Genomic DNA, 64,954 nt, shown 5'->3' on the forward strand with positions numbered 1-64,954 from the left:
ACCTTCCTGCTCAAGCAGCCCTTTGAGCGTGATCTACCATATAGTATGGTCTATACTTTGAGGATGCCAGGTTTGAAGGGTTTACGTACCAAATTCTGGTTTGTACCTTTACATACAGAAGGTAAGTCTGGAGGTTCTAATAATAGTCCAGGGAGTAGCTGTAGCAAGTCATTGCAGTCAGTGGTCTGAATGGCAAGTGGCATGCACCAGAGAAGCAGTCATCTTAAAGCCTGGACCATGGCACAGGGATTTAGCTAGAGACATATAGAATCCAAATTGCCTTTTTCAAAAAAGATCAGCTTAATAAACTGGTCATGTGTTCTTCCCAGGAATTTTCTTATATAGCCCAGACACAAGGAGCAGGTACTGGCGAATGACTACAAGGAGCAGGTCATTCGGCAATTCCCTATTGCAGATCTACACAGAAGAAGTGACATGGATGATGTAGTTGTGAATTGAGCCTGTGGATCACAGCATAGAGATGGCAAGACTGCAACCCAGGGTTCACACATTATTACCAGCAGCACTAACTCCAATTGGATGTTGGTGATGTCAGGGGGAATGAGAAATCCTGCATCTGCGGCAGTGGAGCCGCTGTACCATGCAAGAAAAGAGGCATCATTTACAATGGTGACCCCCGTGTGATTATTGAGGGCATATGAGCAGGGGCTTAGAGAGGAGGGGGCCAGTGTGCATTCTCCATCCGGGCCCCCTCCTCTCTCCCCGGTGGCCGGCAGCAGACAGACAGCTGACCGCAGCAGCAGACTCTGGGCACTAGTCTGTGCCCAGAGTCTACTGTGCATGTGCAGATCACCGTAAAAATAACCATGGCTGCCCATGTGCACCGCATACCCTGCACCCATTATAGATATGCCCCTGCATAGTAGAACTCAGGGTTTGTGTCAGCATAGGACCTGACCGAGAGGAAGCAATAAAGGGACAAATATATAAAAGTGTAAGAGATGTTTGCCCTCTTCATGGACTGGCCACACTCACTCTAAAATCAAGCATTTGGAAATCCCCATCTAGAAATCCTGCTTTTGCCACTGAAACCTCTTGCACCTCTCGCTGCCTCTCTATCCCACATTCGCTTTGCACGCAGCCCTATGGGGCTTACAAGCCCTTTTGAGTGAGTTCAGGCTGCCGTAAAGTGAGGCTATGCCGCGCTAACTTACACCCAGGGCGGGCCGGTGCTACCACTAGGCAGCTTGAGGCAGCTGCCTAGAGTGCCGGCCACCAGGCGGCGTCTCAGAGTCCCCTCAGTGACAAAAAAAAAGTTTCTTACAGTATATATTAATGTTCACAGTGGCCGCGGGTCTTCAGCCACACATGCAACTACGCCCTACCCCACTGCCGGGCTTTAACAGTGCTGACGATCGCTGTGAAAACAGCGCGGGCGCCTCTCCTTTTAACTGCACTGGTCACTTACTGCCAGTGCGAGGTCCCCGGGTCCCCGCCAGGATGCTGCTTCCCCGCACCCAGCCTGCCAGCGTGCGGTGACATGCGCTGTATAGAAGGTATTGGCCAGGCTCTATCCTTTGTCCAGATTAACACCACTGCCCTACAGTATTTCCTCTACTTCCTTTGGAGAGGAGGGCAAGGAACAGGCTGCCAGGTAGGTATCAAAATCTCACCCTGTGTATATGTATGTGTAGTTTATGTATATATATATATATATATATATATATATATATATATATATATATATATATATATATATACAGATGTTAACCGAAATTCTCCAGTGTGAATTCTCTTATATTCTACAATAATGGTGTTATAGGTATAATCCTTTCCGCATCTGTTGCACATGTAAGGCTTATATATATATATATATATATATATATATATAGGTTAATGTGGGGGGGAGGGGGCAGTGTGATGAAGATTTGCCTAGGGTACCGAGATTCCTTGCACCGACCCTGCTTACACCAGCAATGTATTCGCGGGTAATGGAGTTGCTCCCCCCCCCTAGTCTGAAACATTATCTCCTAGACAGATACGCCTCTTAGTGCTGCTCTTTTATTTTTTAGAATTTTAAATAAGTTACAATAATTCCTCATCAATACTTGTTGTGTATCTTCACAGCTCCCATCACACAATCTCTGGCTATTCGGGGTTGTGCCACTACAAGTTTCTGCTCCCTTGGCACCCAGTCAATTAAAACTGTTGACCTGGACTTTAAAGTGTCTTATTCATGTACCAGTGGAAGTTCCGGTCTGCGCAGCAGCCAGTTACTTTCTATTGTTATTGCTATCGCAGCCGCTATAATTGTGTATTTTTGAATTAAAGAAGTGAATTTATTGCACAGATATTTTCACATTTTTTTAAAATAAAAAGTTTATCTGATTTTGGTTTCAAACATGTTGTTTTTAGTTTTTCTAATGTGAATAACGTTGATATTTACTGAATGAATGAAAATAATACAATAAAAAAAAAAATCTAGAACTGATTTAAAGGACCAAATGTAAAAGGATGAGAATTTAGAAAATATTAGAATTTAGCTGGAAACTCTCACACTTTTTAAACTCGGCCAATGTAATAGAGTCCGAGAACAGGCAAACTCACATATTTTTCAGAATTAAAAAACTTTCACAATTTAAACTCTCATCCAGATGTTTTCCCATTTTGAAGATACAACTCGACCAATGTGATAGGTTACTGCTAAGCTCTCACACTTTCTAAACTCTCACCCTATCACATTTGGCCCATAGTCTAGTTATCCAGATGAGACTGTTAATCTTGGAATTGACAACCGTGCAGGACTAACTTTACAGGTGCATAGACACACAACGATTTTGTTACCAACGATTTTCTGAACGATTTTCTGTCAGATTATTTGTCAGATTTTTTAAAGTGTAATGAATGATTTTTTTGAACTACAAATGAGTTTTGCATATTCCCTTAATGAAAATCGTTCAGTTGGTCAGTCTGACTGAACTACAAACTACGTGAACGGGCATGAACGATAATTGTTCATCATTTTAACTCAGAAAGTGAACGATTTTTTCAACGATTGAACGATAAACGATATCGTGAACGATAATCATTCAAAAAATCGTTGTGTGTGTATGCACCTTTAGTATTACATAACATTATAGTGTAAAATCAATGGGCTGCTCGTGTTATTGCTGGCAGATGCACAAACACCTGCATTAGCCCTACAGATTCTACCTTTATTATCATAAGGTAATAAATCAGGCTTTTACAGCTGCCTAAAAATGCAGCCCCTTTTTTGTGCGACTCAGAATCAGCGCCGAGTACAACCTGTTTGTTAATGAGGTTCTGCCGAATTTTTGCAATCTCACTTTTCACCTTAAATACATTGCAGTTAGTAGGCAGCAGGACCGCCATTAGGGGGGGACTGCTGGCCTAATGTCCCGGGCCCGGGCACAAAGGGGGCCTGGATGGCAGGCTGGCAGCAGAGTGGATAAGCGCCGGCGACATATTTGATTGGCTGCTGGCCGCGAGCCAATTGGAGCTCGCGTACCGGCAGTCAATCAAGAGCGTCCACAGCGGCGGCTCCTGATTCGCTCCCTATCCTCCGATTAACTTGCGGCCAGCACCAAGTTAAAAATGGTGCTGTTACCCGGGCCCCTCTCTCTGGCCGGGTGAGTGTAAACGTCAGCGGCATGCCTGGAGCAGGAGCCACAGTCCAGCAACCTTCAGCAAGAAAGGAGAGGCTGGGCAGAGAACAGCCGGGGGAGAGTGAGGAGCCAGGTTGTCGGGGGGAGAAGCATGATGCAGCATGATAGTGAAGAGCTCAGATGGGCAGGAGAGGCTGCGGGGGATCCCACTTCCAATGTGAGACAAGGTACAGAGATTCCTACCATTCTACCCTCACCTTGCTCTCCTACCCACAGCCTGCTCTGCCACCCTCAGCCTGCTCTGCCACCATCACCTTACTCTCCTACCCTCAGCCTGCTCTGCCACCATCACCTTACTCTCCTACTCTCAGCCTGCTCTGCCACCCTCACCTTACTCTCCTACCCTCAGCCTGTTCTGCCACCCTCAGCCTGCTCTGCCACCCTCAGCCTGCTCTGCCACCATCACCTTACTCTCCTACCCTCAGCCTGCTCTGCCACCATCACCTTACTCTCCTACCCTCAGCCTGCTCTGCCACCCTCACCTTACTCTCCTACCCTCAGCCTGCTCTGCCACCCTCACCTTACTCTCCTACCCTTAGCCTGCTCTACCACCCTCAGCCTGCTCTGCCACCCTCAGCCTGCTCTGCCACCATCACCTTACTCTCCTACCCACAGCCTGCTCTACCACCCTCAGCCTGCTCTGCCACCCTCAGCCTGCTCTGCCACAATCACCTTACTCTCCTACCCTTAGCCTGCTCTACCACCCTCAGCCTGCTCTGCCACCCTCAGCCTGCTCTGCCACCATCACCTTACTCTCCTACCCTCAGCCTGCTCTGCCACCCTCACCTTACTCTCCTACCCTCAACCTGCTCTGCCACCCTCACCTTACTCTCCTACCTTCAGCCTGCTCTGCCACCCTCACCTTACTCTCCTACCCTCAACCTGCTCTGCCAACCTCACCTTACTCTCTTACCCTCAACCTGCTCTGCCACCCTCAACTTACTCTCTTACCCTCAGCCTGCTCTGCCACCCTCAACTTACTCTCTTACAATCAGCCTGCTCTGCCACCCTCACCTTACTCTCCTACCCTCAGCCTGCTCTGCCAACCTCACCTTACTCTATTACCCTCAACCTGCTCTGCCACCCTCAACTTACTCTCTTACCCTCAGCCTGCTCTGCCACCATCACCTTACTCTCTTACCCTCAGCCTGCTCTGCCACCCTCACCTTACTCTCCTACCCTCAGCCTGCTCTGCCACCCTCACCTTGCTCTCCTACCCACAGCCTGCTCTACCACCCTCAGCCTGCTCTGCCACCCTCAGCCTGCTCTGCCACCATCACCTTACTCTCCTACCCTTAGCCTGCTCTCCCACCCTCAGCCTGCTCTGCCAACCTCAGCCTGCTCTGCAACCATCACCTTACTCTCCTACCCTCAGCCTGCTCTGCCACCCTCACCTTACTCTCCTACCCTTAGCCTGCTCTCCCACCCTCAGCCTGCTCTGCCACCCTCAGCCTGCTCTGCCACCATCACCTTACTCTCCTACCCTCAGCCTGCTCTGCCACCATCACCTTACTCTCCTACCCTCAGCCTGCTCTGCCACCCTCAGTCTGCTCTGCCACCCTCAGCCTGCTCTGCCACAATCACCTTACTCTCCTACCCTTAGCCTGCTCTGCCACCATCACCTTACTCTCCTACCCTCAGCCTGCTCTGCCACCCTCACCTTACTCTCCTACCCTCAGCCTGCTCTGCCACCCTCACCTTACTCTCCTACCCTCAACCTGCTCTGCCACCCTCACCTTACTCTCCTACCTTCAGCCTGCTCTGCCACCCTCACCTTACTCTCCTACCCTCAACCTGCTCTGCCAACCTCACCTTACTCTCTTACCCTCAACCTGCTCTGCCACCCTCAACTTACTCTCTTACCCTCAGCCTGCTCTGCCACCCTCAACTTACTCTCTTACAATCAGACTGCTCTGCCACCCTCACCTTACTCTCCTACCCTCAGCCTGCTCTGCCAACCTCACCTTACTCTCTTACCCTCAACCTGCTCTGCCACCCTCAACTTACTCTCTTACCCTCAGCCTGCTCTGCCACCATCACCTTACTCTCTTACCCTCAGCCTGCTCTGCCACCCTCACCTTACTCTCCTACCCTCAGCCTGCTCTGCCACCCTCACCTTGCTCTCCTACCCACAGCCTGCTCTACCACCCTCAGCCTGCTCTGCCACCCTCAGCCTGCTCTGCCACCATCACCTTACTCTCCTACCCTTAGCCTGCTCTACCACCCTCAGCCTGCTCTGCAACCATCACCTTACTCTCCTACCCTCAGCCTGCTCTGCCACCCTCACCTTACTCTCCTACCCTCAGCCTGCTCTGCCACCCTCACCTTACTCTCCTACCCTTAGCTTGCTCTACCACCCTCAGCCTGCTCTGCCACCCTCAGCCTGCTCTGCCACCATCACCTTACTCTCCTACCCTCAGCCTGCTCTGCCACCATCACCTTACTCTCCTACCCTCAGCCTGCTCTGCCACCCTCACCTTACTCTCCTACCCTCAGCCTGCTCTGCCACCCTCACCTTACTCTCCTACCCTCAACCTGCTCTTCCACCCTCACCTTACTCTCCTACCCTCAGCCTGCTCTGCCAACCTCACCTTACTCTCTTACCCTCAACCTGCACTGCCACCCTCACCTTACTCTCCTACCCTCAGCCTGCTCTGCCACCATCACCTTACACTCTTACCCTCAGCCTGCTCTGCCACCATCACCTTACTCTCCTACCCTCAGCCTGCTCTGCCACCCTCACCTTACTCTCCTACCCTCAGCCTGCTCTGCCACCCTCACCTTACTCTCCTACCCTCAGCCTGCTCTGCCACCCTCACCTTACTCTCCTACCCTCAGCCTGCTCTGCCACCCTCACCTTACTCTCCTACCCTCAGCCTGCTCTGCCACCCTCACCTTACTCTCCTACCCTCAGCCTGCTCTGCCTCCCTGACCTTAATCTCCTAACCTCAGCCTGCTCTGCCACCCTCACCTTGCTCTCCTACCCTCATATTGCCCTGCCACCCTCACCTTGCTCTCCTACCCACAGCATGCTCTACCACCCTCAGCCTGCTCTGCCACCATCACCTTACTCTCCTACCCACAGCCTGCTCTACCACCCTCAGCCTGCTCTGCCACCCTCAGCCTGCTCTGCCACAATCACCTTACTCTCCTACCCTTAGCCTGCTCTACCACCCTCAGCCTGCTCTGCCACCCTCAGCCTGCTCTGCCACCATCACCTTACTCTCCTACCCTCAGCCTGCTCTGCCACCCTCACCTTACTCTCCTACCCTCAGCCTGCTCTGCCACCCTCACCTTACTCTCCTACCCTCAGCCTGCTCTGCCACCCTCACCTTACTCTCCTACCTTCAGCCTGCTCTGCCACCCTCACCTTACTCTCCTACCCTCAACCTGCTCTGCCAACCTCACCTTACTCTCTTACCCTCAACCTGCTCTGCCACCCTCAACTTACTCTCTTACCCTCAGCCTGCTCTGCCACCCTCAACTTACTCTCTTACAATCAGCCTGCTCTGCCACCCTCACCTTACTCTCCTACCCTCAGCCTGCTCTGCCAACCTCACCTTACTCTCCTACCCTCAACCTGCTCTTCCACCCTCACCTTACTCTCCTACCCTCAGCCAGCTCTGCCAACCTCACCTTACTCTCTTACCCTCAACCTGCTCTGCCAACCTCACCTTACTCTCTTACCCTCAGCCTGCTCTGCAACCATCACCTTACTCTCTTACCCTCAGCCTGCTCTGCCACCCTCACCTTACTCTCCTACCCTCAGCCTGCTCTGCCACCCTCACCTTACTCTCCTACCCTCAGCCTGCTCTGCCACCCTCACCTTACTCTCCTACCCTCAGCCTTCTCTGCCACCCTCACCTTACTCTCCTACCCTCAGCCTGCTCTGCCACCCTCACCTTACTCTCCTACCCTCAGCCTGCTCTGCCACCCTCACCTTACTCTCCTACCCTCAGCCTGCTCTGCCTCCCTGACCTTACTCTCCTACCCTCAGCCTGCTCTGCCACCCTCACCTTGCTCTCCTACCCTCATATTGCTCTGCCACCCTCACCTTGCTTTCCTACCCACAGCCTGCTCTACCACCCTCAGCCTGCTCTGCCACCATCACCTTATTCTCCTACCCACAGCCTGCTCTACCACCCTCAGCCTGCTCTGCCACCCTCAGCCTGCTCTGCAACAATCACCTTACTCTCCTACCCTTAGCCTGCTCTACCACCCTCAGCCTGCTCTGCCACCCTCAGCCTGCTCTGCCACCATCACCTTACTCTCCTACCCTCAGCCTGCTCTGCCACCCTCACCTTACTCTCCTACCCTCAACCTGCTCTGCCACCCTCACCTCACTCTCCTACCCTCAGCCTGCTCTGCCACCATCAGCCTGCTCTGCCACCCTCACCTCACTCTCCTACCCTCAGCCTGCTCTGCCACCCTCACCTCACTCTCCTACCCTCAGCCTGCTCTGCCACCCTCACCTCACTCTCCTACCCTCAGCCTGCTCTGCCACCCTCACCTCACTCTCCTACCCTCAGCCTGCTCTGCCACCCTCACCTCACTCTCCTACCCTCAGGCTGCTCTGCCACCCTCAGCCTGCTCTGCCACCCTCACCTTACTCTCCTACCCTCAGCCTGCTCTGCCACCCTGATCCTGTTCTCCCACACCCTCACTTTTATATTACATATTGACATGTTAGCACCCACCACAGCCCAAACTTTGATAATTTTTTGAAAACTGGTTTATGCACGAATTAATGCCCCACCTCTGCTGTAGCTCCACCCACATTATCAACAGCAATTCCCACTTCTGAAAAACTGCTCCCCCCCCACCCAAGAGGAGGGGCCCTGCCTATTTTGTGAGTCCCGGGCCCTGCAACCTTTGATGGCAGCCCTGGTAGGTTGCACCTGTTATACTCTATATAATGAAAACAGCCAATCAGTGCAGACTACTTCTTGTTCTACTTAGACTGTACATAGGGAGCTGGATATTTGCAATTTCCCTGTCTCTGAAATACTGCACACATATTCATATCAGTTGATGGGTGAAATATTTTGGTGATTACAAAAATACTATGTAACCCATTCATTTTGTATGTTAAAAGCCCCATATATCTGCTGCCCATTTCACAGATTCCCTGATATGGGATGTAGTCAGGAAGCCCGCGGTTGAAATGCCGACCACCGGCTTCCCGACTGTGAAATCCCGGGATGGGACTAATGATAGGCGTCGAAATCCCGACACCTATCACTATCCACCCACCGAAATCCCGCCGCCCGGCATACCGAACGAAGGTAAGCCGGGCGGCGGGAGCAGACAGCTGCGCGGGGGGGGGGGGAGAGGGTTGGTATAGGGACTCCCAGGTGGACTTAGGGCTAGGCACCCCCCTGTGAGGGTTAGGGTTAGACTAGGGGAAGGAGGAGTTAGGGTTAGGCACCCCGGGGAGGAGGTTAGGGTTATGCACTAGGGGGGAGGTTAGGGTTAGGCACCCCTAAGGGAGGGTTAGGGTTTGGGGGGGAGAGGGTTAGGGATAATTAAAATACTTACCCTGTCGGGATCTTCAGTCTTCTGCCTTCCGGCGTCTATATTACATCCGCCGGGCTTATGTCCAGCGGCATGTCATACCGATTCCCCTGATCCAACTCGAACCATCAATCCGCCGGTCGGAAATGCCGATTGGCGGCCATTGATGATCACCAGTACATGAGGGAATCTGTGAAATGCTTCATGTTAAAAATCTCCGATTTGCTGATCTCGATCATAGTTGGGTCGGGATTGGCAAATCAGGGAAATCAAGTTTGGATTTCACCGATGCTCCAACCCCGACGTCGGGTGAATTGGTCCAATATATAGTTGATGTATGGGGCCTTTAGTGTGGTTTGTGCTTTAATAAGGAGCTGGACTTTTGTTAATATGTAACTGGTGCTCTTTTTATGAATGTCACAAGTAATCTGAGCTGGGAGCAAAGCAAATAAAAACAAGTACTGTTTGTATCTGGTACAAATCATGCTGCACTGCAAAGGATGCAAATAATTTTTTTGCATGCTTGCAGGGTAAATACTGGCTGCTTTTGCATGTAGCCTGCAATTGCTGGACAGCTTTTTTATTACTGGGCAATTTAGATTTTAATTTGGACCTGCCCAGTGGCATCACTGGGGTCTGTGGCACACAGTGTGGCAAGCATACCCCCTGTGTATGCAACCGAAAATGGGGCATGACCTCACTGGGGAGGCAGGGGCGCCGAGACAGGGGGGAGCGGGTACAAATTAGCCGGGCCCGGGCTTCCTGAGGGGCCCGGCGGAGGCCCGGGTCCGACGCCACCCTACCTCCCTCATAGCAGCCCAGCACACAGCGTGTGCGGAGCTGCAGTGGGAGACTGCTCATGGCCTATGCCTGTGGAGGAGAGCGATCACACTGATCGCACCCCCCTGGATTTGCGCCGGGCTGAGGGGGCTCAGAGCGCCCCCCTCTCCACCGCACAGCGCCGCTTCATGATGTTGAAAATCTTTTTTTTTTTCGAAGGGGGTGTGGACACGCCTCCCACAATTAGGCCATGCCCCCTGTTACTCGGGCCTGCCGCTGCTCTTGGCGGGCCTGCTGGGAGGAGGTGTGGCCTCACCACACATCCCAGTTTCATCACTCTGTGGGCGTGCCCAGCACTCCCAGAGAAGCCAGGCTGTTCCCAAAGACTTTCCCTGCACTAATTGGTTGCTACTTTTTACTCCACTCTTTCAGACAAAGATAAAACAAAGTGCCTAAATTTGATAACTGCTTATTGACTCTCATAGGATAAGAAAATAATCCTTTTGACCCCAACAATGACAATCAACAACATTCTACGCCTAAATCACCCCCATCGTGTTCTCTGCTAATTATAGTTACAGGCAGTATTTCTAGAAAGAAAGGTATCAGATACATTTTTAAATTATATTGGCTATAGCCACTTCATGCGTTCATATATATTATTTTAAAGCTTTGTCCTGTAATTTTCCATCATGGTTAACTATTAATAAATGTGTAACATAGAAGGGACAGTGGGTCGCCCTGCCTTGATACTCATTTTAAACAAGAACACTCAGTGTTGCTGGTCATAAGAAACTCGTTCGTTCGAAAACACTATCTACACTGGTGATCCACCGCCACTTAGGTTTCTGGTAAAGCTACTTACAGTTATCTATTATCAGTTATTTATATAGCTCACACATATTCCGCAGCACTTTATGGAGAATTATCATTCACATCAGACCTTGCCCCATAGAATCTTACAATCCATATTCCCTATAACATATACACGAGGGATAATTTTTGTCAAGAACCAATTAACCAATCAGCATATTTTTGGAATGTAGAAGGAAACCGGAGTACCCAGAGGAAACCTAAGTAAGCATGGGGAGAATATACAAACTCCACACAGTTATGGCTGTGAAGGGAATTAAACCCAAGACCTCGTGCTGTGAGACCGTAATGCTAACCATAACACTAACCATGCTTCCCCAATGTTTGGTCTGTCTTGTAATATAGATATGATGAAATATAAATTTTATTGTAAAGGAGTTTAACAATGGTACATTGGTGATTTGAGGTTAAAATGAGTTTTTCAAACATAAATATGTGCTGCCATCATGTGGTCACTTGGGAGATGGCAGCCTGCGAGAGTTTACACAAAGAGAACAGTCATTTAGAATGTGGTTTAATATACTTGGCCAATTGGAATAGGTTAGATTTGCCAAAGTGGTGATTATTTATTATTAGCGATTTGAAGTTTTCGTTTTGTAAAAAGGCAAAACCAGGTTGGATTTGACTTTTGATAAAATCACCGCTTTAAGGGGCTGATTCACAGATGGATGCTATTTACACAGCCGGTATGTCTTTTTTCTCAGCTGCTGTGCAGATTTATGCAAAAGCCACAGGGGCCATCTTATGGATCCAGAGGCACATTACAAACTATGCTGTATGGAAGGGAGAGGCACATTACAGACTATGCTATATGGAAGGGGGAGGCACATTACAGACTATGCTATATGGAGGGGGAGGCACATTACAGACTATGCTATATGGAGGGGGAGGCACATTGCAGACTGTGCTGTATGGAAGGGGGAGGCACATTACAGACTATGCTGTATGTAAGGGGGAGCCACATTACAGACTATGCTGTATGGAAGGGGGAGCCACATTACAAACTATGCTGTATGGAGGGGGAGGCACATTACAGACTATGCTGTATGGAAGGGGGGGCACATTACAGACTATGCAGTATGGAATGGGGAGGCACATTACAGACTATACTGTATGGAAGGGAGAGGCACATTACAGACTATGCTGTATGGAAGGGAGAGGCATATTACAGACTATACTGTATGGAAGGGAGAGGCACATTACAGACTATGCTGTATGGAAGGGGGAGCCACATTTCAAACTATGCTGTATGGAAGGGAAAGGCACATTAGAGCCTATTCTTTATGGAAGGGAAAGGAACGTTACAGATTATGCTGTATGGAAGGGGGAGGCACATTACAGACTATGCTCTATGGAAGGGAGAGGCAAATTACAGACTATTCTGTATGGAAGGGGGAGGCACATTACAGACTATGCTGTATGGTAGGGGGAAGCACATTACAGACTATGCTCTATGGAAGGGAGAGGCACATTACAGACTATGCTGTATGGAAGGGGGGCACATTACAGACTATGCTGTATGGAAGGGGGAGGCACATTACAGACTATGCTCTATGGAAGGGAGAGGCACATTACAGACTATGCTGTATGGAAGGGGGGCACATTACAGACTATGCTGTATGGAAGGGGGAGGCACATTACAGACTATGCTGTATGGAAGGGAGAGGCACATTACAGACAATGCTGTATGGAAGGGAGAGGCACATTACAGACTATGCTGTATGGAAGGGGGAGGCACAATACAGACTATGCTATATGGAAGGGGGAGGCACATTACAGAGTATGCTTTATGAAAGGGAGAGGGGCACATTACAGACTACGCTGTATGGAAGGGGGAGGCACATTACAGAGTAGGCTGTATGGAAGGGAGAGGCACATTACAGACTATGCTATATGGAAGGGGGAGGCACATTACAGAGTATGCTGTATGAAAGCGGGAGGGGCACATTACAGACTATGCTGTATGGAAGGGAGAGGCACATTACAGACTATGCTGTATGGAAGGGAGAGGCACAATACAGACTATGCTGTATGGAAGGGGGAGGCACATTACCGAGTATGCTGTATGAAAGGGAGAGGGGCACATTACAGACTACGCTGTATGGAAGGGGGAGGCACATTACAGAGTATGCTGTATGGAAGGGAGAGGCACATTACAGACTATGCTATATGGAAGGGGGAGGCACATTACAGAGTATGCTGTATGAAAGGGGGAGGGGCACATTACAGACTATGCTGTATGGAAGGGAGAGGTACATTACAGACTATGCTGTATGGAAGGCAGAGGCACATTACAGACTATGCTGTATGGAAGGGAGAGGCACATTACAGACTATGCTGTATGGAAGGGAGAGCACATTACAGATTATGCTGTATGGAAGGGGGATGCACATTACAGACTATGCTATATGGAAGGGGGGGCACATTACAGACTATGCTGTATGGAAAGGGGGGCATATTACAGACTATGCTGTATGGAAGGGAGAGGCACATTACAGACTATGCTGTATGGAAGGGAGAGGCACATTACAGACTATGCTGTATGGAAGGGAGAGGCACATTACAGACTATGCTGTATGGAAGGGAGAGACACATTACAGACTATGCTGTATGGAAGGGGGGCACATTACAGACTATGCTGTGGAGAGGGGGGTCACATTACAGACTATGCTGTATGGAAGGGAGAAGCACATTACAGACTATGCTGTATGGAAGGAGGGGCACATTACAGACTATGCTGTGGGGAGGGGGAGTCACATTACAGACTATGCTGTGTTGAGGGGGAGACACATTACACACTGTAATAATGAGGAGGAGGAGGAGGGCAGAGTGCATACTACAGACTATTCTGATGGGGAAGAGATGGAGGCATATTAACGGTGAGACTGATGGTAAAGGGGGAGCACATTACAGGCTTGACTGTGCTAACATGTCTAGTTATAACTGTAACACTATTTGAACACAACTGAGCTTTAGTGCTATTCTGAAAGGGATAAACAAACAAACTATAATAACGCAATATTTATCAAGTTCCAAAAAGCAAATTTACCAAGTTCAAAAAAGCGTAGCTTTTCCTATCTTGACCCCAATAGCTGTTGTCATCATTAGATGGCCTTAGCCCATAATAGCCTATGGACTATTCAGAGCCAATACTTGCACATGTATAGCCCAATAATAAATGCAGTAAAATACATTTGAATGGTCATCAGTCTTTATGTGGTAACTGTGTGATCTCCAACTAGTGGATGCAAGGAACCGGTTAGTGGATTGACCTATATGTGGTCTGAAGAAGGGATGGGTAGGTAAAGGAGGAAATGGTGTGAAGTGAAGATTAGGAATGTACCCATGGAGCTAATTAATCAAACTGATGTGATGATTTACAGGTGGTGTAGTAGAGAAACCGTTAATTTCTTTAAGATGTAATCACCTCCTCCAGTTGTATTTGCTATGCCGAGTCTCTGATAATGTCAGGTCCTTGGTGTTACAATGGTGGTTTTCCTTGAAGTGTAATGACAGGTTGTGTTCTTCTGATGCTTTCATAATGATTCTTGCATTGTCTGCGAAGCGCACTTTGATCGTTGATATCCTATTCCTTTTCTATTGCATGTGATGTGATCAATAATCTTGTGTGTTATACCTGTTGTTTTAAACTCCATAATGGGTTTCATATTGCTTGTTTTTGGGTCCTGCTCCACTTCTTGGTGTTTGTGCTGTAGGTCTGGTTCCTCCCTGTACACTATTCAGGGATGTGATGGTAAAATATCATCTAGATGCTCATCCTTAATGACACATTTTATCCCATTTGCTTCCTAGATGTACTGTGCGAAGAATAGGGCTTCTTCTTGGTTATTTGTTGTGTTTTTGTCTGTGTAAAGGGGGGTATCTACTAGACGATAAAGTTGAACGATAACGATAAAATTGTTCGATAATCGTTTGAACATCGTTTGAACATCATTTGAACATCGTTTGAACATCGTTTGAAAATTTGGTCTTTTAGACATCTATCATCGTTCAAACATGCTGGTCAACCTGGCGATATCGTCAGGTTCAGCATGTTTGCAGATGATTATTTGTGCCTGCACTGAATGACATATCGTTCAGTGTGTACACCCTGCAGTGTAGTGAATGACAGAACGATAACGATATTGTTATCGTGCAGTCTTTTCACTGTCGGGTAGTGGATATCCTCCTTTAGTCGGTCCTACTAAAAGTGTCCTGCACTAATTGTGGATTATAGTTTTTTGCTAGTAACTTCGAACTAAGATGATTGCCCTGTTTTTTTAATTATGTGATTTGTGAACAGTTGCATCTTAATTTTCTACACTGTCCAGTCGGGATATGCTTAATCCAATTAGAGTGATACAATATCTGCTAAATGATAACATTTAACAGTTTACCACCCATTTGTGAAAGGTTTTTGTCTGGTTGATTGAGTTTTCACTGAATATTTGGAAATATAATGATATGAAATGTACTGAAGGTTCTTAGGGGGTCATTCAGACCCGCTCACGAGTGGCAGTACGCTTGCAAGCGGGTGGATGTGCCCCACTGCGCATGACGGAGGGAGCTCCATCGTGCGCATGCGCGAGACCCGGCGAGCGACGGGCTCACCATCGCTCCGGGTCTCGCAGCAAAGGGGGCGTGCTGTCGATATTGATTGACATAATGCCCACTTTGGTGGGCATGCCGGGGGCGTGCCTGCCAGATGGAGGCGTTCCCATGGGAACGCCTACCGTCTGAAGACGGCCCCACTGACATCACTAGTGATGTCAGTGGGAGTGATTTGGGCTCTGATAGAGCCAAAATCACTCCAGGGCTTGCGGCATGGAGACCCTACCGCAGGATCTCCATCACAAGCCCGATGGTCACGATGGTCAAGACCATCACGACCATCATCATGGCCGCTCGCATATGCTGTGGGTGGTCACCCACAGCTATGCGAGCGGCCAGGAGGTCACCCCAAAAACAGGTAGGAGGGCCCTGATTCAGAGCGAGTGCTCTGGTCAGAGCGTTCAGCTCTGAATCAGGCCCTTAGTGTTAATTCTAGCACCCTGCACCTGTCACAACCTGTGCCATTCCTTTTTCCTGCCTGGGGTTTCACTCTCTCTGCTCCTGGTGCTCTGATGCAACAAACTGAAGCTAGAAGCACCAGAGCAGAGAGCAACATCCCAAGCAGGAAAGAGGAACTGCACGGGTTGTGACAGGAGCAGGGTACTAGAATGAACACTAGTTTCTTGTAATTTGCATTGGGTTATGGGATAAAGCTCTTGAGTAAATCTTTGTTTTTCTAGTAGATGAAGATCTCATCATCACTGTACCTAGTCTGTAAGGCACTATAGATATACCCAGACCAGATGTGAAGGTGCTCTCCTCTCCTCATAAAGAGGTTGGCATAGGGGCAAAGGGTAGACTAGATGGGCCAATTGATTCTTATCTGCCGTCAAATGCTATGTTTCTGTGTAACCCATTCTCTGGAGGTGAAATTCACACTCAAACCAGAAATAATTGTGTTTTAGAATTATGTATTTACTGTGAGGAATGATTGGGCTTGGTGTCTGGTCTACCATATTGTCTTCGTGTATCAAGTGACTGATGCTCTTCCACCCTTATTCATGGTGTATAATTCTATAGAACAGTGTGACATTGTTAGTCACTATCCTGTACTTGGTGTCCTGAAGAATCTACAGTATTTGAGTTGTGTCTCCTAAATATGAGCATTGGTTGTAGAAATGTCTTGTAGTTTAATATTTTGTGGCAAATGTTTTGATTACTGTTGGTATAACTGATAGTTTAATCAGCTTTTTGTTTATTTTTGAAAGATAACAAAGACTTGTATAGACTGTGTTTGGTTTTCTGGTGACTATTTGGCAAATTGCAACCTCATCTGTCACTAAGGGGTCTATTTACTAAGCATTGTTAGGAGACAGAGTGAAAAGTGATAAGGTGCCAGCCAATCAGCTCCCAACTGTCATCTCACAGGCTGTGCATAAAAAATGACAGTTGGGTGCTGATTGGCTGGTACCTTATCACTTTTCACTGTCTCCTAACACTGCTTAGTAAATAGACCCCTAAACCTTTTGAGGGTGCTGATGAGGTTGTCTTTGAGATAACTTGGTTTGAGATCAGAATGTTTTTATTTGTTTGGGCTCTCTTTTGGTTTGTGTTGTGGTTTGGGATCACTTTAGAAGAACTTTTTGTTTGTGATCCTGCCGATAAACTTTTGTATATCCAGCGATGTGTTTAATTTGTGGAAACGGTTTGCAGGGGAAAATTTTAGGCACTTGCTAATAAGGTAATGTGGCCAGACGCAGAATGATGCAGAATGTATTTGGGCGCAATACATCAGTATTTCAGTGGGCATTCTTGGGAGGAAAAGGGGGGGAGCAGCCTGAAGTAGACATGTCATGGTTGTGGTACTGATTGCGACTGCATCTAAAGATGCGGTAGGGCTGACACAGGATGCCATGGTCATATGGGTAAACTGCACCTCAAACAATTCAACACAAATATATAAGAGCTGTTCAGACCTACTCTAGAAATGCAGCATAAGTGTAATACCACAGAGAAAAAAAACCTGAATACTGTGTCAAAAGATAAATGACATTATCATCGGTTTAATGTCTCAAGAGATAAATATTTGCTATATTGCTCTAAAATGAAAATAATACAATAGTAAAAACAAATATAAATACACTGGTGTATTGCTTAATATGAGATCTCAAGATAAGAGATACAATGTATCTGTATTTCAATAATAAAACCAAGTGTCAAAAACCAACCTTGAGATTCTGCAGTGATAGTCACTTGTGAGTAAAAAATATAATAGTAATCCTCTTACTATATATAGTGGTCACTGTAAAAAGAGGATATATTGCAACATGGAATCCTGTGTGAAGGATGGTGAAACCAGGGTTATCTTGAATAGATGCACGGGAACCAATATAGATATTAACGGAACTCCTTTATAAATTTTCAAGTCCTGGAATATTCTAGTTGATGATATAATTAAGATAGTAACTGTATATAATGAGTTTACCACAGTTTTAAACTAAGGCAACTGCAAGGTGTTAATGCTTCTTGAATGAAAAGCTGCATGTGACTGGGGCTGCTTGTCCAAGCGTTCTTGGGCTGTGCAGAGAGTGGTCCCTCTATGAGCAGCTGTATGGGACCTGGCCGGGCTCGTAACAGAGTCAGGTGGAAGTGGGTTCAACTAGGTAAGTAAAAACCAGTAGGTGGAGTCCTTAACGCGTTTCATCATGCCCATGTGACTTTCTCAAAAGGTATGACTCCACAGTCTCAAGTGAGCTTATTTAAACTCCAGGGAGCATCAAGGTTAACAGGTGAAATCATTAAACCAATCCTGGTCAATCATAATTATATTTCAACAGGAGAGTGCTCCTGTCTTCCCTGCTGTTTCTCTCTAGATAGCCTACAATCTGTTACAAAGTGTAAGCATATCACTTATCAATTCTTACAATTAAATGTGCAGACGCATTTTCAAAGGCTTAAAAAATGCTTGTAACGTGAACCAATAAAATTGCACAATAATGAAACATATCTGTGTTAAAGTGAAGAATCATGTTAAAGCATGACTCCATTTTGTGTTCAAATGCTAAGAAATTATATTCTGTGTGAGACATTGTGCCTGAGAAGGGCCTCATTCCTTATCAATCTATTCTAGCTTTTAGGAATGTATTCATATAGAATAACATGTTAGCCAATTAAGACTATAGTAGAGTGTATTCATCCTTTGTATTCAATTCTGATGTATATGACAGGAAAGATAGGAGATTCTATACTTCTATTCAGAACAGTGGTGTAAAATGTCAGACACTGTCTACTATCAAGGATTATATTCTCCAAGACTAGACATATCTAATAAATCTGTCAAGGAGATTTCATTTAAAATTTATATCTATTGATGTAAATATTAATTTATTGATGTTAGGCAATACTGCCATCTACTGACAATGGATCTAATTCTTGAAATATATTTATAGATATTATAATTAGATCAGATAGGCAAAATTATTGAGCATGTGCAGACTAGATTTCTTTATCTCTATGATAATTTGAGTGCTATAAAATAATTTGTCTGTCCAAAATAAAGGTAGAGAGGTTTTGGAAACACACAGGTCTTGTTGTTTCCCATCATTCTCCGGCAGTAAAATGCATTGTATTAACTAGTGGCTGACCGCTGTATGTGAGCTGTGGAGGATAAAGGGTCTATTAAGATCAGCGTTATCAATTTGGAGGTCATTCCACTGAGATCCCCAGATTGTACCTGTTGACGGACATCTAGATACGGGGACACAGACTCTAAAACTGTGCAGTGAGTAACTTTTGCTCTGACTCTGCTCTTCCATGTCTTTCTTTCTGCTCTGTCATCAGGTATATATCTCGGGGTACTTATTATAAACCTCATTCATCAGTTTATCTCTAGTACTTTGTATGTACGTTTGTGTATTTAAGGTGAATGATTGCGCGTATGAAATTGTGACTGAGTAATCTAAGTTGTTTCAAAAGTGTGTCAGAAATTCAATGGATGGTATAAAGACAGATCCAGTGCTGCTGTGACTAATACTGGGCAGCAAGATTAGGAAACATGTCTATACATAAGTACTTGTTTAGCTGCTAGTATTTAGTCTAATATTTAGTCATGTTAGAGTTATGATATTGATCTGTTATAAGTGTACGAGGTATGTCTATAAAATAATGAGACTGTGATTCCACCTACTGTAGTAAACAAAGCAGTCAGAACCGGTTCTAACTGCATATGTAGTAACAATGAACTTGTCTGAACCTGCATGACAAGCAGCGACACTCTATGATGTTCAGGTGATTGCGAGTCGCCATTTAATTTGGTTGTGTTTTCTGTAGAGTGCCGAAAAAATGCTAAGTTTAAAAGTTGAACAACGTGTCAATTTGATATTTTTAGTAATATTTTTTCGATATCAAGGGTGTAATTTTTCAAGAATAGGTCCCAGAAGGCACAACAGTAACCAGCATCATTATAAGGAAGTTTTGAAAAAGCTGAAAGAAAGAGTCAGACAGAAACGGCCGCAACTGTGGTAAAATGGTTTAATTCTTCACCAGGACAACGCGCCTGCTCACATAGCACTTTCTGTGACCGACAATCACATTACTACACTTGTACATCTTCTATATTCGCCCAATCTAGCACCTTATGACTTTTATATTTTCCCAAAAGTTAAATCCATGCTTAAAGGGACACATTCTGAATCAGTTGATGCTGTAAAGTAGAAAACGGCAGATATGTTGAAACAACTAATAGAAATTGATTTGCTCCATGCCTTCGACTAGTGGAAAACAAGACTACAGCGATGAATTAGTGCAAATGGGCAATATATTAAAGGGGATAAACATTAAATTTGTAATACCAAAAAATAAAGATGAGTTATTTAATCAGTCTCATTATTTAATAGACATACCTCGTATGATAATACTTACTTTGGTCAGGCCAGGAGGTATTAGAGGGTAGTTTCTTAATTATATAAGTATTGTAATGTGACATAATCTGTGATTATACCAACCTAAATCACGGTGCTGCAGTACAGCATATTATTATTATTACATTTTATTTATAGGGCGCCAGAAGAGGTCCGCAGCGCCGTACATACAGTAAAGGGAACACAGAACATTACATTACAATACAGTAACCAACTTATAAACAGAGCACAGGTAACAATTAGCAACACAATTCTCCATACACAATACAGCTGGGAAGGTGAAGGCTGTCATAGAAGTGCTAGAGAAGAAGGCTGTGAGACAGTGGGGAGGAGGACCCTGCTACTAGGAGCTTACAATCTAGGGGAGAGGGGAGACTGACAGATGACATGAGGCAAGAGTGTGTAGAGGGGGACCTGAGTGCAGGAAGTAGGCGAGGTAGAGATGGCTGAGGCAGGAGGGACAGAGACTTGGTGACGAGGTTATGAGTTGGAAGGGTACGCTTTGATGAACAGGTAGGTTTTCAGTGCACGTTTGAAGCTCTGCAAGGTCGGGGAGAGCCTAATCGAGCGAGGGAGCTCATTCCAGTGAAGGGGGGCTGCACGAGCAAAATCTTGGATACGTGCATGAGATGAAGTAACCAGGGTGGAGGAGAGGTAACAGTCATTGGCAGACCAAAGTGAGTGAGAGGGAGTATGTAAGGAGATGAGATTGGAGATGTAGGGAGCAGTACAGTTAGAGAGGGCCTTGTATGTGAAGGTGAGGAGTTTGAAGAGGATTCTGTAGGGGAATGGGAGCCAGTGCAGGTTTTGGCAGAGGGGAGCAGCAGAAGTGGAATGGCGGGAGAGGAAGATAAGTCTAGCTGCCACATTGAGAACAGACTGGAGGGGAGCAAGATGGCAACGTGGGAGGCCAGTAAGGAGAAGGTTGCAGTAGTCAAGCCGAGAAATGATTAGTGAATGAATAATCAGTTTGGTAGCATTCTGGGAGAGGAAAGGCCTAATACGAGCGATGTTGCGTAGCTGGAGCTGACAGGATTGAGCCAGAGATTGAATGTGGGGTGTGAAGGAGAGGGTGGAGTCAAGGGTGACACCCAAGCAGCGAAGTTGGGGGACAGGGGAGATGATAGTGTTATTAACAGTGATAGCGAGATTGGTTTGAGTGGAGTCTCTATTAGGGGGAAAGATGATGAGTTCAGTTTTGTCCATGTTGAGCTTCAGAGAGCACTCGGACATCCAGGAAGAGATGGCGGAGAGGCAACTGGTTACCTGAGAGAGGACAGAAGGGGAGAGTTCAGGAGAGGAGAGGTATAGTTGTGTGTCATCGGCATAGAGGTGGTATTGGAGGCCAAAGGAACTGATGAGTTCTCCTAGTTTAGAAGTGTATAGGGAGAAGAGCAGTGGGCCCATGACAGAACCCTGTGGGACAACAACAGGAAGGGTGGAAGGGGGGGAGGTGGCGCCGGAGGAAGACACAGAGAAGGAGGGGTTGGTGAGGTAAGAAGTGAACCAGGCATGGACGGTGTTAGAGATGCCAAAGATCTGAAGGGTGCAAAGGAGGAGAGTATGATCCATGGTGTCAAAGGCTGCAGAGAGGTCCAGGAGGATGAGCAGAGAGAAGTGGCCCCTGGTTTTGGCTGCAAGTAGGTCATTGGTGACTTTGCCCAGGGCAGTTTCAGTGGAGTGACGTTGGCGAAAGCCAGATTGGAGAGGATCAAGGATGGAGTTGTCAGAGAGATAGCTGGTGATGCGGCTGTAGACAAGCTGCTCAAGTAGTTTGGAGGCAAAAGGGAGAAGAGAAATGGGGCGGTAATTGGCTGGTGAGGACGGGTCGAGGTTGGGTTTCTTGAGAATTAGTGTGACAAGAGCATGTTTGAACGATGAGGGAAAGATGCCGGTGGAGAGAGATAAGCTGAAAAAGTGAGCAAGGTGGGAGCAGTCAGTGGAGGAGAGGGAGCGTAGAAGGCGAGAAGGGAGGGGGTCATGGGGGCAGGTGGAGGGGGGAGAGGACAAGATGAGGGAGTGGACCTCATCACCCGTGGTGGGGCTGAAGGAGCACAATATGGGGTGGCCGGGAGGTGCGGATGGTGGGGAAGGTGGGGTTGCAGCAGAGCGATTGGAGGATATACTGTAACGAATTGCCTCAATTTTGGAAGAGAAGAAGGAGACAAAGTCAAATGCAGTGAGGGAGGATGGAAGGGGTGGAGGTGGGGGGCGGGGGAGAGTGTTGAAAGTACCAAAGAGGCGGCAGGGATTGGAGGACTGAGAGGAGATGAGCGACTGGAAGAAGGATTGCTTGGCGAGGGAGAGGGCCGAGCTGTAGGAAGAGAGGACAAACTTGAAGTGAAGGAAGTCCGCCAAAGAGCGAGATTTCCTCCAGAGGCGCTCGGCTGTACGCGAGCATTTTTGGAGAAACCGGGTCAGTTTGGAGTGCCAGGGCTGGGGTTTGGACTGACGGAGGGGGACAGAGGAGGAGGGGGCAACGGAGTCAAGTGCAGAAATGAGGGTGATGTTGTAGAAGGAGGCTGGTTAGGGCAGGCCATGGTTGATAGCGGAGAAAGGAGAGTATCAAGTGAGGAAGACAGGACAGCAGGGTCGAGAGACTCAAGATTGCCTCTGGTGATGGTGGCTTTGGGTGAGGGGGGGAGTGGAGGACTTGAGAGAGTGACAGCATAAGTATGAAGTATAACCTAAATGTATGTATTGTCATCAGTGTATGTGTTCAGCTGTATTAGCAAGCAGACAAGGAGGTCCTTGTGTTGTCAAAGATATATATTTCAGAGAAGGAACAGGTAGTATATTTCTCAGTAGCAAAGGCAGTGTTATTGTCATTCTATGTTGCCATTTTCCGTTCAGTAAACACCATGTTGTAGACTCTGGTCAGAAGTAGTATCAGATCTAGTAAATTAACCTCACAGGGTCAGATTTGTTCCAAGTTAAAAACATACTTAGAGGTACTTAAGTATGGGGAACACAAGAAGTCATCTTAGGACAGCCATGGACATAATAAAGTGTGTCCACGTTGAGGAATATTTGAAGGGAATGCAGATATCATTTCAGTGACCGGGTATCTTTAATAAGAGCACCCTTGACTCAGTAAGCTGAATGATATAAATTATTTCAGTGAGCGGGTATCTCTAAAGAGGGCACCCTTGACTCTGTTAAGCTGAATAATTTAAGATGAAAGCATCACGGATATGTGATGTGCAAAGGACTGACCCAGAGGCATGATTTGTAGATTGATACAAGGAATTGCTAAAGTATGAGAAAGTTAGAGAAAATGGCAGAACAAAGATCAAGCATAGGAATGCCTACACCAGAGAAATTACTCCAGAGGTAAAAGGGAATGCCTTAGTACCAAGCCGAAAAGTAGGCTGAAGTAAAACCCCTACCTGAGAATTTAATACTGGTGGCCATAAGACCACAAACATTTGACCTGGACCTTCTTAAAAAGTTCGAACAAGTAAAGGAAAGGTGCGCTGGTTTGCAGACAATATTATCCTGAATACAATTCAGCAGCTCTCACAGTGGGCTCTGCAACCCACAATATATGGAAACAAAGAAATAGAAAGTGTAGCGCCATATGAATTCAGTAAAGAAAGATTTATTACACAGTAAAAGGTTAAAAATGTTCTCAACAGTAGAGTATATGATATAAATAAATAAACAGGATACTTAGGTAGAAATAGTAGCAATATATTGTCAACATGTAACAAGCAGAAAAAATAAAATAAAAAGGAATGTATATATAGCAGCACAATAGTTATCTAAAAATATTGGATAGGCTACATATAAATCTGTAGCAGTCCGCAGGTTCATATGTTGATACACCTGAAATCAGAAGCTGTAAGCATCTAAATTGTATCCAATATCCAGAGGGATGAGTGTCTAGTGTTAGAAGCAAATACCACAAGAAACCAGGAGTGTGTTGTTACTCGGCTGTGTAGAGAAGTTCACCTACTTGAGCGCTGGCCGCCACCGCCCGCCAGTGAACTCCTTACAGTGTCCAGGAAAGGCATTCACTATCGGACCTCGGACCGGCTTACCCACCATTCACCCAACCGGGTCTGCAAGTATATTAGCTAGCATTCCAGCAACTGTTGTTCCCTGTCACAGAACATTTGTGGTATTTGCTTCTAACACTAGACCCTCATCCCTCTGGATATTGGATACAATTTAGATGCTTACAGCTTCTGATTTCAGGTGTATCAACATATGAACCTGCGGACTGCTACAGATTTATATGTAGCCTATCCAATATTTTTAGATAACTATTGTGCTGCTATATACACATTCCTTTTTATTTTATTTTTTCTGCTTGTTACATGTTGACAATATATTGCTACTATTTCTACCTAAGTATCCTGTTTATTAATTTATATCATATACTCTACATTTTTAACCTTTTACTGTGTAATAAATCTTTCTTTAGGGAATTCATATGGTGCTACACTTTCTATTTCTTCTTAAAAAGTTGCAGGCTCAGGCTCCATGGACAGAAGTAGAAGCTTGGAAAAGACGAGGTGCACGACTTCAGGTGATGGATGGATGGTTGAGCACCATCTCTGTCTGCCACATGCACTGTTCCCAACTAAATACTTCATGGAAACACTCACCAGTCTAGAGACGCTATGGTGAGAATAGCCAAGAAGAGCGGGATATCCCCAAGCCTCAGACAGGCCACATAGGCCTATGTGGCGGGGTGTGTCAACAGTGATTTGCACAAACCAGGAAAAGTGGTCAAGGTACCAGTAAGAAGGTACCCCACAGACATGTTATCCCTTCCAGAGATTATAGATTGATTTAATAAAGTTACTTAAGTGTTCTGGGTATGCGTATGTTCTGGCGTGTACCAACTGGTTTTCAAATTGACCATGGCCTTGTAGGGCAGCAAATGCTATGACAATTGTAAAGAAGCTGTTACAAGAAGTTGTATGCAGATTTGGGATACCAGAAGTAAATTTCAAATAACAGCGGTATCCATTTCATAGGGGAGATACTAGGATGTATACTATCAGACCTAGGGATTTTCAGTAAGACATAGTCCTATTCTAGTTAGAACAGAATGTTATTTTCCTCAGTAATTGCAGCATGAACTTGCAGATTTGACACAGTATGTCATTCACTTGCAACAAGAACTAACCAAAATATACCACCAGGTGTCTGCCTCTATTCCAGATCCCAATCTATTAGGAAAAAACTGTAATATGGAGCCTGGAGACTGGGTGGTCATAAGGAAACACTGAGGAAAAGATTGGACCCACGATTTGTAGGTCCTTACCATGTCATGTTGACTACAGTGACCTCAGTAAAATTGGCTGGCAAGGATATGTGTATTCATGCTTCCCATTTGCAAGAAAGTTACAAAGGAAGTATTATCCAGTAATCATTCATTATTATGTACAAATATAACCTCTTAGGCCCAAAGCCCGACAAAAACCTTTGGGGATGCATAATGTGTTTTGCTATATTAATGGTGGAATCAGCTGAATGTAATTTACAAATGTGAATAATCTCTATACCCACAAGTAGGAAAACATGCATTGATAAACTTTCAGGTCGCAGTGTATAATATTCCATACCTGTTACCGGGAAGTATAAAGTATCTATATGAATGAAAGATATATAAGTGGCTTCTATATGGTGGGTATGGTAACTGTACTTTAGGCCAGTTAATGCCTACAACCTTTTATACAGATTCTATCATCTAATGATATACAGAAACTACATCCAAGGAGGAGAGTAGTCCCAAGTAACCTAATAGACATATCATGGATCAATAGGTGCTGCATAAAAAAAGTATTTTCACTTGTTATAGATTTAGCCAAATTGTTAGATAAGCTTTCTCAATTGTATAATTGTAAAAGTCGTCTGTTGTAATCATATTAATGATACATATGACATAGATGAGGCCATTAAGGACAACCCATTCAAAGTTAAAGAGTTAAAGAATCAGTTTGCCAAAGATCATCATGAAGATGAATGGTTCTCTAGGTGGTTCTCACGGCTGAAACCAAGAAACTGGTTTAAGGGCATAGGTAGCTGGAATATTACAGTTATTTGGGAAGGGATGGTTATTGCTACAAGCCATTTAATGAAGTTTTAATTTGACTGATTAAGAATATACTTAGACTGAAATGTTGTTCTTTTTAAGAGAAAAATAAGTTTTATAAAGAACCTGCAATAGTTGGATTGGCTCTGGACAGTACCAAACAAAGACTTACTATTGTGAAAAGTGCCACACAAGACAGCCAGAGGGTATTGGTTCATGTCTTTATTGCAATTAATCAGTATTGGACTTTTAACACGAACTTTGAAACATATTTTGCTTCATTATGATTCATGCTTATTATAATCTATCATTTATACATGATGTTTATATATATATATATATATATATATATACACATATATATATATTATATATATGTATATATTTATATATATATATATAGATAAGAAAGGTTTCCCCAGGTAGAGGGAATGTGAGGTAATGAAAATGCTTTGCATGCCCGCTAGTTGGTGAAACTTATGTTTATTATTTTTAAGTGTCTTTGAGCATTGATTCCCGTATGAAGATGTGAATGAATTTACAGAATTCCATATATTGTGACTCTTAAGGGTAAATTTACTAAGAATCAATTCTGGGAGAGTTTTTTTTTTTTTTTTCAACTCGATTAGCTACACTGAAACTCGGGAAATTTGAGGCTCTTGAAACTCTCAAATTTACCAAGAAGTGAGTTTAGCTGAGAGTGAGATGTCCGATGGTGAAGCAGAACGAGATTTCTCCCCCGAGTAGCAGGTTTTGCAGGAGATTACTCACCCGAGATTGCAATGTCTTCTCTCTGCAAAACTCTCCCGAGCAAGCAGCCTGCACATATTAGTGAGATATGTGTAAGCTGCTTGTGTTGTAGCTATAAAAATACGGGTCAAAAGTTAAAAAAAAAAAATAGACATTGGACCCCCCCTTAAAGTCTAACCAGCCCAGGACTTGCCAGCCAGTCCTGGCTCTTAAAATTACGGGGAACAAAACGAGAAGGGTTCCACCGTAATTTAAGAACAAGCACCAGGCAGCAGGGCCAGACCTGGTTTTAAATATAGGGTGAAAAAAAATTGTATGAGGTTCTCCCTATATTTAAAACCAGCTCTGGACCCTTTCTAGTGGGGGGCTGATGCCACAGCTAGGGCAGCCCTTTCACCAGGCCCCCCAGCCACAGCATCAGCCCTGACCGCTAGTCAGACCAGGCCAGGGATCCCTGGGGAGTTGGGGACCCCCCCAATAAAGGGGTCCCCCTCTCCAGGGCACCCCTGGCCTAGGCTGATAGTTCTAGGCTATCCCCGCCACCCCTGGGTGGTGGGTGGCGGGTTGATAGTGTAGGTGTAGTGTGTAAAACTTAGATTAATATATTGTTTTTACAGTGAAACTCAGGACCCAACAAGCCTCCCCAGTATGCTGGTACTTGGAGAACCACAAGTACCAGCATGTGGGGCATTAAGGGCCCACTGGTACGTGTAGTTCACCTGTAAAGAAATGTGTAAAAAACCCAACACACACACACACACCATGAAAATAAAGATTTATTACATCCATAACCACTCACACATACTTACCTGCTGCCAGATGTTCACGTCCCCTTCTCAATGTAAAGTATTCTATGGAATTACCTGAATAAAATATCCAATACTCACCTTTTGTCCCATGATGTTCTCTTCAGAAATCCAATAAGGGCCACGGACACACTGTAACTACACGCTTTAGCATGTAGTTACATTATGTGAATGACAGCTCATGGTAATGAGCTGTCATTAGTCCCCGGGCCGTGAGCCAATCAGCGGCGGCTTCACATTAGTGGCCGCTCATTGGTTGGGACCCACGTGGAGGAGCCGCTCATTTAAATAAAAAAATATAAAAATTGCTAGATCAATAAAAATAAGAATGTACGAGCATATATCATATCATATATCGTATATAGCAGCTAATCAGATTTATTAAAAATGGATATAATGGCAATGAAATGAGACAAGGTATTGTTAAATTCAACTAAACCCACTGTACATATTGGGGTATGAAACCTCACAATGAAATGCTAATGTTATAACCATATATCATATTATATTGAGTCCATCCATACTGTTTGAAGCATATATAAAACTTAATTAATCTCCCAGAGAAAATATTATATTGAAATAACATCTATGCTGTTGAAGAATGTATAGCATACTCAAATGTCGAGACAAGAGGATATGTTAGTAGCTGCGATAGCATATCCGTCCACAGCTGAATCACCCTCTCTGTTTTGCAGTGATTTCAGAAACTTAAGTGATTTTGGAAGCTATAATGATCTCTGGGCCTGATTCAGACCCGCTCGCGCGCGCTATGCGCTCGCAAGCGGGTCGATGGTGGCCCAGTGCGCATGCGCACGACGGAGCCGGCTCCATTGTGCGCATGCGCGAGACTCGGATAGCGACGGCCAAGCCGTCGCTCCAGGTCTCGTACCAAAGGGGGCGTGCTGTCGATGTTGAGTGACAGCATGCCCCCTTTGGTGGGCAGGCCGGGGGCGTGTCTGCCCAGATGGAGGCGTTCCCATGGGTACACCTACCGTCTGGGGCCGGCCCCACTGACATCACAAGTGATGTCAGTGGGAGTGCTTTCGGCTCTGATAGAGCCAAAAGCACTCTTGGCCTTGCGGCAACGAGACCCTACCGCAAGGGTCTCATCACAAGCTCGATGGTCGCGATGGTCTTGACCATCGCGACCATCTTCATGGACGCTCGCATAAGCTGTGGGTGGTAACCCACAGCTATGCGAGCGGCCAAGAGGCCGTTACAATAAAAAAAAAAACGCCCTGATTCAGAGCGGGCACTCGTTCAGAGCGTCCGGCTCTGAATCAGGCCCTCTGTTCTGTAAGTCAGTCTGCTCCTGACATTCCCCATTCCAAACGGTGTGAGAATGCACCTGCCTGCACCATCAGTTACTCCTAATTTGCAAATGTATCCAGGTTATAGGCGAGGACAACATGAAAATATGAAGGCTGCATTTGCACTTCAGGGTCCAGTCTTCAACCCAGGTCAACGCCGGGTACCCCAGCTAGTGCTACAATATACTGTAGCTAATGTAGGGGATTCAATAAAAAAGTTAGGTAAACAATTTGATCAAAGTTCAGACTTCAGAATGAAAACAGAACTAGATAATATATGCATAACCCATCACCCCAATGCAATTGCACAGGGTGAGTCACTATAATGCCTGAATATGCAATCTATTCAATGGCGCAGGAGCACATCCGTAGCCAAGAACAGACATTTATATGTAATCTGAGTACCTCTTTTCAAACAATGGCCTGTGCAATATAATTTATACAATTTATCAATATACTCTATGTTCTTGTTTTTCCAAATGTGTTCATGCTCCTTGCCCTCTCACTCTTGTTATTGTAAAATTTTATACCTGTCCAGGTACACTGTGACAAAAAAAGCACCTAACGCACGTAACGTGCAAGTTAATTCATCCCAGCCTTCCCGCAGGTGTATACAACAAAAGGAACAAACAGATATTCTTGCAGTTTACAAGTGTCCAGAGCTTTCAGGTCATGATGGGAAAACTCCTCGGATTACTGTGTGTCATCTCAACTCTCTCAGCAACTGGTAAATAGGTGTTATAATCCTTAGTCTGTTACAATTGCCCGCTCTATCAACTAGTAAATGTTTTGAATTAGATTTAATGTGTTATAGCCATTCTGGAGTTTGAGAAGGGTGAAGGGTAGAGGGGGAATAATTCATTTCTATGTCCTGCTATCCCATTCTTTTTATAGTTGTCTGTTTGCATTAAAGCTACTTGTATCCCACTGAAAAATATGTGTACAACTGTGTGATAAATGCAGTATGTGTTTGCCTACAAAATTATATACAAAATATGCTACTGTGCTGGGATATAGCAACTATTATGAAATTAAGCTGTAAAGACAAATTCAACTAAAACAGTTCGTTCTGATTTTTTTTCTGAATATTATTTACTTAAATTGATAATAAGTTGATTTTCAGATATTGAAGACAGTGCTTTGTAACTGAAAGCATATTCTCTGTAGCACTAGGTGCAGTGTAATGTGTGCTTTCACTTTAGCTCGTTTCCGTCTTCATGTATATTTTATTGTGTTTTTATTTAATTATTTAGATTTAGATAGTGAATAAAGCAGTGGGGAGCCAGCAGCAGGTCACATGACAGAACCGGCTGGAGACAGCAGCAGGTGGCTGAGGTGGACAGTTAGGGCAGTTACAGGGGGTCCTGAGGAGGCTGTCAGATGGAGAGAGGTCTGCCTTAACAGGACCCGGGCCGCGCGGCAAGTGCGCAGTTGTCCCTGACGGAACGGAGCGGGAGGTAGCCCCTGTTGCGCTTTTTATTACCTGAGGTGATCAGAGAGCGGTCCCGATGGCGAGGGTGCTGCCGCTGTAGATCCGGGGCCATTTCAGCGGCCGGAGGAAGCGTCCGGCAAGAGAAGGAGGAAGGAGTCATCAGGAGGGGGCGCGGCTGAGGCGGAGTCCCGGAGGCCGGCGCTGCAGCAAAGGATAGGCTGGTCCAAGCAGCTGGGGGACAAGCGTTGACTCTGCAGAAAGAAAGAGGAGACGGAGCTGAGTAACGGGTGAGCTGGTGAGAAAGGCTGCATGGCACACATCGTACCTGCAGTAGTCAGCACAGCTAGTGGCAGACAGTGAGATTAAGATGCGGCAGTTACTTTACCATAGCTTTCCTAAAAGACCAGCCTAATAGAAAGCCTGCAGAACAGTATGCCCTCCCACTCCCCTGTTGCAGTAAATACAGCTAGCGGCAGGCAGTGAGACTAAGCTGCGCTAGAGACCTCATCATAGTTTTCCCAGAAACCAGCCCCATACCAAGCCTACATAGCAGTTATGTCCTATCACTGCCACGTCCCTGTAGATACCTGTCAGCCTAGGAAAGGCTAAGGAGACAGCTGAGGGAAAAAGACAGTTCATGGGACTATTATTTCACCGTTCTCAGGGACAATACAGTAATACAGCCGTTTAAAGAGAGCCCTGTAATTATAATTGTTGTAAGCCCACAAGCCAGCTGCCCGCAGGAACATTTAACTAGGGCTGTCTGCAGCAACAAACTGTTACAAAGTAGCTGCGACTGCCAGCCCGCCCTACACAGCCAGAAAAAGATACTACATAGACTGTAACAGTTGCAAAGTAGCCGAGATTGCAAGCCAGCACCGTAGAGGGAGTCAGTGGAGTTCAGGGGAAAAGAGACAGTCAGCACGCAGAAAGAATAAAGTCTACCCGTAGGAGCTAATCGGTGTTAAAACCACTAATAGGGTCATTTGCATCCTCATTGACTTTTGGAAGTGTAACAGAACATTGCTTCTTCAACTAGAGTTATATAGACGTTAGTCGCAATACTGGGCAGGATTACTAAGGAGAGACTGATCTCACAGCAGCAAGTTCCCTTTAACTAATCTAAGTCACTGTAAGAGAAGCAACAGTATAAAGGACAACTTCAGTCAATGATAGCATAAAAGTGAACTAGCACCCGGGCAACATTGTGTACACCAACGGGACTTATGTGTAAACGAGCTCATGAACTTGTAGTTTTCTGGCCAGAAAAGTGTAGAAAATAGGCTAATTTACTGTCTAAATTAACTGTGTAAGGTAATGTTTATTGTTATCACTGTATAGTTAGGGCTGTTTAAGTAAATCTGCTTTAGGAAAAGTACTGTGTGTAGTAATCTTTGGAAAAAGCAGGAGGAGAGGATTCTTGGCCGCTGTTCCAGTACAATAAAATTCAAACTGTTGGTTATTTTTATTGTGTATTGCAAATAAGAAGAGTTGTTCTGATTGTAATTGAACTTGTAATTGACCCATTAAAGTGTAGACATTGTAATTCACTTGCTTCTACTCTAATAATATACTTACCTCTTGACCTCTCTGTAATCACTTGAGAAAGTACATAGGAACCCCATTCCTCACCTGTACCCAGATAGGGGGGTATCACATTAACCCTAACCTCCTGCAGCTTATGCCTAACCATCTCCCCCGAAGCTTAACTCTAACCTCCCCCCTGCAGCCTAAGAATAGCTCTCCTCTTATCCTGTTACCCTAAACCTAACCCTCCCTCTAACCCTAATACTTACTATTGGTATGCCGGCAGAGAGGAATTTGAAACCGCGATTCCGACAGCCGTTAGGATTCTGCTACCGGAATTCTGAGTGTCGTCATCCCGACCGCCAGGATGGTGACTACATCCTGATTGTCGCAGTCACCAGTCCACAATGAGGATAATGAGCATTGTGTTCCATAGTGTTAGTTTGCCTAAAGCAGAAAATATATCTGATCTTTTGCATTAGGGGCAAATTAATTAAACACATTTTGCAGGAAATCCCCTGAAAACTGCAGTTTTTTTAGGATGCCCACAAAATGTAAGAATCCCCAGGTGATATCTGCTGTGGATCCCCCATTTCCACATTTCCAATCACATTAATATCCCTGTAAGGTTTCTATGGGGGGCAGCAATATTGTGATAATGTGAGTATTGCTCTAGTAACTAGTGCCACCTTTAGCATTAGCCATTATAGCATATGTGCTACAGATTGCACAATTTACAGGGAGAGGGATCCATAGACCTCTATAGCAATTGTTTGACATCCTCTCTTTATTACACAAAAAAATAAATTGTATTCAATTTGAAGTGTAACGATGTGCCCTCATACATCTATCCGTTTTGCCCCATATGGTGTGATAAGCACGGCACAACTTAGGCACTACACCATGGGTAGCGTTCCTGGACTTTCAGACTTTTTCTCAAATGAAGGGGTCTATTTACTAAGCAGTGTTAGGAGACTGAGTGAAAAGTGATAAGGTACCAGCCAATCAGCTCCCAACTGCCATCTCACAGGCTGTGTTTGAAAAATGATAGTTGGGAGCTGATTGGCTGGCACTTTATCACTTTCCACTCTGTCTCCTAACACTGCTTAGTAAATAGATCCCCAAAAGACCCCTTAGCCTGTTATTTGTATCGTAGCTGCTCACAAAGTCAATTATAGTGTACTAGGAATTTAGGATTAGTATTTTTGTCGCAATGGAATTGGTATAAAGTTACAGATTGAGCATAATGATACACAACATGAAGCAAGTCCCAGGTCCCTCATATCAGACTTTCTAGGTATGCCTTTTTACACAGGTTAGCACTTGAGTCGGTATCCGGAAGGAAGATCTACAGTGTAGACAGTCGATAGGTCAACATCAGATGGTTGACAGGCAATAGATCGATAGGTTTAAAAGGTTGACAGGGTCAGATAGTCGACAGTTAACAGGTCGACATGGACCTAGGTGGACAGGGTCAAATAGTTGACATGGCCAAAAGGTCGACACACAAATGATCAACACAAAAAAGGTCAACACATGGTTTTTCATAATTTTTCATGATTTTTAGGGTTGGAGTCGCACCCAATGCCAGCATCAGTGTCCAGGATTTGTGCATTGTTATTTTGACGCGATGCAAGTAGGACACATATTTTGTGAAAAGGTCCATGACAAGAGGCATGGCGTGGCTTAGTCACAAAGTCTATGGTGCTCCAAATGGGTCTATTTAGTGCTGTTTGATGATGGATGGATGTTGATGCATCAGTAGACTCTTAAACATAATGGAGCTTTCTAGAGGGTAGGCGGAAGTACCTAGAAAAAAACCCCAAGTCTCTGGAGCTGTCGAGTTGCAGAGCCATGTGTCCTGTTTCCATAGGGACACTAGACTTTTACCCTACCAATGTATAGCATACTGGTGTGGATGTAGAGTGCAATAAATATCTATTTATTTATTGTTTTATTTGACTTAACAATTGTCCCACTGAAACTGGTATCATAGAAACTGTACTGGAAAAATTTTTATTATTATTCTACTCTCATTCCCATTGTGTTGTTATTTTCCAATCACAGGTTTTTCTCTAACTTGCCAACAGTGTCTGAGCACTGATCCTTCCTACTGTGTAGGAACAACCATGACCTGCCCTGCAGATAATGCTTGTGGTGCTATACGGACAACATCTACTTCAAGTATGTGTTACAGAGTTTGTGCTTGTTAAACAATGGGGAATTGTTGGGAATGTATAGTTACATTGGTCATTTCAGTTGTAGAAATACTAAACATTTAAGACGGAAAAGCAGTTAATAAAAATAGATCATTTCATTTCAAGTTTGATTTTACTGGAACGGAAAAAAGAAAAACAAGTAAATTTATTTTCAGATGTCCAAACTACATATAGGTGTCAGCAGCCTGCTCAATAGTGCAAGTTATCGGGGTATAGGTGGGGACCCCAGAATATTTATAATATTGGGAGAACTGGGCCGGATAATTTTTACGATGAATATGAGAAGCCCCATTAAGAACTTTCATTGAACATAAAGTAGGGAAGATGTCAGTCTATCACTTTCTAAAACATATCCCTTTTTTTCAAATATCTTTGTTCTATAGATGGGATCACAGTGGCTGGCTTTGAGATATCTTGTTTACCTTCGAATCAATGTAACATACAAAGTAGTATTAGCATTCCCAGTGTCAGGACCAAGAGTGGCACTTCCTGTTGTTATACGGATGAATGTAATCCACCAACACCTACATGTAAGTGTGTCAATATTTGTTTAGGTGAGAATTAAATTAAAATAAATTTTTGCTATCAGTTTTTAAATGACGGCACTTTAGTTAGTAAGATAATGTGTTCATGGGTATAAATGTCTGGCTAAAGTAAACTTACCATATACATTCTACCTCTGAAGAAGTTATTCTTAAGGTGATGAAACACGTCAGTGGTGACCATGTAATTGGTAGATGGGCATAGACACATCAGGAATAACGTTTGCAGATCTGTTTTGGTTACTGTGGACACAGAACATTTCCTTCACTTTAGCCAAAGCTCTCCTGATTTGCAGATTTATATTGGCTTCTATAGATACTGTATTGGAGATATTCTCTTCACCTGTGCTAAAACTCTCTTACATTGCTGATTGGGATTCTTATAACCCCCATTTTGATGGTACTGGTAAACATCTATTTGCAAGATTCTTCACTAACTCAATTATCAGTGTTTGTATAAAGATCCCTACGAAAATTTGTATCAAGATCTGGTGAACTGGTTGTCTGCCATACTATGGAGAACACATGTTTTTAGTTGTTTGCAGATGATTACTGTGCAATTGCCTTTTCAGCAATACTTTTTTTTTAATGAAAGTCATATTTACTAATAGAGGCATGATATTCATACAATATATGTGTCACAATTGTGATTCGTGAGATTTTCTATGCATTAGTGCTTCATACTCTTTATTCATGTCATACAAAGTATATCTCAAATATATCTCTCTATCTCATATCTATCTATCCATCTATCCATCTATCTATCTATCTATCTATCTATCTCATATCTATCTATCTATCTATCTATCTATCTATCTATCTATCTCATATCTATCTATCTATCTCATATCTATCTATCTATCTATCTATCTCTTATTTATCTATCTATCTATCTATCTATCTATCTATCTATCTATCTATCTATCTATCTATCTATCTATCTATCTATCTATCTATCTCATGTCTATCTCATATCTATCTATCTCATATCTATCTGTCTATCTATTTCATATCTATCTATCTCAATCTATCTATATATATATAAACTGTATATGTAGATATATATATATATATATATATATATATATATAAATGTTTTCTGGTTTTCAAAATTATAGCATGGGAATTTTTCATTTATCAAGGTACTACTATATAAGTCATCTTAAAATTGTTCAGACGCACCCCCTCCATCTCCCACCCTCCAACTAACCTATTGCTGGGCACTCATAGACTGGAGCGGGGGTAGCGGATGGTGAAGGGCTGTGCTTTATAGCAATAGGCTGCATGGCCCCTGCACTGCACAGAGAAGGAAGTGCAGTGTAATGTGCAGTCTTTTAACTTACAGACCACACACTACACCTCTTCAGGGTGCCAAAACTGAAGAGACACCTTCTCCATTGCCCACAATATATTCACCCCACTTAAGACTATTTCATATTAGTGTTTTTGATAGATAGATAGATAGATAGATAGATAGATAGATAGATATGCATCATATTTTTAGGGCAGGGGCACCATTACAACTTGCCTCTGGGCATCTGGGATGACCATATGCCACTGCACCTCCTCATTCGTGCACTGCAGGGGCCATGCAGCCTATTGCCATAAAGCACAACCCCTTACCATCCACGGCCACTGCGCCACAGTAATGCTTTTCAAATGTTTTTCGTGGGGACGATACACCCGTCTGCCCACGCCCCCCATTCCGAAGCCAATGCTTGTGTCACATGACTCATTGTGAATGTGTAACTGTTAGTGATTGGTAAACACCTGGATATGATGTCAGCCAATAAAGGTCTGTTTCAAATTGAAATGTACAGTATTATAAGGAATATTGTGCCCCTACTGTATAATAAAAACCAGTTTTATGAGTTTATTGAGCTGTGTGACCTTTTGCAATGTACTTTTATGTGGTCATGGAATTGTTCTGTTGCTTCTCATATCTACTGAATATACTGTAATTAAGTTACATAATTATTCAAACGAGACTTATATGGTGTGTGGACTTACCCAGTGAATGTTATGTTAAGTTTTAACAAGTCAGATCAAGTAAGTGTTCAGTATATTAAATGAAATACATATATGTTTGTTTTTGTTTAAATATTTTACAGTACCCAATGATAATTTTCAACCAAATGGACTGGATTGCCAGACATGCCTGTCAGCTAAATCTGACTGGTGTCATACTGGTGACACCATGGAATGTATTGGAAATGAAACTATGTGCTTTTTCCAACGTGCCTATACATATGGTAATTATAAGGTTTTAGATCTGTACCATCTATAGTGTCAAATAAATGAGGAAACCCTTATCTCAGAATCCAGTGATAGGGGTTAGGAATGGGATACCGACGCTCAGGATGCCGGCAGTCAGAATCCCAATGCCGGAATCTCGACAGGGTTAGGATATTGACTTGTTAGTCAATATTCTAACCCTCCCCCTCTCCCTACCCTAAACTTCCCTCCCCAGTGCTTGAACCTAACCTCCCCCTTCCCTAACCCTAAACCTAACCATTCCCCTTTAGTGCCTAATCCTAACCCTCCCCTTAGTGCCTATCCCTAGCCCCTAGCCCTAACCCTCCCCCTATCTACAGTACTTACCGTTGGGATGCCGGCCTCAGGAGTCTGACAGGTGTCGGGATTCCAGTTCCGGCATTCTAAGCATCGGAATCTTGACTGATGGCATATTGATCGGATCTGCAGTGAAAGAACCTGATTCCAAGTTGGATGCAGTGCCAATATTCGCAGAAATGGTCAATGTTTTTCAACTGTGCATGTGTATAAAGTGTGTACACACAGAAGCTCAGGACCGACTGAGAATCACAGTCTCTGAACTGTATTAGAATTGTATTGGGCATTTCTAGAAGGTGACTGGGAGGTGGCTATTCCGAGGCACTGAGACGTAGTATCTTATGGGCTTCCAGAGCTTCCAGGCAGCCAAACTGGTAGCAGAGATATAGTACAATCACTACAATGGCTTGACATCAGGTATCAGCCACAATCAAATCCTCATTCTTTCATCTGAGGAACATTGCCAGAATCAAGCACTTAATTTTCTCCGAAGATCTGCCAAAAGTCATACATGCATTTATATCATCACGCCTAGACTACTGCAACGCCCTCTACCTTGGACTCCCAGCAAATGAATTGCACCGCTTGCAGATTGTACAAAACGCAGCTGCCAGGCTATTAGCCTACCAGCCCCGTTCCAGCCACATAACACCCATTCTCTACTCCCTTCACTGGCTGTCTGTCAGATGGTGAATTGTTTTCAAGATTGGCTTACTAACTTACAAAGCCTTACATGACCATGGCCCAAGGTACCTAAAGCAGCTTCTGATTCCGTACCATCCCATACGAAGGGCTATTAACAGTACCTAGAATCTCCCGGAATTTGTCTGGGGGTCGAGCTTTCAGTTTTGGGGCTCCAGCCTTATGGAACTCACTTCCCCGCACAGTTCGAGAGGCCTCCACTCTAGAATCCTTCAAAAATAGACTCAAAACTTACCTCTTCACCCAAGCATTTCACTAATGTCCCTTGTTTAAGCTTATTTTGTGTTTTGTACTGTAAAAGCAAATATAAAGCACTTTGAGTCCTTTGGGAGAAAAGCGCTATATAAATAAAATTATTATTATTATTATTATTATTATTATTATTACAATTGAACAGCATAATAGCTGCAGGCAATTATTACACATTGGGTCTCATTCAGACCCGGTCGCAAGTGCCGATGCGCTCGCAACCGGGTCGATGTTAGGCCCTGCGCACGCGCAGCTCTGGAGCTCACTACAAAAGGGGCGGCTGTCGATGGTGATCGAAAGCTCGCCCCATTTTGTAGGCGGGGTGGCTACAAAAATGGAGGCATTCCTAATGGAACGCCTGCCATTTTGTGGGCGGCTTCAGTGGGGAGCTTCCTGCTTGCTCAGAGCAGGAAGCTCCCTGGGGCTTGCGGTTCCCGAGACCCAACCTTAGGGTCTCATCGCAAGCCCCGATGGTCGTGATGGTCTTGACCATCGCGACCATCACCCTGGTCGGTTGCTAAGCTGTGGGTGGTAACTAGCGACCAGGAGGCCGCACCAAAAAATAGAAGCAGCCACCCTCATTCAGAACGAGCGCTCGCTTCTTGCGAGTGCCTCTGAATGAGGGCCATATATTCTGATGCAGATAGGCAATAACAAATACACTATCCAAGGTTCAGGGCTGGTAGCGCTAAACCTGACTTTGGATAATGCAATCCAAAATCAGGGCTGGCAGTAGACAAGTGACATAGTCAAAACTGTGCCAATGTCAGGGCAGTAAAGAGTAACAAGATCCAAAAAAAGCCCAAGTCAGCAATGAGAGATTGTAGTCAAGAACATAGGATCAGTATCTAGCAATGAAGGAATTATCATAGGCACAGGTCTAAGAACCTAGCTGCTATTTAAACCTTCACCAGCCACTCAATTTAGGACCAAAGTCCAGCCCACACTAAACCAACTAACATGACACAGGAACTGAGAGGCCGCCTGGTTAAAGAAAAAGACTCTTCACACATCTCAATGACAACCGGCCAGGAAGCAGGAAGTGCAGACATAGCTGTATGTAAAATGTTGGCGTCTGTGCTGCTGCATCAGTTTTCTAAGGTTGAGAGGGGGCTACCGGCTTTATACTAGAGCATGACCCCTGACACACTTATTCCCCCCCTTACACTGCCCGCAGAGCCAGTACGGCAAGCCCCGCCCCCGCGACGTATGCACAGGATTATGGGGGCGGGGCTTGTCATATTGGCTCCACCCCCAATGTGGGCAGTGTTAGGGGAAATAAGCGTGTCTGGGGCCATGCCTGAGTCGAGGAGATGCCGGGTCCTATTGCAGCATCAATAGTAAGAATGTGTGTTTAGTGTGTGTATATATGAATGTATGTGTGTTAGTGTGTATGTGTCAATGTGTGTATATATGTGTTATTGTGGGTATGCTGTTTATGTATATGAGTGTTAGTCCCGGTCTTCATGTGGCCTGGAGGAGGGGGGCCTCTGTGTGGGGCTTTGGGGAATGAGGCTCGGCTCTGTGTGGCTTGAAGGGGGCCCCCACAACTTAGTTGCCCTGGGACCCCCACAAGCCTTAATCCGGCCCTGATTGTAACACTCCCTATTCTCCATCTGAAGCTACTCTAACTACTTAATTGTGTACTGAATCAAATCAGACCCATTTAAGTTTCAGTAAGTAGCCATAACAATACCCCATTTATCTGTCCTATCCAATCAATGATGTTATTTTAATGTTTATAACTTATTCTATGTACTTATGTGCCAGGAGTCTGTGATCTTAGCATGGAACCGTCATGTTGGCCTAATGAATCTTTAACTGAAAGCAAAGGATAACTGTGAGAAAATTTTCGTTTCCATAAAGTGCTAATTTGCAGTATTTTTTTTTACTTCATTTTATAAGTTACAATAATACTTACTGATATTTGTGTTTTATTATTTTCACAGCTCCCTCAAAAATGTCTTTGGCTCTTCGTGGTTGTGCCACTGAAAGTTTCTGTTCCTATGGCACTCAGTCAATGACGTATGGTAACCTGTCTATGAAAGTGTCAGTTTCATGCACCAGTGACAGTAATTGTCTGTGCAGCAGTCAATTTTTTTCTCTTCTTTTTGTTATTGCAGTAGTAACATTGTGGATTTTTTTTAAATAAAATTTTATTATGGCACAAACACCCTAACGTTTTATCTCTAAAGTAAATATAAAATGTATAATTTTTTTTATATATATATATATTGTTTTTATTTTAATATATTTTTTTTTATGTTAGTAAAAATTAAAATTACTGCATGAATTAAAACTCTAATACAAGAAACAAAGTATTTTAGAATCAGATTTATATTCAAATTACAAAAAACAATGTTATAACCGCACTGCGCTTAGCTGACCATAAATTCCTTACCCAAATAAAACTAATAGTACTAAATATATAAATAAAATGGTCAGAAAGTGCTCCCGGAATAGTATACAAGTCACAGATAACTGGAGTGGAAAAAATTCCAAACCACAAGAATATTCCCTATAAGGCAAGAGTTCCTTTAAGGCAACATAATGAATTCCCTATAAGGAAAAATAATGAATGTTTCTTAAATATCAATTGGTTAAAAATATAAATTTATTTGATATGCTTAGAAATAATACACACTTGTTACTGACACTAAATAAATATTTGAAAATATTTAATATCTCCCCTTATTCACAGCCCGCCTACAAGCTACTCTAAGTATAGTGAGCCTGCCCCATTTTCCTCCCTCCATGCATCTCCCTGCCCCTGTCACTCAGTCCAGCCATACCAGCCCACCTACCTCTCTTCTCTACTACACTTGCCCATGTCACTCCATCTGGGTGTTCCCACTCCACCTCCCTCTCTACTCAACTCCAGCAGCCACTATCACTCAGGCCGACCAAACTAGCTATCACCTCAATTGTGCCTACCCGTGTCACTTTTTCTGTCTGTGCCCCTTCATTTCCCTCTCCTTAATTCTGCCCACCTATGTCACTCAGTCCAGTCATGCCCACTCCACCTCCCTCTCTCATCAACTTTGCCCGCCCCATCTCTTAGTCCTACCATGCCCATCCCACCTCTCTCTCTCCTCAACCCTAGCTGCCACTGTCGGCCATGCCCACCTCACCTTCCTCCTTGGCCAATAACACCAACAGAAATGCATGGGGTGCATACACATGGGGATGCACACCCAAAAAAAGGGAAATGTATAGGGAGGGAAAGGACAAATATGGTAATATGGATAAATACGGTGAGACAGGAGTAAAATTGGGAAGAATAGGTGGGGACAGGAGAAAAAGGGCACACATATAGGGGGAGATGGGACAAATAAAGGGAAATTGAGGAACAGCGGGAAATAGGAGGTATAAGGGGAAGAATAGATGGAGACTTGAAAAATAGGGGGAGACAGGAGAAGTAGGGGCAAGAATAGGGAAATATTGGAGAAATAGGGGGAGAAATAAAAGTGAAATGGGAGAAATAGAGGCAATAATGGGAGAGACAGGAGGAATAAGGAGAATAATAATGGGGATAATGGGAGGAAAAGAGCAAAGAATAGGGGAAGACAAAAGGAATAGGGGATGAATAAGTGGATTTGGGGGTAGAGGGAGAGAGAACTATGAAGGTGGGGGAAGAGAGGGAAAAAACCCTGTACTAAAGCTAGCTAACCGGCAAATGGTCACTTCAAAATTCTAGTATACATACTGTACAGTATATACAGGTTTGTACTGAGCCATCTGGGAGTTAAGTAAATTCACAATGGGCCCCAATGATTCATAGTCACACCCTCTATCACAAGACAATGGCACCATTCGCAATAGCAGAGTACAGTCTGCACTCCAGTCATCAAAGCAGTTTTGACTGATCAGGTGGCGGGTTCGTTATGGGACCAGCAGCTACAGGGGCACTGCATAATATAGGGGCAGTACAATGTGGTATAATTTTGGGGCAGTACCGTATGGTGTAATGTAGGTGCAGTACAGTGTGGTATAATGTAGGGGCATTACAGTGTGGCATATTGTAAAGGCAGTACAGTGTGGTAAAAATGCTTCAAAGTAAGAATACTTTCAAAAATAGAAGTGCTAATAGATTATTTTTATTAGTTAATAAAATGCAAAGTGAATCAACAGAAGAGAATTCTAAATCAAATCAATATTTGGTGTAACCACCCTTTGCCTTCAAAATAGCATACATTTTTCAATTCTTCTAGGTACACTTGCACACAGTTTTTGAAAGAACTTGGCAGGGATGTTGTTCCAAACATCTTGGAGAATTTGCTCAAATCCTGCTGTTTCTTTATGTAATCCCAGAGAGACTCAATGATGATGAGATCAGGGCTCTGTGGGGGCCATATCATCTTTTCCAGGACTCTTTGTTTTTCTTTATGCTGAAGATAGTTCCTATTGACATTGGCTGTATGTTTGGGGTCATTGTACTGCTGCAGAATAGATTTGGAGCCAATCAGATGCCTCCCTGAAGGTTTGCATGGTGGATAAGTACCTGCTTGTATTTCTCTGCACTGAGGAGACCATTAATCCTGACCAAATTACCAACTCCATTTGCTGAAATGCAGCTGCAAACTTGCAAGGAACCTCCACTATGTTACACTGTTGCCTACAGATGGGTGTACTTGGGTTCTACTTGTTTCAGTGCCATCAGCTCAGAACTGGTGAAACCAGTGGTACCCAGGTAGACCCATCTACTGTTAGGAGAAGTCTGTCCAGAAGTGGTCTTCAAGGAAGATTTGTAGCCAAAAAGCCATACTGTACCTACGATGTGGAAACCATTTCAAGTGACTCAACTATGCATGAAAACATAAGAACTGGGGGCACAAAAAAATGGTAGAAGGTACTGTGGACTGAGGAGTCAAAATTTTAAATATTTGGCTGTAACAGAAGGCAGGTTGTTCACAGAAGGGCTGGAGATAAGTGTCTGCAGGCAACAGTGAAGCATGGTGGAGGTTCCATGCAAGATTGGGGCTGCATTTCAGCAAATGGAGTTGGGGATTTGGTCAGTATTAATGGTGTCCTTAATGCTGAGTTATTCCATTACATTTTCCCAGTTTAGTTGGCCACACCCCCTCCATTGACTGGCCACAACCTTTTTTGGGCCTCTATTATTGTATTTTCCTGTGTGCCCTTCATGCTTCAGTCTGCCATGGGTATATCTAAACATTAAATAGACAAATGTAATGACCTGTGAGTTGTGGGCGAAAATTTAGCATTTTATCTGTTAGATTTAAAGTGGTCATTTTATAAAAGGCAAAACCCAGTGCTCTGTCTCCTATTCTGCAATCAAACATTATAACCACTTTTATGCAGAGAAGTCTCTGCTGTTTTCCATATCTCCTGCAGGAAGCACTGACGCTGTATTATGATCTGTCGTTGGCTGCTGCATTTGAATCAGTGCAGTCTGCCTGAGAAGGTCTGGTATCTTCTCTTCTACAGTAACAGAGCCTCCTTCTCCATCTACAAATCTGTACATCTACACCCCTTTACTCATTTATTGGATGCTATTACACAGGAGCAAAATTATCTTTACCCCCCTCCACTTGACAGCTTGCTTCTGAACACTGAGTAATAGACCTGCTAACTGCATCTCTTCACAGCATAGTTAGTGAGTATTTGGAACTACCTATCTGTGTCCATCCTATTCCTTTGCCTCATTCAGAGCTCACCCTTTAATTATACTTGGAAAACATATATCATGGTTGTCCTCTTTTTTAATGAACCGCGTTTGACTCTCTTACTGCCATTAGAATTGTCAGGATGTGGCCTGGGATCGGCCGCTACTCACCTCCGTGCTGGCATCCTTGGGCTTAGGTGTTCAGTCGATGGGAGTGGTGGTGAGTGGTGACTGAGTATTCTCCCCAGGGTCTGCTAGGGCTTCCATGCGTGCATCCTGGTTTCCGGGGTGCTGGGCATGGGCACAGCCATTTTGGTCCATATCACCTGACTAGTCTCTCCCAATGGTAGTTCTGTGGTCATTCAGCTGATCCTCTGATCCAATGATCAGCTACCCAGGGGTATTTAAGTCTGACTCCAGGAACAGGAAACTGCTGTTCAACTTTGCTGTTCCAGTGACTGTGATTCTCACCAGTGTTCAAGTATTCCATTCATCACCAGTGTTCAAGTATTCCATTCATCACCAGTATTCAAGTATTCCGTTCATCACGTGTTCAAGTATTCCATTCACAAGTGTTCAAGTATTCCATTTATCACCAGTGTTCAAGTATTCAGTACATATCCAGTGTTCAAGTATTCTGTGCATCTCCAGTGTGCAAGTATTTAATTAATTTAATCTAGTTCTGGTCTTTCTGCCATTCCCAGGTACCTGTCCAGAGGGCCACAACCTGCCCACTTGGTGTGGCAAAACCCAAATCCCGACTAGAGGGGTCACTGGTGAAGACCACCAAGTGGGTTAGACTCAGCACCTCTGGGCAGGTCTTGCTAAACCTAGGTTTGGCTGCAATAGGGAGACTTAGCTGTCACTTAGCTAGTTGTTCCCAAGCCACCCTAACCCCTGGATTTTCCCTTACGGTTCCTGACAAGAATACTCTCAACTCTTTTCATTATGCAAATCTAGCCTTTTGCATCTTGAGTACTAAACTTACTCCATGTGACCACAAGAGGTCATCATTTCTTCATAACCTTCAAAATAACCTCCCTATATGCAACATCTGTCTCTGCTTCCTCTCTGAGTCTTTTTCATCTTATTCCAGATCTGTCAGATGCTGTTTGCTAAACAGGGTATAAAAAGCCCTCAAGGCAAAACCACCTTCTGATTAAAATCTCAGAGACATTATTGTTTGCCTCCATTATTTCTGCTCCAAAGAAAAAACATCTTCAAGCCATCAGGGACACATCTATGTATGAACCTATAACTGACATATGTAACATGCACATCCAGATATTTAATGATTTAAACCCCATTCACTATATACAAACACCAACATATTCAACCAGTCAGTCACAATGATCTAACATTAACATAAGTCTCCCCTGCCAACTTCAGGTTCTCAAGGACATTGTGATCTTCACAGCAAAGACACTGGTTGATGGTGAAGGGCTATTAGTATAACTGGACATCCCATAGTTTTGTCCACTCAAGACAATCCTTAAAAACTGCAATACCCCAAGCCACTGCACCCTGAATGGTCCCTCATGAGATGATCCAACTGATGTTCTTCTGTGATCAACACAATGTCACCTTCAGGAATCCTGTTGTATCATTGGCTCATTGACCCCAAATTCCATATATATTTCAATGTGACATTTTGCTTTATGATAGAGATGTGCATGGACCCCCGTGTTTTGGTTTTAACAAAACAACCTTAAAATGTTATGGTTTTGGTTGTGGCAAAACCACTCGCAAATGTTTTGGTTTGGATTCAATTTTGGGTTTAGCTTTCTTTAAGATATGATATTCGATTTGACTCAGAAACCACAAAGATTGGGTGTGTTCAGTTTTTAGGAAAACTGCACATCTCTACTTTAATAAGATAAATCTTTCTCCATTTATTGATTTAACATTTCTTTTTTGCCAATCCAAAAATTCTCTACTTCCATCTCTCCCTCTTTTCCTTTTTATGTTGTTGGGGTTTTTGTTCCCTTATCTATCTACTTTTTCTGTTTTGTCCACTTCCCCCTCTCTCACTCTTTGAGGGGTCTATTTATCAAGCAGTGTGGAGAAGTGAAACAATGGAGAAGTTGTCCATAGCAACCAATCAGCTTTAAAGTAGCATTTATCAAGTACAGTCTATAAAATAAGTTAGGAGCTGATCAGTTGCTATGGGCAAATCTCCACTTGTCCACTTCTCCACACTGTTCACTCCTTGATAAAAAGACCCCTTAGTCTGAATGGTGAGATGTGATTTAAAATGTTCTCAGCCTTGTTGAGATTTGGTTTTCACCTATTCTGCATAATCTAATTGTTTACACAAGATTGACTACTTCGGCTTTTGTTCTACCTTTTTCCTTATGTGCTGACTAAAATTCTACATCCATAGTAATTTTCTACACATCCAGTTAATAATCATAAGAGGTTTATCAACTTGCTAATCAATGCTTTGACATATCAATGCACTGCAAGTACATTACTGATGTATTGTGCTTCCTATGCTTCTGCTGTCCATCTGTTTGCTTAGTGTTGGACTGTGGATGAGAGAGTGAGATAGTCCTGAGGAGAAAGAAAATGTGCACTCCTGGAAAAAAACTTAGATGACCCCTGATACCAGACTCAGCATTGCAGGATGTCAAATGTTTAGACAGATGAGAGATTGCACCGATGGAAATGAGAAAAGTACATGGTGTTGGTTTATGTAATTAGGATTGGTGTGCTAAGCATCCCTGATCAGCAGAAAACTTCATTCTAGAGCCAGTGAAAATGGATATGAAGAGCATTTTGCCATCAGGTTTGCTCACATTAAATATTAAAAAGGAGTGATAAAAAGAAACATTTTCACTCCCTTCATACCATGGTAACGTTAAACGAAAATACTAGTGGTGATTTACTTCATAATTGCTTCAATGCAAAAAATAACTTATTTGGTGAAAATATCAAATGCTTCCCTAATTAGTACATAAATCTGTCCCAAGGACCTATAGAGATAATCACACACACTATTTATTGATAATTCCGAAGGCTAAATTTTATGCTTGGGTGAGAACCATTTGGTAGCCAACATTATATGCTTATAATGTATCGTCGAAGAACATAATCTTCATAATTGACAGGATCTTTAAGCAAAAATAAAATAAATATCTTGTTCCAACTAATTGCATTCATTTATTTCTCTCCTGCTCATGTATTCTAATCCACATATGTTCTCCACTGTCTGCAAAAGCAATTATGAAGTGATTCGCCACTAGCATTTTCGTTTAGCATTATCCTGGAATGACAGGAGTGAACATGTTTCTTTGGGTGTAGTAGGTATTACCGCCGGCAGCATGGCCGGTGGTTCAAATCCAACAGCGGCAGCCGGGCAAGGGTGAAAATCCCGATTGTCCTAAGGTAAGTATCGCTAACCTAATTCTACCCCCTAATCCTAACCCTCCCTTAGGGGTGCCTAACCCTAACCTCCCCCCCCAAGTGCCTAACCATAACCCCCCCTGAGTGTCTAAACCTAACCCCCCTTTCCCCACAGCCTAAACCCAAGTCTCCCGGTGGGGTGCCTAACCCTAACCTCCCCCCGGGAGCCCTAAAACCTAGCCCTCCCCCCCCCCCGAGGGCTGTCCATGCTCGGCTTACCTTCGCTCGGTATGCTGGGCGTCTGTCTTCTGGCGCATGATTAATGACAGGTGTCGAGTTTTCGACACCTGTCATTAGTACCACGCCGGGATTAGAGAGTCGGGAAGCCAGCGGTCGGTATTTAGACCGTCGGCTTGCTGACTACATCCCATTTCTTTTTATCACTGCTTTTTAATATTTACAATTAAAAGTTATATTTTATCAGTTACTTTTTTGCATACTTAATTAACTATACGATTACCGTATTACTTACAATAGATTAAATATTGCCTTTTTTGCCTTTTATGCAAATAAATATTGATGTGTACTGCCCAAAATAACTTTGGGAGCACCACCAGCATAGGATCATCCAAGATACAATTGATAGGTAGATCCTCATGTTGGTTCTGATAAATGACTTGTGATATATATATACATTTTCTTAACTGGTGCGAGCTCAATATCTAAGTAATATTGCTCACATTATCACCTAGACAATCATGTGACTATACATGGTCAGATTTTTCCTTCAGATATGAACGATAACGATTTAAAAATTGTTCAGTCGTTCATATCTGAAGGAAAATCGTTCATATCTGACATGCCTGAACGATGGACGATCAACGATGCGCGTTCCCGTTTGTCAGATAACGATATCTGACATCTGATGGGTTTGCAGTCAGACTTGGACGATTCCATTCATTTTAATGCAGTCAAAAATCGTTCAATCGTTCAAATCGTTCAAATCGTTCAAATCGTTTAATCGTTCAATCGTTCATCTGACAAATCTGACAAGTCTGACAAATCTGACCGTGTGTATGCTCCATAAGCCTGAAGGCGATTTAACGGGCATTATAAAGGGTTTCAGGTAAAAGAGGGGCTCTAATTGAATAGCCACGGGCATTAAAGCCAGAGGATACCACCCTTTTTCACACCCGTTAAATTAACAAGGCTAATTGAATTCCCTTTATAGTCATCAAAAGATTTATTTGAAATATTGGCTGTCCTACCAAAAGGATCAAGTTATTTATTTTCTAACCTGCCCATGTGGCTGATGTTCAGTATAAGGGCAAAACCAGTTGCATGTTCTGTTAACTTATGGCCCAATATATATCCTCTATCCATTCACTCACAAATGGAGATAGACAAACCAGTGGAAGCAAATTTTTAATACACCAAATTTGTACCCTAGGATAAATGATCACTGATTGGATACACCCAGCAAGGAGGGGAGGTAATCAAAGACTCACTTTGGTCAAGTGTGATGCAAGGTGGATACACCATTTGGATATGGCGGCACCAAGGGTACTTAATGAATATAATTCCCTTAATGTATTCTTACAATAGTTTGATTGCCAATGAAGTGACTTTTATATTTTTAAGATGTTTGCACATGTTTCTTCAAAAGATGTATATATTGACTAAGTAACCCAATTGTAGAGTGCTCACCTCAACTTGAACTTGACACCATGATAAATTGTTTCTCAATTTTTATACTTTCACCTTTTACTTTGGGATCGATAAGACAACTTTTTTGTATTTTCCATCTTCCTATATTTTTATTTTTTTGCACTTTTTTCATGTTAGCATTTTTGGGATAATTGAAATTGTCCAATTTTTTATATTTTTAATTGTCTGTTGTCTAGGTTTATTTTGTAGTGTGTCATTATTATTCAGTGTGCCTATGTATTTATTTCTATATTTTCTTCTTTGTTAACTATATTCTCACTTTTTTCTTTTTGTTTTTTATACCATTGGCGGGGCTATTTTATTGTAAAAACAGATTCACGAAATGTGTGTGGAGCTACTGGGGGTGAAGCTATAGAAAAACAATTTATATTATATATATGGTATTTAGAAAAGAAGGCACTCAAAATGGACTTTAAAATAACATGTATCTTATTATGAAAAATACATTTTGGCCCAGGACATTATGTCATAGTTAATGAGCGGTTCAGGAACTGAGGGCCCGATTCAGACCCACTCGCTAGTATGCGTTCGCACGCAGCCAGCTGTGCGCGAACCAGTCCAAGCAAGTGGGAAGCGTTCACTCGCTGCACATAGACTGCCCAGCTGAGTGACAGGACATTCTGTTTGTGGGTGGTAACGGGGTTGGACTATGGAAACCGGGAACTGGAGGTGCGAACGCAGAAGCACCTGAGCATCTTAACCCCATTTTAGAGGCGCACGTAATTAAGATGCAGTGTCGTTGTACACGTCACCTGGTTGAATTTTACACCAAAGTGCTTGCGGTAGGGTATGGTCAACCACAAGCACTGCGTTCGCTTCCGATGGTACTCGATGTTACCGATGGTTGCATACACTTCCTGGAGATGATTTGCATAAGTGGGCATCTTAAAACAGGCTTGTGGGCATCTGCATACACACTGCGATTGCACGCCAAGACATAGTGGGCGTGCTAATGCCTTGCTGTGCGATTTGTTAGCTCAATTTGCATATGCCTCTAGCAAGCGAATGCATCTAGCGAGCGGGTCTGAATTGAGCCCCGTGTTCCTGCTGAAAAATAACACTGAAATAGCACTGATTATGTGTGTTTGGTGATTTACCGCTATGTTCAGTCCCTCCAACATGACCCCTTCCATTAATTACAAAATGCTCTGCTCCTGGACCCCTCTTAATTTATGATTGCAGTCACCTGTGATGAAACACCTGTGTCATCAATTACCTAGTTCAACACAGGTGGCTACTATCATACTCATCACTTCCTGGCATTTAAAAAATATATATTGTGGCCAGACTCGAAATTCCGGGATTGGAAGCTTCCAATCCCGAGATTCAATCCCAGACAGTTTGGGCCAGAATCCCGCTGATCCTGGGATTGGCCACCCTAATTTTTATCCTTTGCACCCATATTTATGTTTCTATACTATTGGTTTCAGTTATGTTTTTGTAATTAAGAGTTAAGGTGCATACACACACAACGATTTATTGAATGATTATCGAAAATGATAACGTTTATCGTTCAATCGTTGAAAAAATCGTTAACTTTCTGAGTTTAAATGATGAACGATTATCGTTCATGCACGTTAACATTTGTAGTTTGTAGTTTGTAGTTCAGTCAGACTGACCAACTCACCGATTTCAGTAAGGGAATATGCAAAAATCGTTTGTAGTTCAAAAGAATTGTTCATTACATTTAGTAAATGAACAATTTTAGTAAACGATTTTCTTTCATTTTTCCCTTGAAAAAATGACAGAAAATCATTTACTAAAATCGTTCATTTAGTAAATTGTTGTGTGTGTATGCAGCTTAAGGCATTGTGGCCACTTTATATGTTATTCTGAGTGTTAATACACTTAAATAAAGAAAATATAGGCGCTGATTGTCCACGCAAATTTATTTAAAACACAATTTTTAGATTGCAGCTATTAAAATATAATTGCCGGCCGGCACAAATCAGATCATTTAATTCACATAAAATTACAAATGTTGGGGCGTATGTATCAAAGATTGATGTTAGATAAAATTGTGAAATATATATCACCAACCAATCAGCTCCAAACTATCATTTCTTAAACACAGCCTGCAAAATGTAAGTTACAAGATGATTGGTTGGTGATATATATCACAATTTTATCTCGCATCAAGCTTTGAAACATATGCCCCTAAGCCTCAATATATCATTTAATTAATCTCTGTTCATAGAACAGTTTACAGCACTATTAAAAACCTGATATCACTCTTTAAACAGGTTCAGCTCTGTATTTGGCACTGGTGTTTTTTTAGAAACTTATAATATAACTATATTGCTGACTATCACTTAGAAAATAGGCAGTTTAATCTCTATTTAGTATACTTTTTCATCAAGTTGTAATACTGACAGAATTGTATTTAATAGTAAAAACTATTCAATTATGTATCCATTTGAAGAAATGACTTTTCCCATATGCCACAAACAGTGTTGCTCCAGCTGGTCAGTTCTTAATGAGGTTGTAACAAGAAATAGCACACAGTGTTGCAGTTTAAATGTAATTTTGCAAGTTTGTAGCAAGCTGTATCAGAAAAAGAATCCACAGTCTTGTATTTAGATGTTAATATGCAACCATATATAAAGGTATTTCCACATTTATCTATCAGCACTTATCTCCCAGTAATTCAGTTTTTTAACTGGAATCTATATAGACATAGACAATGATAAAGTTCCACTCAATTATATTCAATTGCCGTTAATTGGTATCCTAGCAACTTACTGCCCTTTACTAATCCGTCCTCAGCATGTGGATCATAAATAAGCACTTTTAGGATGTAATGATCCAGTCCTCCGTGTGTCTGTAATACCCCTTTTACACCGGAGCTAAAACCCGGGTTTTTTAAGGGTTAACCCGGGCAGCTCCCTGGTGTAAAAGGGCAGGGGGTTGGATCGCCGGGTCGAGTGACCCGGCAATCCAACCCAGGTAACTAGCAGGGTTTAACACGGGCATAGCCCGTGAAACCCTGCTATGGGAACAGCGCACTCCGGGTCACGAAGACCTGGAGTGCGCTGCTAGCCGGCCGATTGGTCGGGCTTCAGTGGCGCTTGGAGATGACGTCATCTCCAAGCGTCCACTTTCACTCCGCAAAAGCCGGGTCTATGCAGACCCGACTGCGGTGTGAGCGGCGCTAACTCGGGAATATCCCGAGTCAGCGCCGGCAAAATTCCGGGTCTGATCCGGATAGGAACTTTGTTCCAACTCCGGGTCAGACCCGGAATTTAGGTGGAAAAGGGGTATAAGTAATCGCAAATCCTTATCCTCCCAGCTGTTGGCAGCGTCCGCAGGGGCCTATGTATCAAAGCTTGATGAGAGATAAAATTGTGAGACAAAAAGTATTAACCAATCAACTCCTACCTTTAATTTTTCAAACACAGCCTATAAAATGTAAGTTAGAAGCTGATTGGTTAGTGATTTATATCTCACAATTTTATCTCTTGTCAAGTTTTGATACATAGGACCCCCAGTGTGTAGCTATATCCAGAGGGTCTCCTGACAGGTACAAACAGACTCCCACAATATACAGTAGGACAATGTCCCGGCTCATGGCACTTGTGGTTTGGAGCTGGTATCCTTAGGACAGAGTACTAAAAGTCAGTAAGTTGCTGGGATAAAAATTAACGGCAATTAAATATAATTGAGTTGAACTTTGTCATTGTCTATTTCTATATACATTCCAGATAAAAGACTGAATTACTGGGAGATAAGTGCTGATAGATAAAGGTGGAAATCCCTTTATATATGGATGCATATTAAAATCTAAATATAAGACTGTGGATTCTTTTTCTGCTACAGTTCGCTACATACTTACATTTGGGATGCCGGCTGTCGGGATACTGGTACCAAAATATTGACCTGTTGGGATTTCAGTGCCGGTATTTATCCCGTCGGCATCCCGCACGCCAGGATGCCGACTACATCACCCTGAGATATATCTGTGACTCCTTTAAGGTCTTATCAGTGTGATTGGTAAAATATAGAAAGAAACCACTTGCTTACAAATCTGATCTAAGCTTTTATGATCAGCTTGGTCTTTGAGCAGAGCGGTACCTACAGTACATGCAAGGAGGAAGTTCTAAAGAGTTAGATCTATAAGAAGTAGAGATGAGCGCAGACTCCTGTGTTTTGGTTTTGGTTCTAATTCATCATCATGTTTTGGCGTGGGCCTTGGTTCTGTCACCTCCCTCAAGTGATTTGGTCTGGATTTGGTTTTGGATTCTTTAAAAATTTATAAAAATCGATAAAACAGCTACAGTCATGCAGTGTTGTAACAAGGGGATATGGAGACATTTAAAGATACTTTTCATGCAAAAAGCAAGAAAAGAAAAGACAAATATGCCTTTGTGGGGGCACTCTTATAAATAAACTTGAAAAATGATATTGAGATGATGAATTTAACATAAAATTTAACGTTTAATACAATACTCCTTAAAAAAGAATTCTCACCAAGGGTGATGATATGTTACAAATGTAGGGACAGTTGACAAATATATAATACACTTCAAATATATGAACAATTGACAAATATCACAAGATATTCCAAACATAGAATATTCAATCTGGAATCACATGCATAAATGTATGTTTAAAGGCGAAAATGTCTCCATATTATACCCTGAGGAAAAAATAGATAATAAAGTAGAAAATATGTCTAATTAATCTATATCCAACAGGGACATAACACCACTCCAATTAAGCATAACATATAATATTATAGCCTCTTATGTTTTCACAAAAAGCAATTTTGACAGTATTGGTATAAAGTGACCTCTCTCTGTTGAAAAGAAAAATATATCTCTCAAATTATGACACTGCAGTTGTCATAACATGGATCCCAAGCACCTAGATTGAAGGTGAAAAGTCCCAGACTGAAGGCTGTTAATTACTTATAATCATGATAGAATAAGGTCCTAGTTGGGACAGTGCTCGTCTGACATATATGTACTAAATGGAAAAAAAACATGATTATACTGAGACCATGTATAGGGAAAAATAGGTTAGAGGTAAATAAAAAAATAAATAAAATTGAATATAAAAATGCTTGACCTGATTACAACAATGGTACTAGGTAGATGATAACTCTCACTAAATCTCAAAGAATGATACCATTTGGCAGAATATATTAACCAACAAAATTGGTATACATGTCTCAGGATTGTGTATAAGGTTAGCGAAAAATGTTAGGTCCAGGGAGATGAGAAAAGCGAGTGTCCACTTCTACTTTCCCCTGTCTAACATCAAACAGGGGATGAGAGAGAGGAAGACGCTGGCCCTGGCAGAAACAACAGTAACGCTTCTGTTGTCTGGGTATTCAGCCATGCCTAACTCCTGTTACTGCACTGGCATTGCAGGAGAAGTCACTGGCATCTTCCCAGATGAGAGAGCGCTATGAGGGAGAGTAAAGGGAGTACTTTGGAGCCAAGGGTCCGTGTTGGAGAGGCTGCTGAAGTGGTGTGTGTGAGTGCTGCTGCTTGCGCAGCTGGTAGGATGCACGTTTTGCCGGGAGGCTTGGTCACTTGATCATATATTTGAAGTGTATTATATATTTGTCAACTGTCCCTACATTTGTAACATATGATCACCCTTGGTGAGAATTCTTTTTTAAAGAGTAGTTTATTAAACGTTAAGTTTTATCTTAAATTCATAATCTCAATATAATTTTTTAAGTTTATTTATAAGAGTGCCCCCACAAAGGCATATTTGTCTTTTCTTTTCTTGCTTTTTGCATGAAAGGTATCTTTAAATGTGTTCAGCACAAATTTTGGGGTGGCACCACCAACCTAAGTCATTCAGAATTTCTTATTGTGATTAACAAGTATGTGGGTAATTTAATTTCACCATAGTGATTTTTTTAGAGTCACTTAAATTTTCTTACTGGTGCGGACTCATACCTTTGTCCTTATATAGGGTATATGGAGCCCAGGGCAAATTTTTTAAAATGGAGCACCCCCTTCTATGTGCACGTGCTAGAAAATTTGGGCGTGACCACTTAAAAATAGGGCGTGTCAACATGACACAGAACCCTATTTCGTCACTCTGAACATTCCTTTCCATTCCATATGCACCTTAATGCAGTACCCCTTATACAGTGCCCCTATCAGTGGTCCCCATTATGCAGGCCCCCAATAGTGCCCCATATGCAGTGCCCCCAGTAGTGATCCCCTTATGCAGTGCCCCATGTAGTGATCCCCCTATGCAGTGCCCCCCATAGTGGCCCTTATGCAGGCCCCCAGCAGTGCTCCCCCTTATGCAGGCACCCAGCAGTGATCCCCCCTATCCAGTGCCCTTTATACAGTGGCCCCTGTAGTGGTCCTCCCTATTCAGTGCCCCCAGTAGTAACACTCTCCTCAGTAGTGCCCCCAGTAGTGGTCCCCCCCGATGCAGTGCCCCCAGTAGTAGTCCTCCCCCAGTAGTAGTCCTCAGTAAAGACCCCCTCCCCAATGCAGTGACCCAGTAGTAGTCCCCTTCCCAGTAGTGCCCCCTCCCTAGTAGTGCCCCCAGTAGTGGTCCACCCCACCGATGCCCCCAGTAGTAGTCCCCAGTAGAGGGTGTCCCCCCAGATGCAGTGCCCCCAATAGACAAACACACAAGTAAAAGAAAAAAAAAACACTTACCTGAATCCCAGCTCCTGCTCCCATTCCGTCCGCACCACCGCAGCCCTCCCACTCTGCATTATAGGAGAGACGTCATGATGTCTCTCCCATTACCCACTGCAGGAGCTGGAAAATGGCGCTCATGAGTGAGCTCCAGCCTGGCTCTTGTAGTGGGCGCAGCAGCAGCAGCCAGTGAGAGTCTGTCTGACTTTCATTCACTGCTGATTAACACACACATCAACGCCGCGCTGTCGGCAATGTGTCTGTAAATGCACCAGCCTGAGCCCACCTCCCACTCTCCATCTGGCGCCATTGAGCGCTCAGGAGGAGGACAGAGGCTCAGCTGTGCAGCACAGGATGGCGCTGGGCGCAGGGAAGCCTACCGCCAGTCCTGAGTAAATGTGTAGTGCTGACCGCACTTACTGCGGTCGGCACTACACTGGCTAACTATGATGGCCCGATACCGTGGCCCCCCAGGCTGCCCAGGGCATGATCCTCGGTGGACCTACACTAGTTACGCCACTGCAGTCATGTAATTTGGACCTGTGTACATGCAATTTTAAATGCCGAGTGTGGTTTTTAAATCCGAGTTTCGAACTGTCTACAGAACTGAACTAGATTCAACTCGGATCCCCAAAGTGATTCCGAACTTGGACTCGATTCGACTCAGAAGCCCTAAGTTCGGGTGTGTTCATGTTTTGGTTAACCCGAACCGCAAATCTCTAATAAGAAACAGAGCAAATAAAACTGTGCAACAGAGAAAATATTTCTTCTAATTGACTTCAGCATGCGAAGAAAGAATATGACATTTAAAACTCTCAGTTAGCTCTCAGTTCGTTATATAGCCCATTTATGATTATATAGGGGAATTTTGTTAAATACTAGGGACTTTTGGCATCTAGAGAATGTTTAGGTTGGCAAACTTGAATACAGGATGTTGAGTCCATGGCCCTCATTCAGAGCCGTACGCTCTGAGCAGAGCGCACGCTCTGAATGAGGGCCGGGCTCCATGAAAATGGAGCGTCCTCCTGGACGCTCGTATAGCTGTGGGTCACCACCCACAGGCTATACGAGCGTGCATTGTGATGGCCGCGATGGTCGTGACCATCGTGACCATCGAATTTGCGAGCCGGAGCCTGCGGTTGAGGTTTTCAACCGCAAGCTCCGGAGTGATTTTGGCTCTATCAGAGCCAAAATCACTCCCACTGACATCACTAGTGATGTCAGTGGGCCGGCTTCTGACGGGAGGCATTCCCGTGGGAACGCCCCCGTCAGGGAGGCACGCCCCCGGCACGCCCACCAAAGGGGGCGTGCTGTCAATCAACATTGACAACACGCCCCCTTTGATCGGACACAACGAGCGAAGGACTTTCCTTCGCTCGTCGCGTCTGGCGCATGCGCACGACGGAGCTCCCTCCGTCGTGCGCATGCTTAGTCCATAACATCGACCCACTTGCGAGCGGATAGCCGCTCGCGAGTGGGTCTGAATCAGGCCCCATGTTTGTTATCTGCATATAGCTTTCATCAAGTGAAGTTTAAGAGTGATGTTCCATTCCTCTGTTTTGAGTTTTGTGGCTATAATTTACATTAAAGTCAGGTCACCACGTAAATGTATTGATATTGATGACAATTTCTGTTATGTGACGGTGAGCGATTCCACCAGGACATGTCAGCAATGGAAGGAAGATATCAGGGTAGGTGAAACATTTCTGTTTGCTGACTACTGTTGGACAAGAGATGCCCCAGACGAGGGGTACAAGCGACAAGCACAGAGAAAGCGCTATGATGAATAGACCACTATATGAGATAGTGCTTTCCGTTGCAGTATGTTGTTTAGTTTTGTGTTCTTATTTGCGATGGATTCAACTGACACAACTGTTATTTATGTTGTATCAAGGAAATATCAGGTTATTTTAAAAATTGCTTTTCACAATGACTATGGGGTCTATGTACTAAGTCAGTGATAAGGTGCCAGCCAATTAGCTCCCAATTGCCATCTCACAGACTGTGTTTGAAAAATGACAGTTGGGAGCTGATTGGCTGGCACCTTATCACTGACATCACTTTTCACTCGGTCTCTTATCACTGCTTAGTAAAGAGACCCCTAAATTACTTAAGTGCTTTTAGCTCAAAAACCAGAGGTACAAAAAAAAAACATTTTGAAGTCATTGGATTATTTTAACATAATAACATAATTATGTCACACATATATATTACATTTATTCCAAATTATGAAATATCCTGTGCACAGTTGCACCATCTGAATTACAAAATATAAGCACCAGTTTAATCTCTTTGTTCAGTCCGAGAACCTAGATTTCTACATGGGAAGGGAGTTCCTGACAAGGACAACAGTTAAACAATAAAGGCCCTCATTCAGAGCCGCTCGTTAGCGGCAGTACGCTCGTTCCGAGCGATGTTTGCACATCTGCGCATGCGTACGGTTTTTAGTACGCATGCGCGAACCAGTCAGTGCGGCCGAAAATCGTTGGTACGCAATATAGCGAGGGCCTGCTATTTTGAGTGACAGAATGAGGCGTATGTGGGTGGTAACAGGAGAAGGTGTTTGAAAATGGGGAGTGGAGATCCGAACGCAGGCGTGCTTAAAGGTCAAAACGGGCATTTTATGGGTGTGCATATTTAAAACAGCAGCGTCATTGACCACGTCACTGGGTTATTTTATAGCCAGAACTGCTCGCAAATTTGTGGTAGCAAACACCAACCACAAGAATAGCGAGCAGTTCATACGCTGGTCGATGTACTCGATTAATCTAATAAATAGCGGACATGACGTAGGATGCGAGCGGCCAGGGGGCGTTTTTAACAAATAAACGAGCGTATGTTTTGCTCGCTCGTTCAGACTTAGAGGTGTGAACAGACTGCAATGTGCGTACGGATCATTTGAATAGCCACCCCTTGTTTTTAAACGAGCGACCACAAATAGCGAACGGCTCTGAATCAGGCCCAAAGAACGTATATTTGGTTAGCAGATTGGCACATACTGTACTAAGCACCTGGAACTTTTTGCTATTGCACGTCTTCCCACCTCCACAACATATTACTGTAATACAGCATTGGGATTTTCTGTAGCATCACTAGACTCCTATCAATATCAGGCATTTGGGGGACACAACCAAAATAAATGAGAGAACACTGGAAAACATGGATCTTAAATGACTGCAGGATATGAGATCTCTAAAGTTTACAGATAAGCCTATTTATGGGACATTTTGGGACACATTTATTTCGTACCCTTACCTGTTTTACATATATCATCCACTTAAATCTACACCCATGTACACTCTCTTTAGATTATCCTGACCAATCCTCCCATGTGGCACAGTGAATATAAAGCAGCCCACCACCCCCCAGGAATACAGCGGATTAGTGCATTAAAAACTCTGTCACTGGACGTAATTGGCATAGGTACTTTATAATAGGCGCAGGGTGTGCGGGCCCCGTACCCCACACCCTACACCCAAAGTATACTTATATTGCTCCAACACGTGGGTCCTCCTCCTCTGCAGTGCCATCTTGCCAGTGACATCTTCGAGAAGATGGCACTGTACAGTGAAAGCAACGACTCTGCTCTCTTGTGCACTTGTGACAACTTCCCAAATATCACAGGGAAGAAAGGGCCTCAGAAAAGGAGGGACCTGCTTCCTTGAGCAAGGTAAGATGTAGGGCTGTGGAAGAGGGGGTAGTGTTGAGAGGAGGGGGTCCTTTGCATGGAATTGGTATGATTTACCACCGGACCCCTGACCGGCGGTTCAAATCCCAACAGTGGCAGCCCGACAAGGATGAAAATCCTGATCGTCCCCAAGTAAGTATTCACTAACCTATTCTATCCCCTAACCCTCCCTAAGGGGTGCCTATTCCTAACCTACCCCCCAGTGCCTAAACCTAACACCCCCTTCCCCACTGCCTAAACCTAAGTCCCCGGGGGGGTGCCTTACCCTAAGTCCTCCCCGGGGTGCCTAACCCTAGCCTAACCCTAACCTCCCGGGGGGGGTGCCTAACCCTAAGTTCCCCCCAGGAGCCCTAAACCTAACCCTCCCCCGCGCGGCTTTCTGCGCTCGGCGCCCGGCATCACTTCGATCGGTGTCTCCCGGCGTTGGTAAAATGACAGGCATCTAGATTTAGCTGCCGGTCATTTAACTCTCGCCGGGATTAAGCATTCGGGAAGCCGGCTGTCGGGAGTAGGTCCGCCGGCTTCCCGGCTGCATACCCTTTGCACAGAGGCCCCCTGGGGTCATAAGGAATTTGCTCGTTGTCATACACTCTATGGGTCGGATTCAAATAGCTGCGAAAAGCCGCGTTTTGTCGAAAAGCTTTCGTAGGTGCGTATCGTGCAATCCTTTTGCTGAAGTTTTTACTAGTGTGAAAACTCCATAGACAAGAATCGGCAAACTGTTTTCACCGTCTCAGAGCAGGTGAAAAAATGTGCAAAATCCCTATTTTTGATTATAAATGTGGGTACTTATTCAAAACCACTGGGACACCACCCCCCTAATGACAAACTAGGCAAAAATATATTTTTTTATTAGCTTAATTTGGCCAATAATGACATGTTTATGGGGCTGTATGGATGGGGGCAGGTGTTTTAAACATTGCAGGTGGCTGCACCAGGTGTATTTTGAACATTTTTTAAAAGTGTAGTTTTAGGACACAAAAATATACTAGCGCACATTTTATTGTACCCCCCAATTCAACTTCAGCAATTATTTTATCCAAAAAATATTGCTTTTTTCCATATTCCACAATTATACAAATATGCATATAACAGCCATTTGACACAATTTAAGAACCCAAAATACTTTCAATAGGTCCAGTAATACACTTCTTTATTAATTTCCTATGTCAGTTATGGGGTACAGACTGATTTCCCCAAAATGTGCTATACTTTTCGCTGATTTCACGATGCGCAGTTTTCGTATGTATGCATTTTCACATCTTTTGTAAAAGGTGAGGCTGAAAAACGGGAGCGCCTATAGACAAAAGACACAAAAATATCGCGCAAAACTCGTGAACTGTGAGAAAATTTCTCCAACGTTAAGTTTTCATTTTTCCATGTCTAATTGAATCTGGTCCTAAGTCTTATTTGTGCTATCCTATGGTCCATGTTTGACTGTTTTCTAGAAAATCTGAATGCATGTACAGGGCTGTTAAAATGAAAGTACCAAGAACACGTTCAAATTCTAAACCTCATAAAGATGAGAAATTTGGATGACCGTTACTTTAGCGTTAGCCATTAATTGATAAAAATATAATTGCACATTTTGTAATCGGGTGTCAATATAGAAATTACATTTGTAACTATCACTTATATTTTCATAAAAATGGCTAGCGTATCATAGGGGTATATCCAATTGGCCGCAAGGGTTTGCTTGCAAAAAATTACGTGGGTCTCAGAGCTTGTGAACCAGCAACCACTGCTTATTAGCTGCCAGTCCATGAGTTCTGTCTGGCTTGCAACTAGAGCTACATTGGAATGATGTTGGTGGGTGCTGTGTCTCTCAAGGGCTGAGGTTTGGCAACTGCTGCGCTGCTGGGGGGAAACGGGCACAAGGTGAAAGGTTGCTGGAGGGGTGGGACATAAAGGGCATTATTATATCCTGCATAATGTTAAGGGGCATTATGGTGTGTGGCACACTGTGTAAGGGGCATTATGGTGTGCATCATACTATGTAAGGGGCGGCTAACTGCTGGTGTGGATGTGCGGCCCCAAACACACAGCTGCTGCCACCTGGAACCCTGCCCACCCCATTGAATCTGGCGGCCAGGTCATGTGCCCGCCTAGCCCCCCCGTTGCCATCTTGCACATTTATATATATATATATATATATATATATATATATGAAATTCTAGGGGTGCACCTTCTGAGGGAGAAACTTGGGTTATGATTCTGTGTTGGACACAACATTGATATTCATGCAAATGATTGCTGTTTGTCAACTGATCATGCATCTAAGTTACTAAAAAGTCACATAGCGCATTCACCCTCTGGTTTGAGTGTTCAGAGTAGCGGAACTGATTGAGACGAGCGGTCACTGAAATATAATGGGCTTTCCTGACTGGTGACTGGGAAGTGGCTATTCGGATGAATGGAGATGCTCTGTCTGATGGGTGTGTTATGGGAGTGCAGCAGACGTGTTGAAAAGCTGGTTGCACACTCAGACACCTGATCACTTACATTGGATACTCTAATCTGACGGAGAATCTGCACCCAGCGTGGGGCTGGTGCACATTTCAATGGTGTATTCAATGGTTGCCTCAAAAGACCCACAAAGCAGGATTGTTGAATGTATAGACACAAAAAGTGTGCATCCCTATCCTGGCCTATTAAGATGCATGTATGTACACCAGCGAAGGACTGATACTACTGTTAGCATAATGTCACAATTGTGGTAAAATATTTTGTGTCTGAGTAAGAATCAGGTCCTTATCATTAGTGTGCACATTTATAATTACCTACTTCCCTTGTCTGTAAGGAAGTTTGGTAATGATGGTAACACATAATATATATATACGTTCAACTTCCTAAATGAGTCATAGTTTCTGGCAACAAATTGTGGTTTTACAACTAAATGTGGTAAACAGGATCCTTGGTAATAATTTGAGATATTGTGAAATATCACAGCATTTGCTGTTTATTTTTGTGTTGTTTTGTTTAGTTTTTTTTCTATATTATTGTTTTAATATAAAACTTTGTTGGCTTCTTTTTCTTTCTATTTTTAAACTTTTGACTTTTAAGCATTATATGCCACCTGCACCTGTCCAGGTGTCAGACTAATGTTGAGACTGGCATACTTTGAAATGCGTTAGGGGAACATGTACCCACCTCTATCTATGGTCAGCCCCTTTGCACAAAATACTTTGCCATCGTTATTGGGCATTGAGACCATGACGTGATTATTGAGCGTGTCCATTGGGTCAGCCCACCATCCTCTTCATCTTCATCCTGATCACAGGTGACTGTTCAAGTGCCTCAATTTCTTACATAACCGTTTAGTCAGCTTCACGCAAGTCCCTTACCCTCATATGGGAAGGACATCAACTTTTTATTTTCCAAGATTATTTAGTCGAGCTGACCAGGGCACAAAAACATTCTCCAACATGTGCACCCAACAAAGAAAGACAAAAGTTTTCCGTGATGTGTCCTGTCAAGTTGTGCCTCTTTGATGGATCTACTGAGAGACTTTTCTACTCTGGCAATTGCTATCAGTTACGTGAAAGAGGAAACCCTTTTATGACCACCGACAATTCAGACCCACATTATGTACCTCCTCCTCGCTGACCTTACCAGTGCTTGTTAGGTTGTTTTACTCAGGTTACTAATATTCCTAGATTTGTTTTGGTCTACTGATGTATCTCCTACTAAAATATAGGGACTGATTCAGACCCGTTTGCTAGGCTGCATTGGCACGCAGCCGTCAGTTGCTAATATATGCAAAAGGCGCGATCGCACGGCAAGATGATAGGACGCCCACTATGTCTTAGCATGCGCCAGTAGTGCGATCGCAAGCCAGTCTTTTGACGCCCACTTTCCCTTTGCAGCACATGTCATCTCTAGGAAGTGTATATGACGATCAATAACATTGAGAATCATCGGAGGCATATGCAGTGCTTGTGGTTGACCCTCCCCCAAGTGCTGCAGGGTTTTAAACAGACCGGTGACATATACAATGACACTGTCTTTTAATTATGCACACCTTAGAAACAGGTTTTGACGCTCAGACACGCCTGCATTCGCACCACCACTCCCCCAATTTCAAGGACCGTCCCCTGTCACCACCCACAAATGGTGCATTCTGTCACTCAAACTAGGGGGAAGTCTGTGTGTTCTGGGTGATCCATTACCGATCGCAATGATGCACTATGATGCATACGCATGCGCAGATGGCGAAAATCGACCAACAGTGTGAGAACGCAGACTAGTGGACGGGTCTGAATAGGGCCCATAGTTCTTTACTATTATCATTCTAAGATATTTAACAATGCTGATGTTTAATACAGGGCCGAACATTTAGGTTGGTTGACCCTCTATAGTTTACCATGTTACAACTTATTTTCAATTTTGGCTGAGCTACACTCGGAGCTCTACACTGGTTACTAGTTTGCTGACTTTGAAGGTTTTTTATTTTTTTATTCTAACTAGTTCTGGTAATGGGTTGGGTAAGACTGAAATGCAGACAGCCACATCCTGATGCTTGGTATCCCGACAGGGGCTGCGTAAGTATTCTAACCCTCCCCCTTCTCCCCCTAACCCTCACTTCTTGCACCCTAACGCCTAAACTTAACCCTCCCCCCTTGGTGCCTAAACCTAACTGTCCTCCCTTAGTGCCTAACCCCAGAGCCAGACTGGCCATCGGGCGCTTCTGGCAAATGCCAGAAGGGCCGATGGTCAAGTGGGCTGGTCTGGCCGTCCGTTTGGATGCCATACAAAATGTCTTTCCCAAAATGGCCGCCGCCGGACAGAAGACATTTTTTCCACATTAAGAACAGTAATGACACTAGAGGCTCCATTAGTCCTATAGTGTCCACTTGCCATGGTCTGCCAGCAAACACTAGAGGACCAGCGGGACCTCTAGTAACAGGTAATGTGTGACACGCCCCCCTGCCTGCTGTGTGTGTGTGTGAACTTCTGTGAAGAGCTGGAAGTGCGGAAGAGGAGCAGCAGGCTTCTACAGGAGCAGGAGGAGACCCAATGCCACCCTGAAGTGGAGAGGAGAGGGGACACTACCAAACACTATCAGGTAAGTGTGTGCACTTTATTTACTTTTTAAATCTGTTGCTCTTTACCCTAATGACAGAAAGATTTATACTGTATAATCACTGTGTCTCCCCCTCAGTGTCCCAGCCCCCACCCTCTCTGTAACCCCCAATTAGTGTCCCAGCCCCCACCCTCTCTGTAACCATCAATTAGTGTCCCAGCCCCCACCTCCTGTAACCCCCAATCAGTCTCACAGCCCCCACCCTCCATGTAACCCCCCTCAGTGTCCCAGCCCCACCCTCCCTATAACACACCTCAGTGTCCCAGCCCCCACCCTCTCTGTAACCCCCAATTAGTGTCCCAGCCCCCACCCTCCCTATAACCCCCAATTAGTGTCCCAGCCCCCACCCTCCCTGTAACCCCCAATCAGTGTCCCAGCCCCACCCTCCCTGTAACCCCCAATCAGTGTCCCAGCCCCACCCTCCCT

General features: G+C 43.8%; 1 protein-coding gene across 1 annotated transcript; it reads left to right on the plus strand.

The window, feature by feature from the left end:
- Positions 1-29,874: 29,874 nt before the first annotated feature.
- LOC148509107 (phospholipase A2 inhibitor NAI-like) lies at positions 29,875-59,422 on the plus strand. The gene is made up of 7 exons (XM_088443630.1): positions 29,875-29,926; positions 34,226-34,342; positions 34,761-34,907; positions 37,031-37,171; positions 40,391-40,513; positions 57,348-57,448; positions 59,282-59,422. Exons 1-7 carry the CDS (start codon positions 29,875-29,877, stop codon positions 59,420-59,422), a joined length of 822 nt encoding a protein of 273 aa, XP_088299756.1.
- The last annotated feature ends 5,532 nt before the right edge of the window (positions 59,423-64,954 follow it).

This window comes from Taudactylus pleione, unplaced genomic scaffold, assembly GCF_031769625.1.
Source record: "Taudactylus pleione unplaced genomic scaffold, aTauple2 ptg000332l, whole genome shotgun sequence".
Lineage (NCBI taxonomy): Eukaryota > Metazoa > Chordata > Amphibia > Anura > Myobatrachidae > Taudactylus > Taudactylus pleione.

Coding starts and splice junctions, on each gene's coding strand:
- LOC148509107 (XM_088443630.1), top strand. CDS start 29,875: ATGGGAAAACTCCTCGGATTACTGTGTGTCATCTCAACTCTCTCAGCA. Junction 34,908..37,030: donor TAATCCACCAACACCTACAT/GTAAGTGTGTCA, acceptor AATATTTTACAG/TACCCAATGATAATTTTCAA. Junction 37,172..40,390: donor CCAACGTGCCTATACATATG/GTAATTATAAGG, acceptor TTATTTTCACAG/CTCCCTCAAAAATGTCTTTG.